The sequence below is a fragment of the Schistocerca nitens genome, chromosome 2 (assembly GCF_023898315.1).
Source record: "Schistocerca nitens isolate TAMUIC-IGC-003100 chromosome 2, iqSchNite1.1, whole genome shotgun sequence".
Taxonomy (NCBI): domain Eukaryota; kingdom Metazoa; phylum Arthropoda; class Insecta; order Orthoptera; family Acrididae; genus Schistocerca; species Schistocerca nitens.
Window position 1 is genome coordinate 1,031,331,563 of NC_064615.1, and position 72,089 is coordinate 1,031,403,651.

The following is a 72,089-nucleotide window of genomic DNA, read 5'->3' on the forward strand; positions in this document are numbered from 1 at the left end:
AAATGAAACTAGCTACTGCGGGCACGTCAGTTATACGAGTGTTTTCACTTACCCTCTTGGTTGTAGTGATTGACACACTTGTTCAGCCTTTTGTTCATACAAACGATTTAGAAAAAAAATAACATATTTCAAACAGAGGTTATTCTTAAAATTAAATATTTACAAAATTTATTTAATGAAATACAGATTTTTCATACTTATAGCATAGATGTTAAAGTTTTAATGACTTCTATTACTCCTTAAATTTATGTTTAAATAAATGACACTTTTATATTTAAATTTACTGATACGGTTCTGCGCTGATGTGATTCATCACCGGTAATTCACTTACGATAAATGCTGAAATGATGTATAGGATTCAACATTTTTTAATTATATGGCGACTTTTTTTTAAGTCACTTCCTGGAAGAATTTCTTCACGGAAAATATTACTCATGAGTCGTTAATTTGGTTCAAAAATGGCTCTGAGCACTATGGGACTTAACATCTATGGTCATCAGTCCCCTAGAACTTAGAACTACTTAAACCTAACTAACCTAAGGACAGCACACAACACCCAGCCATCACGAGGCAGAGAAAATCCCTGACCCCGCCGGGAATCGAACCCGGGAACCCGGGCGTGGGAAGCGAGAACGCTACCGCACGACCACGAGATGCGGGCAGTCGTTAATTTATTAGCCGGCCGGGGTGGCCGAGCGGTTCTACGCGCTACAGTCTGGAACGGTGCGACCGTTACGGTCGCAGGTTCGAATCCTGTCTCGGGCATGGATGTGTGTGATGTATTTAGGTTAGTTAGGTTTAATTACTTCTAATTTATAGGTGACTGATGACCTCAGAAGTTAAATCGCATAGTGCTCAGAGCCATTTGAACCATTTTCGTTAATTTATTCCAATTTTTAGTATTCATGTACTTTCAGAATGCGAATCATCCTTGCAGATTCTGTTTACTGTATATCACATAGAATTTGTGTTGAGAATAACTCTTTATGCATGATATAATTTCTCCTGGTCCCTTGTCACTTTTGATCCAGACACAAATACCAGCATTAAGTAAACGCCCTATTTGTAAACACTGTCGAAAAACTGAAGTGAAAGCCATGTTTTGACACTAAATAACAATCAAATATCGGACCAACAATAAGTAACGACAGGAGGTAAAAGCAAGCAGTCAACAATAATAGTATTAAAATACCAAAGCAATCGATTGTTTTCGCTCATAATTAGTTGAATGCGCAGGGGTGTTGGGAGTAAAGCTTGGGGGGGGGGGGGGGGGGGGGAGGAGGAGGGACTAGGCGATCCAATTACCAACACCCAGTGGTCCAGACGGTTGCGAAATTGCCTATATAACTGTTTACACTTTGTAGTGTAGGTTAGAGATATGTGAAATTGAAATACCACTACTAGTGCTTCTTCGTAGCAGTGAAATACTATCTCCGCTACTTTCCACGAGTTTGTGAGTGAGGGTGTGATTTATACACACGCAGCCGGGGGTTCAATTTTCTTCGCTGTATATTTACCTTCCACAAAAATGAATAAGGGGTTCAATCAAATAATGATTTTTAATACGGAGAGATTATGATACCTTTCCAGTTAAAATTTGTGTATGTTTCTTTCATCATAATATACCACTTCGGGAAGTTTTACGCGCAGCCTATTTAGTATTTGCGTGTATAATGAATTTTTTAAAGTTTGATGTCTTCCTATATCTACGGTTGTGGTATCCTCTAGAGGTATGCGTACTCCAGTTGTATATCATCACATTAGTTCAACCTATGAAATTACCGTGAATGCAAATGAGCGATATCCTGCTATTTTTCAGTTCGTTTCTTGGCCATTTTTCAGGAGAGTACAAGGCTTTCTAAATATGCAGGAAGGCTTCAGATTATCTGGTGAAAAAACGAAGGGGGTAGATGTGCGTCCCATTGTGTAGATTGACCACAGGAGATCAGTCTCAGAGGGAAGAGAGTTTCCAAGGCACTGCAGTTCGTGGAAGAGATTGTGAAAAGCCCTTAACCCTTGCCCTGGCGGCGGATACGGGTTTCTCCTTTGAAGGGAGCTGCCGCAAGCCACAACAAGTCCCTAGACTGTAACTATACATGACGAATACACTTTCCTATAAGCAGATCTAAGAATGAGCAACATGACGCCACTTGGCCAACGTAAGCAAATTCGCTGCCTTTTCCTTCCAAATCTTGCTACCCGGCGAACTAAGTCTTGCCCTGGCCGTGCTCAGGCGCCTATGAGTGGAATACGGCCGATACCAACACCTTGCTTGTCAACGAGCAAAGCCAAGAGTGGGAAATTTCTTCTGGGTTCCGCCTGCATTCAAGCAAATAAAGAAACATTCTCGATGGTCACTGTGACAGGGGCTGGTTTCCTCCCAATCGTGTTGAGTTTCGTGAAAAGTCGGGAATTTGGGTTATAGGAGGAGACTTTCGGTCACTTGGCGTGGGAACGTTCTCTGGGGCACTGTGTGGTCCAGAGGATGTCAGTGGTAGTCTTTCTCTCCCACCACTTTGGCCGTAATTATCAGGTGCCGATTGGCGCGTTCTTGTGCAAGTTTGATGAGCCTTGAGTAATTTTCGCATTTCAGACTAGCGCTATCGACTTCCTGAGGAGCCCGCAGTTAGCAGGATTGGTTGCGCAGCTTGAGTAAACTCAGTAACAGTATTATTTTTGTGGCTTCTTGGATTCACTTACTTCGCGATTTCGAGCAGCACAGTTTGGGAAAGATTGTGGCAATTCATGGTGTAGCTTTGCATCCTGTTAGCGGGACATTCATGATTAACTTGAACCTCTAAAGGGATGTATGTATGAGACAGGCGAAATACCCACAGACTTCAAGAAGAATATAATAATTCCAATACCAAAGAAAGCAGATGTTGACAGATGTTAAAATTACCGAACTATCAGTTTAATAAGTCACAGCTGCAAAATACTAACGCGAATTCTTTACAGACGAATGGAAAAACTGGTAGAAGCGGACCTCGGGGAAGATCAGATTGGATTCCGTAGAAATGTTGGAACACGTGAGGCAATACTAACCTTACGACTTATCTTAGAAGAAAGGTTAAGAAAAGGCAAACCTACGTTTCTAGCATTTGTAGACTTAGAGAAAGCTTTTGACAACGTTAACTGGAATACTCTCTTTCAAATTCTGAAGGTAGCAGGGGTAAAATACAGGGAGCGAAAGGCTATTTACAATTTGTACAGAAACCAGATGGCAGTTATAAGAGTCGAGGGGCATTAAAGGGAAGCAGTGGTTGGGAAAGGAGTGAGACAGGGTTGTAGCCTCTCCCCGATGTTATTCAATCTGTATATTGAGCAAGTAGTAAAGGAAACAAAAGAAAAGTTCGGAGTAGGTATTAAAATTCATGGAGAAGAAGTAAAAACTTTGAGGTTCGCCGATGACATTGTAATTCTATAAGAGACAGCAAAGGACTTGGAAGAGCAGTTGAACGGAATGGACAGTGTCTTGAAAGGAGGATATAAGATGAACATCAACAAAAGTAAAACGAGGATAATGGAATGTAGTCAAATTAAATCGGGTGATGCTGAGGGGATTAGATTAGGAAATGAGACACTTAAATTAGTAAAGGAGTTTTGCTATTTAGGGAGTAAAATAACTGATGATGGTCGAAGTAGAGAGGATATAAAATGTAGACTGGCAATGGCAAGGAAATCGTTTCTGAAGAAGAGAAATTTGTTAACATCGAGTATAGATTTAAGTGTGAGGAAGTCGTTTCTGAAAGTATTTGTATGGAGTGTAGCCATGTATGGAAGTGAAACATGGACGATAACCAGTTTGGACAAGAAGAGAATAGAAGCTTTCGAAATGTGGTGCTACAGAAGAATGCTGAAGATAAGATGGGTAGATCACGTAACTAATGAGGAGGTATTGAATAGGATTGGGGAGAAGTTTGTGGCACAACTTGACTAGAAGAAGGGATCGGTTGGTAGAACATGTTTTGAGGCATCAAGGGATCACAAATTTAGCATTGGAGGGCAGCGTGGAGGGTAAAAATCGTAGAGGGAGACCAAGAGATGAATACACTAAGCAGATTCAGAAGGATGTAGGTTGCAGTAGGTACTGGGAGATGAAGAAGCTTGCACAGGATAGAGTAGCATGGAGAGCTGCATCAAACCAGTCTCAGGACTGAAGACCACAACAACAACAACTAAAGGGATTTATGGTTTCAGTATTTTAGACGACTTTGTGCTCGTTTTGTTGAAGCAATTTCTCAGTCAAAACTACGTGACTTTATGTTCATTTCTATGGTAACTTACGCATTCTCTATCGTTTCAATATGATATGCTTTGAGATTTTACCTAAGTAAAAGACCTACCAAATTCAGACGTGATTTGTCTCTCTGTACCAAACTACTTTCCTACAACTGATCCTGGTTAGGCGATCCTATAAAAATAAATATACCCTTGTATTACTTATCTGTTCGTCTCACTGTTACCGTGCTTCATTGCAAAGCAGGCGCCAACCCTTTGGTTGAGTTATTAAATGTGGAAGTGTTCTTGATGTCTTACAGAACGCAAATAAAAACAGGCAGTTCAGGTTTAGTTCAGCACTACAGACTGGTCTCACTCGGAGGAATGCACGAATAGGTCATATAACTGAAACACTTAAGAGTTATTTCATTGGAAAGAAAGAAGACATGTTTCAGTGGACAGTGATACTACACTGCTTTCACTTGAAAAGAAACAATGAATAATTCACTCAGCACGCAATACTGCAGCTGACCATATCGATTTTTTCATTGGGCCGTTCCCATAAACTGGTTTCAAATTAATGGAATAAATCAACCGATACGTGAAGCTACAACCGAATTAGACGACTGCTTCCTAACAACAGACTGAATCGATTCTTTTCATTCTGTTGTTCCCATCAGTAATGTTGACGTGTCGGGCATGACCGGAGAAAGTGCAGCACGAAAAACTTCAGCGTCATCCTTTGAAACAATGTAGAAAGTAAACGATTCTGTATGACAGTAAGGACAATCGCGTGTAACATACAGTATGCAGTAACGAAGTGTAGCGACTGCCGGAGGTGTGGTAGCGGTATCCAGCCAAATTAAGCCGCTAATCATTTGTTCGCGGTCCGCTGGCAGACGAGCCGGGGTTACCTGGTCCTGCAGCAATAATTCAAGCTGCAATTAGCTGGTTGGTGGGCCATCTTGTTTGCATGGCTGCCCCAGGAAGGAAAAAGGGTGGGCGCCGATCGCTGAGGCTTGTCTGGTGGAATTCGAAAGTGACAGGGTTCCCTGCTAGAGCCGCCGACTCATCCACAGAATGAAGTGTTTGTTGCTTATCGTTCAGTTCTTTATTGTTTTATGCGTTGTACAGGGTGTAAATTTTAAGTTGACAAATCAGAATAACTCGAAAAGTAAGCTTCACACGAAAAAATATGTAGAATCCAAAGCTGATTATTTTCGAGGGAGACATCTTCTGGTGTTAAATTAGCACGACACCCCAGCCCCATGGGGGTGGGGCGGGAGGCAAGTTTAATAATTCAAATAAGAACCCTCATTTTTTATTGCAGAATCAGATTCTGCATAAAAAACTACGTACATTTCGTCTTAAACGTTTGTTTTGATTCTTGGTAGTTGACGCCGTATTTCAAGAAAATCCATGTTCTCATTTTTGCTTTGAAAATGCTTACGGATAAAAAAGATACGTTTTTACTTCGTAAATTTTGATTCGCTAGACCTAAAACTCTCCCTCTCTCCCCGTAGGCCAGCCGGAGTGGCCGAGCGGTTCTAGGCGCTACAGTCTGGAACCGCGCGACCACTACGGTCGCAGGTTCGAATCCTGCCTTGGGCATGGATTTGTGTGATGTTCTTAGGTTAGTTAGGTTTAAGTAGTTCTAAGTTCTAGGGGACTGATGACCTCAGAACTTACGTCCCATAGTGCTCATAGCCATTTGAACCATATAAAAAAGAAGAATCTCCCCGTAGGGCGGGGTTTGAGAGAGGAATAAGAGTTTTACAAATGTTGACGCAAATGTCTGTGTAAAAAAATAATATTTGGGTCAACATTTGTAAAACTCTAATTCCTCTCTCTCAAACCCCACCCTATGGGAAGAGTGGGAGAGTTTTAGTTTTATCGAATCAAAATTTACGAAGTAAATAAGTATTTTTTATTTATCCGTAACCATTTTCCACGCAAAAATGAGAACATGGATTTTCTTGAATTACAGCACCAACTACCAAGAATCAAAACAAATGTTTAAGAAAAAATGTACGTAGTTTTTATGTATAATCTCATTCTGAAATAAAAAATGGGGGTTCCCATTTGAAATTTGAAAGTTGCCTCCCTCCCCACCCCCCATGGGTCTGGGGTAGCGGGCTAATTTAACACCAGCAGGTGTCCCCCTCGGAAAAAACCAACTTTGTATTCTACACATTTGTTTGGGTGAAGCTTATTTTTCGAGTTATTCTGGTTTGTCAACTTAAAATTTACACCCTGTATACTGTAGTAACGTCGAATTAATGATCGAAAACTGATGATTGCACTTTTCCATCTGGGAACGCACTTGTATATCTTCGTTCTCCGTCAGGCATGGTGTCTGTAATAGAAGTTGACATGTTGTACGCTATCACTCAAAGTCTTTAACTTACAACTAACTCCAATACAGCTATTACAGACCCAATTCTGCTAAAAATAAGATTTATTAAATGTAAAAATATTGATATTGTAATGTGATTGGATGAGATCAGCTTATCAAATGCACTATCTACAAAATTTCACATGTTTGCATCTTCAGCTTCTTATTGCCAACTTCATTCTTCCAGGGTGCGTATCAGCATCGCGCTGCCACCATCACGAACTTCTATAATATCAACACATCATTCTATATGCCACACTATTCTTTCAAGCTTCTTGTGTTCATTTTGGCACTTAGAATATGTAGTGCATTATTGTCGCCCTTGATATGAAGTGGTCACACAGGCCGAGTTGCAGGTGTCCTTTGTAATGACGTCCAGGAACAACGGAAATTTGATTTTCAGTACTTCAAATGGTTCTTGGCTGAGTTTAAGAATTGAAAATGTCGTAATGTACTTATTAGGAAGTCGGGATTTAGCGCAGTAAGTCAAGTATTAAAGTTAGAAACGGTGTACATGTCTTGGGGCAATGTACCTCACAGCGCACAAATTGTTCGCAGTACATTCTTCAAATATTCTATCGATACCAGGGCATAAAGCTTTTTGAATTCCATTCCGTGGATGAGTTGGACTATGCCTGCATTTTAGAACGGACATGCAGTTCGATCCGAAGAAGCCGATTCGAGTAATTAGCAAGTCATTAGACATTTGAAGAGAAGCGTTGCCTCTATTCGCCGATGCTGGCAGGAATAGGTGAACCATGGCCGAACACAGCGTCAAGATGGAAGCGGTTGACCTCGAGGAACAGCAGAATGTGAGGATCTGGTAATCAGCAGGGCTTCGGATTCACTGGCGCCACTAATCTGACATGCAACTGGTGCCTCAGTGATCACAGGGACGACTAGTAGGCGACTCACAGAAGGGAGCCGAGTTCACGGCGCCCCATACGCCGACTATCATTGACCTCTGTATACCAACAAGCACCTTTGCAGTGTTGTCGGGCACATTCGGCCTGGAATCTCATTGACCGGAGTACGATTGTCTTCAGTGATGAGTCCCCCCTCCGGAAAGAGCCGCGATGACCAGCCAAAATGTGCCTAGAGTCGCCCCTGATAGTGGTGAGATTCCAACCTGACCGTTGCCTCACATAAGGCACGACAACCAGCGCTGATGGTCGGCGGAGCCGTTTCATTCCATAGCAGGACCACTTTAGTTGTCATTCGTGGCACGCTTACAGCACAGCGACGATATTGTACGCCCCTTCCTCTCTCCCTTCACTGCAAGCCATCATAGGCTTACATTTCAGCAAGATAGTGCTCGTCCGCACACGGCGAGAGTTTCTACTACTCGTGTTCGTGCTTGCCAAACCCTGCCTCGACCAGGAACTCTCTCCAATTGAGAATGTTTGGAGCATAATGGGTCGGGTCCTCCAACCAGCTAGAGATTTTGACGATCTGAGTCGCCATTTGGATAGAATCTCACACGACATAACTAAGGAGGACGTCCAGCAACTCTGTCAGTCAATACCAAGCCGAATTACCGCTTGCATAAAGGCCACTGGTGAACCACTGCGTTACTGCTTGTTCATTTTGTGAAGCTCTTTCTCTTGAACAGATCATCCACTTTTTCTAAAACTCTGTCTGTGTATGTAGCTCACACCTATCTATTTCTGTCCCATTACGATAATTCCTTCATGTTACGTCTTTTTTGTGTCACAGTCTATTTGAGAATAAGAACACTTACAGACGCTCGAAAAATGCTCACCCGTAATTTCAAGCAGTTTCGAAACTTCCTTTCATTGACACCCCCAAGAAATAACAAAAGGAAAAAAAGTTCACCGCATACCACATTTTCGCCGTACATGGAGTAAAACTTCAGCATCACGTAGGGCGTTTTAATTTTTTTCTTCTTTACCACTAGCTCCAACCGCAACAAATATTTCAGAAAGTATCCACTTATACCACTGAATGTATCTGCAGACACATATTCCAGGAAATATTATGTAATAAACACTGAGATACCTGAAACACTAGCTTTTTCTAATACGGACCGCAAATTAACCACCATATCCATCCAGTGGATAACACGAATCTGAGAAAATCAGCGAAATTACGATTTTGCGTCTTCAGCCATAAATTAATATTTAATACGTAAACTGATCTGTTAAGTACTCAGGCAAATGAAGCAGTTTCTATATGATACTTCGATTCTTTAGAATTGGGGCTGTGGGTGTTACGAGTTAAACAATGAATTTTCACTCTGAAGAGGAATGTGCGTTGATCTGAAACTTCAGGGCGGGTTAAAACTGTGTGCTGCGCTGACGGTGTCAGGTTCGAGTCCCAGTCTGCCACACAGTTTTGGATCTGCTAGGAAGTTTCGGAAACTGATTAGTTTGAATTGACATTTTTGGTTGGAGAAACTTTTACTGAAACGATCAGATCTGGTCAAACTTCAGTAAGCTATTGAGTATAATAATAAGTATGGTCGTAGCATATAACTTTGCTGTGACGACTCACGAACAACTCACTAACGGTAATGTCTGAAGAGATGTCTGTATATGTCTTGTGTTAGAAATGTGTGAGGTAGTTTCACCAAACACAAATGAATTTTTCCTACATGAAGAAAAAGCCATATAAAATGCAAGATGATGTCTACATCTACAATGTGCAAACCACCTTATTCTCTGTGGGAGAGAGTGCTTTGTCTACCACTGTCACTTGCTCCGTTTCCTTTTCCGGTAGCCAATAGCGACATGGAGCAACGATTTCTGGTAAGATTCGATTCAAGTTTGAATCTCCGTAACTCAACGTCATGTTCTTCTCTGGAGATAGACATAGGTAGAAGAACTGTATTTCTACGATGGTACCATATTTTTTTCATATGCATTCAAATCCTTCTCCTCTTTATCTCCCGTAGTCCACATCTGGTCCTATCCAGTGCTGGGTGTTGATATCCATTTTCAGAATATTTTTCCTTAAATTCGCAGCTATGACATTCCCAGTTCTGACTTTAAGAATTTTAAGAGAAAACAGAAATCAGATTAGAGAAGACTGGCTGTTACCAGCAACTTCACTTGCAGTAGTTCTGTTTCGATGAGTGATGGTACGCAAGTAAGCTAGTGTATGTACAATAAAGTCACCTGCAGTCACGTGTCCGTCTGTTTGGGTAAGCATAGCAAGTGATTTGTGTCCCCCCGCACACAACTCCCCGAACGGACGATGTAGCAGCATCCGCACCGTCACTACCGAGCGGTATGTGTGGAAGGGCTTCATCGGGAGTGTACATCTATTCATCGTGCTACTGACATATCTACACATTGTACAACGTGTACATTATTCAACAAATTGAACATAAAAAAGGTTCTATTCCCTTCTTCATCCTCGTAGGAGTCGATATTTTTTCCTTTTTTAAAAATTTTCAGAATCGGTTTAGCCGTGAAAAGTAACAGACAAAGCTGCTTTCGCGTTTATAGTATTGGTATTACGAAGAAATGAAAGATTAGTATACAAGTTAGCAGAAAACAGACATGTGTTCTTGAATTTTGAATACTCCATGTTAAATCATTTACGTATACTGTATAGGGCGTGGAGGGCATAATTACAGTTTAGATGCCTCTTACATGCCCTAATCTCTAATATCTCATGATCCCTATGCTCCCACAACCTTCTTCCGACAATAATTCCCGCGAGAAGTACATCGTTTTTCCCAAGTTTTGCAATTTATATTCCCAGAGAATATCTGTAACATTTTCATTTGGGTTACACTGAATTGTTATCTTAGGAAGGAGTCACTAAATTCATTCTGTGTCCATTGTTATTGTTACTGAATACGAAAGGACTCCAAACAGTGGCGAAATATGACTGGTCGCGGTACTGCCATGTAAGTGATTTGCTTTGCCAGATGCACTGCATTTTCTAAGAACTGCATTTTTTAACAAATACAGCGTCTGTGAGGCAAAAGCCCTGACCGCGCTACTGGCACGACTGCAGGTAGAGTGCAGCCAATATTTGGCGTACACTATTAGGATGGGGGTTGGGAGCCCAACGCCCTGGCCGCCTTCTACCAATGGGAGAGGTCCCCGGTATTAATTTGATATAAAGCTGGACATGGGGCCACCCTAGAGAGCTGGAACGAAAAAATACCCAGGCCTCTACCCGGTATGAAATGTGGGACCTCCACAGCTGGAGTCCTCTATCAGCTAGACCACCACGGTCACTTTCAAGAAATATCCCATCTGACGTCCACAAATAATGCAGAACTGAAATTAGATGTCACGATAAGAGTCTGAGTCTATTGCCTTGTCAGTGGAGAAGCTCTAACAGCAGAATTGCTCAAAGACGTCGAACGTGAACTAATCATTAGATGTCGCATGAGTAATAAATCCAGCTTTTAAAGATGCCCAAATCGACTGTTGGTATTGGGGCTGTGACTGGAAACGCGAAGGAACAACCATCTAAACCATGACCAGGTACATTTCATGTACGTACGGGCAACAAGCGTCAATCATTGCTGATGGTATTTGTAAAAAAAATCATGAAATCAGCGCAAGGAAACATTCATTATTTTCAAAGTGCTACCACCAGCCCAACGAGTACGGTGATTGAGCCTAGCTACTTGCAAATAATAGGGTACAATGCTCCAGCAGCTCCTCATAAAGCACAAAACTCTGCAGTTAATGGTAAGTGGCGCTTGAGGTGGTGTAAACAGCAACGCCACCGGTCTCATCAAGAAACTTCTGAGAGCCCATCGTCCCTGAACAATAAAATCTCTGAAATGGAGTTTCCTGCACACAGAAGTGACCTGAATTCAATGGATCAGATATGAAATGACGTAGGACGCCGAATTCGTTCCAGCCCCCAGATACCAATGTCACTAGTTTCTCTGGTTTCGGCTCTTGAAGAAGAGTGGGCTGTGATTTCTCCACAGACATTCAAACTCTTCATTGAAAGTCTTCGAAAATATGAAAGGTGGTCACACCTCACACTAATGTTCTCTATAAGGTATCCGCAGACTTTTGATCAAATGGAGTATAAGTGATCTACTATTCACATTCACTAATTCCGTTGTCAAGAGATAGTCCCATTTCACGTCACTTCTTGGTTCTTGTTCTTTTTGTTCATTCTTCGTTATTAAAGGGGGCATTCTGTTAGCAAAAGGGTGAATGGCCTTTCAGACCATGATGCTGAAAACTATTTAGAAAATCTAATCCGATTGCAGTTGAGACATATGTAAATTTTATTAAGTGGCAGAATCTGTAAAGTGCTGATAATATAGACGATAAATACAGTTCTTGAGGGCCTTTTGATCCGTCGTTGCAACTACAAAAATGCGTGATTTTTTCACCAGACGCGTTTCGATTTATTGATGTAAAGCAGTATCAGTGGTGATGATTTTTCAGCTCCTTTCTCGCTTACATCGGGAAATGCCGTCTACTAACACATCGTTGTTTTTCTGTGTTAGGCACTGATAATTTTCGTCTACTTTTTGGATGTTCTGCAGCACTACGCATTTCTCACAACACACTTTTACGCACACCACTGTATTCTGTTTGTTCTCGTACTTCAAGTTCTCATGTTCTTTGAAAGTTTATTTCCATTAGAACGTTAAAAACAGGGTACTAGCACTCACATCTCATGTTCTTTGGAAGCTGATTTCCATTAGACCGTTAAAAACTGGATACTAGCACGAACAGGGAGCCTAGGGGGCTGAGTAAGATGTAATAATATCATGTAGAGCAAAGTGGTAATTATTTCAAAACGTTTGAAGCATTCACAATTCGGCTGCAGCAGCCATTACAAACAGTACTGCAAGGTGCTTAAAATATTATTAAGAATCCAAAAAGAATTTGTTACGCCAATAAAGTATCTAATTTTGAGGATAAAATGAAAACCATATATTCAGTCGTGAACGAAATGTACCGTTGGCAGCACCAGGATGAGAATATAAAGTCAGTGCGTAATAGAAATGTTTCAGTTAATTATACACTATGTGATCAAAAGTATCCGAACACCTAGTTGAAAATGAGCTACAGGTTGGTGGCGCCCTCCATCGGTAATGCTGCAATTCAATATGGTGTTGGCCCACCCTTAGCCTTGCTGACAGCTTCCACTCCCGCGGCCATACGTTCAATCAGATGCTGGAGGGTTTCTTGGGGAATGACATCCCGTTCTTCACGGAGTGCTGCACTGAGGACAAATAGCGATGTCGGTCGGTCAGGCCTGGCACGAAGTCGGCGTTCCAAAATATCACAATGGTGTGCTATAGGATTCAGGTCAGGTTTCTCTGTACAAGCCAGTCCACTACAGGGATGTTATTGTCATGTAACAATCGGCCACAAGCCGTGAGTAATGACAGGTGCTCGATCGTGTTGAAAGATGCAATCGCCATCCCGTAAGTAAATTAAAACATCAATGTTGGCCTGTGTTGTGATAGTGCCACGCAAATCAACAAGGGGTGCAAGCCTCTCCATGAAAAACACGATCACACCACAACACCACCGTCTCCGAATTTACTGTTGGAACTACATACGCTGGCAGATGACGTTCACCGGGCATTCGCCATACCCCCATCCTGCCATTGGATCGCCACATTGTGTACCGTGATTCGTCATCTCACACAACGTTTCTCCACTCCTCAATCATTCAATGTTTACACTTCTTACACCAAGTGAGGCGTCGTGTGGCATATACCGGCGTGATGTGTGGCTTATGAGCAGCCGCTCGACCATGAAATCCACGTTTTCCTACCGCCCGACTAACTGTCATGCTACTTGAAGTGGATTCTGATGCAGTTTGGAATTCTTGTGTGATGGTCTGGATAGATATCTGCCTATTGCACATTACGACCCTCTTCTTCCGTCGACGGTCTCTGTCAGTCAACAGACGAGGTCGGCCTGAGCGATATTGTGGTGTACGTGTCCCTTCACGTTTCCACTTCACTATCACATCGGAAACAGTCGACCTAGGGATGTTTAGGAGTGTGGAAATCGCGCGTACAGACGTATGACACAGGTAACACCCACACACCTGATCAAGTTCAAAGTCCGTGAGTTCTGCGGAGCGCCCCATTCTGCTCTCTCACGATGTCTAATGACAACTGAGGTCGCTGATATGGAGTACCTGGCAGTAGGTGGCAGCACAATGCACCTAATATGAGAAACGTATTTTTGAAGGGGGGTGTCCGGATACTTTTGATCACATAGTGTAAGTCGAGTATATGTGCATTATTTCATACTTTCTGAATATAGCAGGGAATCATATAACTCTCTCAGAAAATAGCTTTCCGAGACGTCTGAAATACTCTTCTATAATACTGATGTACTGTCCTGTATATGACGGCCCAATACTTAGCCATATCTGTGACCTTTCCTTTCGGAATCATCAGCCTTACGACCGATTAAAGTACTCAGTAGTGAAGACCCTAAATAAGAAAGAATAAAGGGATAATGTAGACAGTTTTAGAACTATAACTAAGGCATCAGTTTTTGCTAAAGTTATTGAAACGGTTGAATATATAAGGATAAGTGATCATTTAAATTCACACAATTTGCTGTCAAAGGTACAGTTTGGCTTTAGAAGTTGTTTAACAACTGTAAGTGCTATATTTTCTTTCCTCTGTGAGGCCGTGGACCGATTAAATAGAAGGTTGCGAGCGCTAGGCGTCTTCTTCGATGTAACTAAGGCGTTTAATTGTTTTGATCTTAAAATATTGCTGGAGAAATTGGACCATTATGGAATAAGGGTAGTAGTTAACAGTTGGTTCACCTCTTATTTTAAGAACAGACAGCGGAAGTTCATTTTCCCCAGTGCTGAGAACGGCTACGACGTGCAGTCTCCGTGGGGCACAGTTAAGTTGGGGATCCACCAGGGGTCAGTGCTGGGGCCGCTACTGCTTCCTATTTATTCGAACGATGTGCCTTCTAGAATTACAGGTGATTCTAAAATACTTCAGTTTGCTGATGACACCAGCATGGTGCTGAAGTATGTTGTGTGCAATATTGACACTATCGAATAATTCAGTTCAAGACATGTAAGTTCACGGCTTGTGGCAGAGATGCTAAAGCACAGTACGACTCAGTTTCTACAGGATATAACACACAATTTCACAAAAACTGACATTCTTATTTCAAAAGATGGGTATGATTTTTGAGACTGAACAGTTCAAAGTCTTATGCGTTCAGACAAATAGTTACGTATCGCTGAAAGCACATGTTCAGGATCTTGTTCAAAAAGTAGATGCTGCTTTATTCACCACTGGAATGATATCTTTAAAAAGTGATAGGTCAACACAGAAGTTGCTAATTTTGATTGGCATATGACGTATGGTGTTATTTTTTTAGGTAATTCTTCTGATTCATAGAGGGTATTCTTGGCTCAGAAACGGGCGATACGAATAATTCGTGGTGTAAGTTCGCGAAACACTTATCGACTCCGATTCAGTAGTCAAAGAAATTCGGACATTAGTCTCTCAATACATATTTTCTTTAATGTCGTTTGTTTTTTATCGATATTAGCTTATTCCGAAGAGATATCAGCTTTCACGCACTGGGCAGAAATTCAATCTGAATTTCAAACACGCCTTCGTGACTCTTCTGCAGAAAGGCCTGCAGTATTCCGCTGCAGCCATTTTCAGTAAGCTCCCACAAGAATTCAAAAACCTTAGCAGTAATCCACGTACATTCAAGTCTAAACAGAAGATTTCCATCATGTGTCACTCCTTCTATTCTGTCGACTTCCTTGAAAAATTAAGCTGATCAAAGTGTTATATTGTTCGCTGCGTTTATATAAACTTACAGCTTGTCGAATTTTTAGGATTCATAAACATTTTATTTTATCTGTTATTACTCTTTTGTTATAATTTCATGTACTGACTCGTTCCGTGACAACCTAATCAGTTTGGTCATACGGGACGTGACACGAAATAAAAATAAAATAAAAGTTGTAATCTCCATCCCAGACATTGGTTTGGTCCTGCAGACTTTCCAGTACAAAGCTCGTCTGAGCATAACTATTGCAACCTCCATCGACCTGAACTTGGTTACTATGTAAAATCTTGGTCTCCCTCTACAGGTTTCACGCTGCACACTTTCCTCCATTATGATACTGATCCATCAACATGTGGCCCGTCAACCGATCCCTTCTTTAAGGCAAGTTGTGCAAAAATTTCTTTTCTCCCCAATCAGCACCGCTTCATTAGTTGTCTGATCGACCCATTTAATCTTCAGCAACCCCCTATATCGCTATTCTTCTTATGATTTCATTCTCTTCTTGTCCATCTTCTTGTATCTTTATCGTCCATGTTTGTCTTCCAGATACGGCTGGTCCCCATACACTTTTAGGGCGAATCTCCCGATACAGCAATCCAAATTTCCTTGGTGTTAGCCTTTTTTGTTTCTTTTGAGTCATCAGTCTTTTGTGCCAACATCGTCATCTCCCTTATTTTCTAGCTGTATTCCAATCTCTGTCTTCCTCTACAGTTCTTGCACATTACAACTCTCCCTAGTACAGGTCATTCCATGAAGTCTTAACACATGTCCTATCATCCTATCCGTTCTCCTTGTCAGTGTTTTCCACGTATTCATTTCCTCTCCGATTCAGCACAGAACCTCCTCATTCCTTATCTTATCAGTCCACCTACGAGGTGTGTTTTTTAAGTAAGTACCGTTTTGTAATTAAAAACAGACGTCCTAAGATAGCTCAATAATTTTATTTTTACATGAAAGCGTGTACCTTAATCTACGCACGGACACCATTATAGTCCGATTCTTCCTTGTTTACGTTGTGTACTGAGTGTTTAAGATGACTCCGATAATAGTGAGTCCCGACGACTGTGAAGTACGGGTTGTTATCAGATCTCTTAGTGCTGAAGGCCTAAAGGCGATCGATATTCATTGTGAGATCTGTGCAGTTTACAGGGAAAACATTATGAGTGGTGGAATGGTAAGAAAGTTGGTGAGAGCATTCTAAGATGGCCGCAAAAAACTGGGCGTCCTCCGGTCGTTAATGGAAGTTTGGTGCAGGAGGTGGACATTAAGGTGAGAGAAAATAGACGCTTTACGATTTCCCTTGCGGGATGAATTTCCTAATCTTTCTCGTAGTGTTTTGTATGGCATTGTGACCGAGCACTTGAATTACCGAAAATTGTGCGTACGTTGGATACCGAAAATGTTTACGGATTTCACAAAACCAGTCGTTTAGACAGTGCATTGACTTTCCTTGAGCGGTACCACAACGACGGTAATGATTTCTTGAGCCAAATTGTTACGGGCGATGAAACATGGGTATCCTACGTCACACCAGAATCAAAGCAATAGTCCATGGAAGTTGAGCAAGGGCATCGTTTTGCGGAAAGACAATGCCCGTCCGCATGTGGCGAATCAGACCAAAGATCTCATCACATCTTTTCTATGGGAAACTCTTGATTATCCTCCGTACAGCCCCGATCTTGCGCCCAGTGACTACCATCTGTTCCTGCACTTGAAGAAACACCTGGGCGGTCAGCGTCTTCAAGACGATGACGAAGTCAAAACAGTGCTGATGCGGTGGTTAACAAGTCAGGCGGCACACTTCTATGAGGATGGTATTCAAAAACTGGTACAACGTTATGACAAGTGCCTCAATATTGGCAGAAATTATATAGAAAAGTAGATTAAGATACAGGCTTTCACGTAAAAATAAAATTATTGAGATATCATAGCAAGTCTTTCTTTAACTTCAAAACGGTACTTACTTGAAAAACACGCCTCGTAATTTTCAACTCTCGTCTGTAGCACCACATCTCAAATGCTTCGATTCTCTTCTGTTCCCGTTTTCTCACAGACCATGTTTCACTACGACACTGTGCTCCAAACGTACGTTCTCAGAAATTTCTTCTTCAAATTAAGGCCTATGTTTGATACTAGTAGACTCTTCATGGCCAGGAATGCCCTTGTTGCCAGTGCTACTCTGCTTTTGGTGTCCTTCTTGCTCTGTCCGTCATTGGTTATTTTGCTGTCTAGATAGTCCTACAACACCATCTTTTTGTGTGATGACAACCTTAGTACACCCTGCCAGGAGATGCGAATGGGGGCTGTTTTATCGAAGAATGTGCCACCACCATTTAATCAAGCAGTCGACCTGCGTGAGCTAAGTAAAGTAGCGACTATAGCTTCCTCTTGTTTTCTGGCGTTCGCAGCACCACAATGGGAGGGCCATGTTCGGCAATGTTACAACGCTAGACTATCCGCTTCTGAACTGTTGCCCTTGCAACTACTGGAAGGGCTGAAACTTCCTGGCAGATTAAAACTGTGTGCCAGACCGAGTCTCGAACTCGGGACCTTTGCCTTTCGCGGCCAAGTCCTCTACCAACTGAACTACCCAAGCACGACTCACGCCCCGTCCTCACAGCTTCACTTCTGCCAGTACCTCGTCTCCTACCTTCCAAACTTTACAGAAGCTCTCCTGCGAACCTTGCAGAACTAACACTGCAGAAAGAAATGATATTGCGGAGACATGGCTTAGCCACAGCCTGGGGAATGTTTCCAGAAGTTTCATATCAGCGCACACTTCGCTGCAGAGTGAAAATCTCATTCTGGAAACATCCCCCAGGCTGTGGCTAAGCCATGTCTCCGCAATATCCTTTGTTTCAGGAGTGCTAGTTATGCAGGGTTCGCAGGAGAGCTTCTGTAAAGTATGGAATCTAGGAGACGAGGTACTGGCAGAAGTAAAGCTGTGAGGACAGGGCGTGAGTCGTGCTTGGGTAGCTCAGTTGGCAGAGCACTTGCCCGCGAAAGGCAAAGGTCCCGAGTTCGAGTCTCGGTCCGGCATATACAGAGTGTTACAAAAAGGTGCAGCCAAACTTTCAGGAAACATTCCTCACACACAAATAAAGAAAAGATGTTATGTGGACATGTGTCCGGAAACGCTTAATTTCCATGTTAGAGCTCATTTTAGTTTCGTCAGTATGTACTGTACTTCCTCGATTCACCGTCAGTTGGCACAATTGAAGGAAGATAATGTTGACTTCGGTGCTTGTGTGGACATGCGACTCATTGCTCTACAGTACTAGCATCAAGCACATCAGTATGTAGCATTTACAGGCTAGTGTTCATCACGAACGTGGTTTTGCAGTCAGTGCAATGTTTACAAATCCGGAGTCGCCAGATGCCCATTTGATGTTTGGATTAGCACGGGGCAATAGCCGTGTCGCGGTACGTTTGTATCGAGACAGATTTCCAGAACGAAGGTGTTCCGACAGGAAGACGTTCGAAGCAATTGATCGGCGTCTTAGGGAGCACGGAACATTCCAGCCTATGACTCGCGACTGGGGAAGACCTAGAAAGACGAGGACACCTACAATGGACGAGGCAATTCTTCGTGCAGTTGACGATAACCCTAATGTCAGCGTCAGAGAAGTTGCTGCTGTACAAGGTAACGTTGACCACGTAACTGTATGGAGAGTGCTACGGGAGAACCAGTTGTTTCTGTACCATGTACAGTGTGTGCAGGCACTATAAGCAGCTAATTGGCCTCCACGGGTACACTTCTGCGAATGGTTCATCCAACAATGTGTCAATCCTCATTTCAGTGCAAATGTTCTCTTTGCGGATGAGGCTTCATTCGAACGTGATCAAATTGTAAATTTTCACAATCAACATGTTTGGGCTGACGAGAATCCGCACGCAATTGTGCAATCACGTCATCAATACAGATTTTCTGTGAACATTTGGGCAGGCATTGTTGGTGATGTCTTGATTCGGCCACATGTTCTTCCACCTACGCTCAATGGAGCATGTTATCATGATTTCATACAGGATACTCTACCTGTGCTGCTAGAACATGTGCCTTTACAAGTACGACACAACATGTGGTTCATGCACGATGGAGCTCCTGCACATTTCAGTGGAAGTGTTTTCACGCTTCTCAACAACAGATTCGGTGACCGATGGATTGGTAGAGGCGGACCAATTCCATGGCCTCCAAGCTCTCCTGACCTCAACCCTCTTGACTTTCATTTATGGGGGCATTTGAAAGCTCTTGTCTACGCAACCCCGGTACCAAATGTAGAGACTCTTCGTGCTCGTATTGTGGACGGCTGTGATACAATACGCCATTCTCCAGGGCTGCATCAGCGCATCAGGGATTCCATGCGACGGAGGGTGGATGCATGTATCCTCGCTAACGGAGGACATTTTAAACACTTCCTGTAACAAAGTGAAGTCACGCTGGTACGTTCTGTTGCTGTGTGTTTCCATTCCATGATTAATGTGATGTGAAGAGAAGTGGCTGGCTCTGAGCACTATGGGACTCAACTGCTGTGGTCATTAGTCCCCTATAACTTAGAACTACTTAAACCTAACTAACCTAAGGACATCACACACATTCATGCCCGAGGCAGGATTCGAACCTGCGACCGTAGCAGTCGCACGGTTCCGGATTGCGCGCCTAGAACCGCGAGACCACCGCGGCCGGCTGTGAAGAGAAGTAATACAATGAGCTCTAACATGGAAAGCAAGCTTTTCCCGACACATGACCACATAACATATTTTCTTTCTTTGTGTGTGAGGCATGTTTCCTGAAAGTTTGGCCGTACCTTTTCGTAACACGCTGTAGTTTTAATCTGCCAGGAAGTTTCATATCAGCGCATACTGCGCTGCAGAGTGAAAATCTCATACTGGAAGGGCTGTTGCCCACGTTCAGGCACAAAATGGTGGTTAGCGTATCTAATATCCCCCTCCAACGGCGGCAGGCGACAGACAATTTTAACCTGAGTCAGCACCACGTAACACACAAAGCGCCCAAATGCAGAATGCAAGGGAATGGACTCGACGACGGTGTATTTCTGCATCGGAGCAACGTTACTTTGCGCTAACTGTACCTATGTCAACAGAAGTGTTGGCCGTCCCATGTAAGCGATAGTTGCCGACCACCACGCCAGGCAGCAAACACTGTCTCGCTTGCTCTACAATGCGTTAGCTTCGAGGCACACGGCTGGCGACGCAGTTTCAATTATAAGTTTAATTAGCGGCAGTAAACACGGCGCGGTGCCGACACCGGTGGCAGGCAGCGCCGGGATGCCGGCGCGTCAGCCCGTGTGACGTGTATTAACAAGCAGCGCGACGCGCGAGGTCGGAGGCGTTGTAAGGAGGGCGGCGTCGGCGGAAGGAAGGCAGGAAGGAAGGCAATTTAACAGCACACTAGCTCCGCGCCTGCCGCTGCCGGGATTAAAAGTCGCGGCGTCCCTCACGCGTGAAATGGCCCCTCCCGACCGAACACGGCCGCGGGCGACGCCGGCCGATTGTATTTCCTCTGGAAGGGGAGCAGACTACTGCCGGCGCATAAAAATAGCCGCCTCTGGCGAAATAAACATTTATTACTCGCCCGTTAGGCGTTTATCTCGCCTTGTTTAGGTGGCGGAGTATGTCCTTTTCTCGAGCTAAACCATGAGGTCTCTTTCCAGTAAAACCCAGGAGAGGCGATCGTCTGGGTCGTAAGGCTGCGTCACGTTCCACTTCAGATTTCTTTTGTCGTACGTTTTTTAAAGTCAGCAATCTTATTGAGTTTTTACTGCAATTCTATCTTCCACTCTCACAATCTCTACTCAATCACTTGACCTTAGCACCACTTTTCATCTTTCGTGTCTATTCCAGTCTGCCTACAACAGATACTTTCCCACTCTGCTGCTCCTTCTAACACCGACTACGACGGGCAGTCAAAAAGTTATAATTGTATTAACAAAGAAATCAACGAAAGAAGAATCATAAGGAAGTGCAATCCGAAAACAAAGGAAGTAGGTTACAGTACGCTTGTTCACCCACTGCTTGAATACTGCTCAGCAGTGTGGTATCCGTACCAGATAGAGTTGATAGAAGAGATAGTGAAGATCCAATGGAGAGCAGCGCGCTTCGTTACAGGATCATTTAGTAATCGCGGAAGCGTTACGGAGATGATAGATAAACTCCAGTGGAAGACTCTGCAGGAGAGACGCTCAGTAGCTCTGTACGGGATTTTGTTGAAGTTTCGAGAACATACCTTCACCGAGGAGTCAAGCAGTATATTGCTCCCTCCTACGTATATCTCGCGAAGAGACCATGAGGATAAAATCAGAGAGATTAGAGCCCACACATAGGCATACCGACAATCCTTCTTTCCACGAACAATACGAGACTGGAATAGAAGGGAGAACCGATAGAGGTACTCAAGATACCTTCCGCCACACACAGGTGGCTTGCGGAGTATGGATGTAGATGTAGATGTAGAAAGAGCCGTGCAATTGAGATGTCATTTTATTTTATTTTCGCTACCTATTTCGGCAATTCGTTATGCCATCTTCGGGCCCCATATGCACCTCTCAAAAAGAATCGGTATTGGCATACTGGAGCCGTATGTTTGTCGATGTCGTGAATTCGTAGTTCATATACCCCGTTCGAAGTTTAGACTGCCTGAAGACGGCAGAATGAATTGCCGAAACTGGTGAAAATAAAATAAAATAAAATAACATCTCAATTCCATGGCTGTTTGGCGAAATTCACTGTTTAGTATTTGACCAGCCACTGTCTCATATGAACAATGGATCAACAGAGACTGTTAGTTCCGTCGGTTCTCGGTAAAATATTTTATACATTACGAATGAAAACACACCCAACACGGGTGTAATATTCTACTACACGTTTTATTTATTTCACAAACCGGTAATCTTTTTTTTTTACTCCAGCGCGATTCAAAGATAAGTGTGTGGTGCAGTGATTTTTTATAGAATAAAAATTTTTAAACTAGTACATGTACAGAGATGAAAAATTTTAGTGTTACATTTAGGAATAAAGCAAGAGGAATTGTTTCATTCAAAAGGTGGTGTAAGATTATTTAACTAATGTGAAGTATGTGAAACATTAACAAATGAACAATATACAAATCATGACAATTGTTCATAGAAGAATTGAAAAATAAACTTCAGTGACATGTTACAAGGGTGGTGCTGAAAAAAATAATCTTGACTTTAAAAGGTCCTACATTACAAATAGCTGCATAATCACAGCTGTTTCACTTACCTGTTTAATCTCACCAGTATATATTTTCTCTTTGTAGTGTAGGACTATTCTGTTCAGCCGCACCCTAAGAACATGTCACCAGAGTTTATTTTTCACTTTATTTCCTTCTATGAACAACTACTGTAATTTGTGTATTGTTCATTAGTTAATGTGTCACATATTTTATTTTAATTACATAAACTTACATTGCATGTAATTGAAATAATTCCTCTCGTTTCATTCCCAAACATGATTTTAACGTTTTTCATCGCTGAAAATACAGATACTCTGCAGATGCACTAATTTAAAATATTTGATTCAACAGAATTTCACTGCACCTCGTATTAGTCTTTCCAATAGCGTAACAGTTACTGTGAAATAAATCATAAGTATTGTAGAATGCTACACTAGTGTTGCGTGTGTTTTCATTCATAAACGTTTCATTCATAACATCGAAAAATTAAGTTACACAATTAACAGCTGAGTTCCATGTGAGAGGCAGTTACCTGGTGTGCAAAATAGGGCAAAGCAACTCCAAAAAATTGAATTTCACCAAACCATGGTTGCTGATAGAGACTTGCCACTTACATTTTTTGAACTTACGTATTATAGAGTGTCGCATCAGTTTTTTAAGTGAAGAAGAAATTGGTATGTAGGAACTATATTCATTCTAATGAAGGCTTAACAAGTGGCCACTTTTCCCTACTAATATGGGTAATGTGGCCATTGCCATAGCAAAAGCATCCAGTGTTTATTGTTCTGATTTTCGAACACATTTCTGAAACAATATCTAACGGCCGACATATACCGTTCTCAATGGGATTTTTATATTAGTCCAAATACAACGGAAGAGGGACGGTTGTAAGTAATATAGGTTAATTAATTCAGAATCGCCACAAAAGGGTAGAAAGTGGATGACAGATTTGTATTTAAAAAGTGTTTAGAAGTCTATCTTATCTGTAGTATTATGGCCGGCCGGAGTGGCCGGGCCGTTCTAGGCGCTACACTCTGGAACCGCGCGACCTCTACGGTCGCAGGTTCGAATCCTGCCTCGGGCATGGATGTGTGTGATGTCCTTAGGTTAGTTAGGTTTAAGTAGTTCTAAATTCAATGGGACTGATGACCTCAGAAGTTGAGTCCCATACTGCTCAGAGCCATTTGAACCATTTGAACCATTTTTTGTAATCGCCGGTCGGGGCACCTTAGACCAGGCAGGGTACCTAGACACTCAAACGTCAGACGTAGTGTAAAGAAGTATTTCCAGGCACCTGAAACACTGAGACGCACGTCAGGAAGATCGCCAGAGGAAGGTCGCATAGCTCCATAGACTAACGTTATGGGACAAATTCGCCCTGAGTCTATGTCTTGGCCAATTACAGTGATGCAGGCAATTGTACAATAACGAAAGGCGGTTGTCGAAGGCGTGTAACAAATGGCTCAAAAATGATTTTCGAGTTGTCGGAAAAACCATAGCTCCAGGCACTGAAGGAATGTTTTCGAACTTTCATGATGAGTAAGGGTGTTTACTTTAGCTTGAGAAGAAAGCATGCTATGTAACAGCTACAAATATCACTGTTAAATAATATGATTGGCAAGACGAAGAATCCGAGCTCGAGCTTACCGATCAGATGAATGGGCACGTCAACTGAAAACTTGGCAGGATTCTATGAGAGAGGAATTCTACATTTTTTAGCATATGTCATATTTTCAGAAGACCTCATGTAATTATGTAGTGGTGTGACCATATTAATTAGCATCTAAATTTCAATGTTCTGCAATTGGCAAGGGTGTCACATCGGTAGGTCTCATGGAAGGCACTTCATCATTTGCTGAGAGGGCCCAAACGCATTTGCCATCACCAAGGAACATGGTCGGTAGCCAGTCTCAATCCAACACGGCTGCTGCAAAATTAATTGGCTGCCAGTATTCGCAGAGGCAGCTCTGCTCCAGTTTGCAAAGTAGACTCTGTGCAACTGACAAATGGCAGATTATCCGTCGCTTCGTTACGACATGCACCCTAAGACCTCCGTCCTAGTTTCCTGGCCTAGTCCACCTCTCAGACCAACAAGAAGAGAAACTAGGAAAATCACTCTGAAAGAGTTTCATTGCTGAATGTTTCTTTTGTCTTCTTCTCTCAGCCATATCATGGCCAGATGTTATTTCTTTTTTTAATTTGTTTCGTAAAGGGTACCTGAAATTAACTATCCATGGTCCAAATGTGATATTTTACGTGAGAAATATATTGTACTTGAGGTTTAAAAAACTTAACTGTCTTCTCTTTTTCTACCAAACCGTTTACTAATCTATTAAAAAGGTATTTTAACTACTACTTGATAAATAAGTTAGGTGGTATCGATACCCTTCCATATTTATATGTCAAATTACCAATTCTAAGAAAACGTTTTTCCGAAAGGAATTGCACTTTACATGAGATATATGAAAAATTCTAACAACTGCTACGAGACGCAGGAGGATCTTGTTCGTACACTAAAAGAACTCTAAGGCTCTAGGTGTTTTTATTTTTTATTTATTTACTTTTTTTTGAGATCTAGTGTTGTAGTTTTTAGTCGTTTACGTGGATTTACAGTTAACACATTTCCCGCTTATAACGTCATGCCCGTACAGTGTGCAAACATGTGTTGGAAGCAGTATATCTGTAGCTCCGGATTTTTATTCAGTGAAAAACATACAAAATATAATGCTTCTTAACTTTCATACCTCATAATGATCACGAATCATTAAATCGACTGTCATCTTGAAATCTGTTAACAAGTTGTTACGGCAGAGCATATGAAATTTCGATTCTACTTGTCGTAAGCCTCTTCTTTTTCTTTGCAGTGTTCTTGGACAGGAATGATACTGGAAGAGCATAGTGATCCGATATTGTTCCTTTTCTTTCTCGAGATATCAGTAGATAAAAATTAAAAATTAGAAATGTCATACTTCAGGCGATACGATGAAGGATTCCGTCAGCAAAAGAGGAGGAAATGTTAAGAGGTTTATTACAAAACGATAGCGTACAGCGTGTGGTTATTTTAACCTCTGTTTCATGTATTATATCTATTCGTTCATACTTGAGCATTGGGTCTTATACATTTTACATGCAGAAAATCGAACGTGTTTATTATATAAAACGAAAATATAAAATATGAACGGAAATTGAATTCCTGTCTCTATAAGTGAAGTTGTTGTTAAATAATCTCCAGAAATTGATATTTTTCGTCGATTTAGAAGCCACCTTGGGAGACATGTCACGAAGTGTTATATTTTCCCGGCTAAAAGCAGAACGCCACACCAGGGTCAGTAGCCGTGAAACACGAATACGTCCGTCTTATAGCTGCAGTATATCGTGTATATAGAGGAATCTTCTTCTACTGGACAACAGTGACATTTATAGTTTAGTTAGGCTTGGGTTTGGAAACTGCAGTCACTCACTATTTCGTATTGTAATTTATTTATTATTAGCATGGCGCTATTAACTATTCATAGTAATAATGCTGCACTTACGTGTTTTCAGTCCCTTTCGTTCTTTCATGTCGTGGTAACTCTTTTCTCTCTCGTATTAAGGTCTATTTCCTATCGCTATATTGTTTTCATGTATTTGTATCGAAAATACGAATTAGATGAATCTATATCACCAGATAACCTCAAATATTTTTGTTTAGTAAAAGTGGCAATCGTATTGATGTTTCCTATCTCGTCTCGCTAAGGGCCGCGCTATGTGCTCAGTGGACGTAGGTGACACTTGTATTGTTGGTGGATGCGTGAAAAAGTGTGGTACAATGAGAAAATTAGTTATCAGACGATGGATGCCTAAATATCGCAAATTAGTTATGATTTATGTGTATGTTAACCACACAATTACAGTAACCCACTCTTCTGGATTTAATCCATATGTCACACACTGTGGAATTACTCTCTCGAAGCATTTGACCACTATCATTAAACACCTCCCACCATAAAAAGAGTGAAGTGGGTTACAACTGCCGGTGCTACAACGTTTTTTCAATAAAATTACCAGGAAATTGCTAATGCTCTAAAGGTGGAATTACACAAAATCCTGGTAAGCCAAAGAGTGCTTTCAGACATCACAGAAAGGAACTACCACGTAAATCATACTGAATCAGCATCACCATGTGGGGGAAATATCCCAGTTGGCCAGCTATCTCTGAGCCTCTTACTTTACAAACTCGACTACACTGTCCTTGCTGGATACTGACGTACGGGTCACGCAAACTCAAGAAGGGCTGACAACTAGGAGTCACGATCATGTTAGGTCTACAAATCAGCTTCCGCAGTTATTCCTGAAAGTTCGAGGCTTCATTGCAAAAGTGGTGCAAAAAAAAAATACGATTCAAAGCACTGGTCATCGCCCGTCACTACTTTCTCACATATTACGGGCAGCATACGAAACCTGCGGCTGAGGAACCAGGCGCCTTTTGAGGGAATGTATGAATCGTACGCTTTTTCGTATGACCTTAAGAGCTAGTCCAGGCCATGAGCCATCAATCGAGAAAGGCGGTAGTCAGAAGGAGCAATGTCTGGCTGTGGTAGGACTCCACGCTTCACAGTTTCCGAATAAGACTTGAAGGGTTCTGTGACGTGGAGTAGAGCTTTGTCACGCTGCACAATCATCTTCCCATGTCAATCCCTGCACTGGCCGTTTGACTTTCAGCGCTCCGCTCAAACGCATCAACTACTTTCGATAACGCTCTCCTGGTGAGTGTTTCCGTTGGTTTCAGTAGCTTCGAAAGCCTTCTCTCTTCCCCCACTATGCCGGTCTTCGGCGTCAAAACCGACGTTCTCGAGCGCTGAAACCATTCTTTGCTCGTTCTTTTACTAATACATGTTTCATCATAGGCCTCACCCAGAATTTCATGAGCCTCAGTCGCAGATTTCTTCGTGTTAAAGTAGAAAATGAAAACTTCCCGCAAATAACTACAATAGGGCTCGTAAGCTGACATTTTCAATCGACAACAACTTTATTATGCAATCACTAATCGACTACTGTATTGGTGGCATTATTTTTACAAATGCCTAAGCTTACAGTACGACACGAACTTCCACCTGCCCTGCAGCCATCCATTGCAAAACGGCGGATGCAAACTTGTAAACCTAGTACCAGTACGATGCTTTCTATACACGATCCCCATAATACGTGACTCAGACGAAATAAAAGTAAAGGGGATTTCAATAAAATTCATCCGGTTTCACAACAGTATACCTTCAACGTAATATCTTGCCTTACACATAAAACCCAAAAGTTACAGTTTAACACTACGTAATACTACAGTTATTATAGTTGCCAGTAAGGGTCTGGTTGGTGCAGCTGTTGTCTGATTCACAAACGAAGGCAGGCCCTGAAAGTCAAGGTACGGACAGGGACTGCAGCATTGCCGCAACCCAAACTACAGTTTCTGTACAGACGTAGAGGCGCTTCGCGCTTAAAGATAGCGTGTATCCTGAAAATTATGTCACAGATTTGTTTATGTAGGAACTGTTATCATCCACCATCGTTAGCCGTGACAACTCGCAACAAATGGCAATAAAATTCACTAAATAACATATTACAATACGTTACAATAACGTTTGACGCCTGCACTGTCTACGACGTTCGCAGCAGAGCACTCAGAACTATACTGAACGCTTATTGGCTGTCGAAGTATGCCCAAACCGAACCAGCTTCGTTCGTGACTCCAAATACACTGAAGAGCCAAACGAACTGGTACACCTGCGTAATATTGTGTATGCCCCCCCCCCCCCCCCCCCCCGAGCACACAGAAGTGCCGCAGCACGACGTGGCATGGACTCGACTAATGTCTGAAGTAGTGCTGGTGGCATTTGATACCATGAATCATACAGGGCTGCCCATAAATCCATGAGTAAGATGGTGGAGGAGATCTCTTCTGAGCAGCAGGGTTTGGTGTATTCAAACTCAGAAGAGTGTTCCTGGAGTCATTCTGTAGCAGTTTAAACGCAGCCAAAACCTATCTGACAAACAGAAGCTAAACGATGTCAGAGTTAGCGTAAGGAGGGCTATGCGTGAAGCCTTCAGTGAATTCGAAAGTAAAATTCTATGTACTGAGTCGACAGAAAATCCTAGGAAGTTCTGGTCTTACGTTAAATCAGTAAGTCGATCGAAACAGCATATCCAGACACTCTGGAATGATGATGGCACTGAAACAGAGGATGACACGCGTAAAGCTGAAATACTAAACACCTTTTTCCAAAGCTGTTTCACAGAGGAAGACCGCACTGCAGTTCCTTCTCTAAATCACCGCAGGAATGAAAAAAAGGCTGACGTCAAAATAAGTGTATAAGGAATAGAAAAGCAACTGAAATAACTCAACAGCGGAAAGTCCTCTGGACCTGACGGGATACCAATTCGATTCTACACAGAGTACGCGAAAGAACTTGCCCCCCCTTCTAACAGCCGTGTACCGCAAGTCTCTAGAGGAACGGAAGGTTCCAAATGATTGGAAAAGAGCACAGGTAGTCCCAATTTTCAAGAAGGGTCGTTGAGCAGATGCGCAAAACTATAGGCCTATATCTCTGACAGCGATCTGTTGTAGAATTTTAGAACATGTTTTTAGCTCGTGTATCATGTCATTTCAGGAAACCCAGAAACTACTCTGTAGGAATCAACATGGATTCCGGAAACAGCGATCGTGTGAGACCCAACTCGCTTTATTTGTTCATGAGACCCAGAAAATATTAGATACAGGCTTCCAGGTAGATGCCATTTTCCTTGACTTCCGAAAGTCGTTCGATACAGTTCCGCAATGTCGCCTGATAAACAAAGTAAGAGCCTACAGAATATCAGACCAGCTGTGTGGCTGGATTGAAGAGTTTTTAGCAAACAGAACACAGCATGTTGTTCTCAATGGAGAGACGTCTACAGACATTAAAGAAACCTCTGGCGTGCCACAGGGGAATGCTTTTCACAATATATATAAATGACCTAGTAGATAGTGTCGGAAGTTTCATGCGGCTTTTCGCGGATGATGCTGTAGTATACAGAGAAGTTGCAGTATTAGAAAATTGCAGCAAAATGCAGGAAGATCTGCAGCGGGTAGGTACTTGGTGCAGGGAGTGGCAACTGACCCTTAACATAGACAAATGTAATGTATTGCGTATACATAGAAAGAAGGATCCTTTATTGTATGATTATTTGATAGCGGAACAAACACTGGTGGCAGTTACTTCTGTAAAATATCTGGGAGTATGCATACGGAACGATTTGAAATGGAATGGTCATATAAAATTAATTGTTGGTAAGGCGGGTGCCAGGTTGAGATTCATTGGGAGAGTCCTGAGAACATGTAGTCCATCAACAAAGTAGGTGGCTTACAAAACACTCGTTCGACCTATACTTGAGTATTGCTCATCAATGTCGGATCCGTACCAGGTCGGGTTGACGGAGGAGATAGAGAAGATCCAAAGAAGAGTGGCGCGTTTCGTCACAGGGTTATTTTGTAAGCGTGATAGCGTTACGGAGATGTTTAGCAAACTCAAGTGGCAGACACTGCAAGAGAGGCGCTCTGCATCGCGGTGTAGCTTGCTCGCCAGGTTTCGAGAGGCTGCGTTTCTGGATGAGGTATCGAATACATTGCTTCCCCCTACTTATACCTTCCGAGGAGATCACGAATGTGAAATTAGAGAGATTCGAGCGTGCATGGAGGCTTTCCGGCAGTCGTTCTTCCCCCGAACCATACGCGACTGGAACAGGAAATGGAGGTAATGACAGTGGCACGTAAAGTGCCCTCGGCCACACACCGTTGGGTGGCTTGCGGAGTATAGATGTAGATGTAGATAGACGTGTGGTGTGTAGCATTCTCCTGCTGGAATTGCCCAAGTCTGTCGGAATGCACAATGGATACGTATGGATGCAGGTGAACGGATAGGATGCTTTCGTACGTGTCATCCCTCACAGTCGTATCTAGATGTGTCAGGGGTCCCATATCACTCCAACGTCACCTGTGCGCAGCTCGTGGTCTCGCGGTCGCGTTCTCGCTTCCCGTGTTCAATACCCGATGGGATCAGAGATTTGTGCTGACCTCATCATTTCATCATCACTCATGAAAGATTGGACCGAGCAAAGGTTGGGAATTTGTACGGGCACTCATAACCGCGCAGTTGATCGCCCCACAAATATCATCATCATCATCATCATCATCATCATCATCCATCGTCACCCGTCCCACAGTACTCCCCTGCTGACATTCAGGGTCGATGGATTTATGAGTTTGTCTCCATACCCGTATATGTCCATCCGCTCGATACCATTTGAAACGAGACTCGTCCGATCAGGCAACATGTTTCTCGTCATCAAGAGTCTAATGTCTTTTTTGACGGGTCCAGGCGATGCCTACAGTCTTGTATCGTCCAGTCATCAAGGGTACACGAGTGGTCCTTCGTGTCCGAAAGCCCATATCGATGAGGTTTCGTTGAATGGTTCGCACACTGACATTTGGTGATGGCCCAGCACTGAAATGTGCAGCAACTTACGGAAGGTTTGCACTTCTGTCACGTTGAAAGATTCTCTTCAGTCGTCGTTGGTGCCGTTCTTGAAGGATCTTTTTACTGCCACTGCGATGTGGGAGATTCGATGTTTTAGCAGACTCCTGATATTCACGGTACACTCGTGAAATATTCGTACGGGAAAATGCCCACTTCATCGCTACTTCGAAGACGTTGTGTCTCATCTCTCGTGCTCCGACTATAATACCACGTTCAAACTCACTTACGTCTTGATAATCTGCAATTGTAGTAGCAATAACTGATCTAACAAGTGCGCCAGACACTTGGTGTCTTCTATAGGCGTTGCCGACCGCAGTGCTGTATTCTGCCTGTTTACGTAGCTCTGTATTTTCTCCGGCGCTTCAAAATATATCTCGCTCGTTCATTATGGAACGTGTGCAGGGCATACATGGCGATGATAGAGATGTTCTGCGGTCCGCCTTCCAATATATGCAATTCGGGAGTTCGGCCCGAACAACGGATGTCCATAACTTGCATAGGCCTCCAAGGTCGTCAGACTCCATCCTGCGCGCGCGCCTGTGTGTGTGTGTGTGTGTGTGTGTGTGTGTGTGTGTGAGTGTGTGTGTCTGGAAAAAAAATGGTTCAAATGGCTCTGAGCACTATGCGACTTAATTTCTGAGGTCATCAGTCGCCTAGAACTTAGAACTGATTAAACCTGACTAACCTAAGGACATCACACACATCCATGCCCGAGGCAGGATTCGAACCAGCGACCGGAGCGGTCGCTCGGCTCCAGACTGTAGCGCCTACAACCGCACGGCCACTCCGGCCGGCTTGTGTGTGTGTGTGTCTGAGTGCGTGTCTTTTCTTCATCTTTTCTTTCTTGAGATGTTGTCTCTTATGGACTCCATCTATGTGGATCCGCTTCCAACATCTTTGAATGAACAGCAAAGCCACATATGTGACTATAGTAATTCCAGAAACGGCTGAAAAGGTGTGGGACGTGTTTGATTGTAGTCTGTAAGTTTAACGTGCCTTCAGAGGAGATCATATTAAAAATTTTAGAAAACCAAAGGAAAAAAAATTGATCCAATGCGTAACTTTAAGATGCCATAAGATTGCATCTGCACTTTTTAATACTCTGACTGCCATGCAGTTTGCCCTGGTTCGATTCCTTGCCGTGGCAGTGATTTTCTCTGCTCGGAGGCTGGGTGCTGGCTTGTCTTCATCATCGACACGTAAGTCGCCCAGTCTGGCATCAACTGAAATGACTTATATCTGGCGGCCGAACTTCCCCAGTCGAGGAAGGGCTACCATCAATGCCTTAACGAACATTTACTTCTTTTTTATTTTCACTTCATATCTCCTTCATAGTACCTAAGTGGTTTGTGCCTTAGTGACTCCCGCCGAAGTACTGGTACTAAAATTACCAAATATAGTGTTAGAAATTTACGTGGTGCTGACAATTTTTATTTTATGTTCACTTTCAATAAAAACTTCGGATGTCAGGGGACACTATAAATTAATACTCTCATCCTCCATGCAGAAAACATATACTGCACTGAATTAAAAGATTAACAATTTTTCTTGCTTCACAAAAGCGACAAAAGCTTTCAGTCTTCTCCCCCACCTCTTGATAAAAATACTCCATATGATTCTCTTGGCTCGTGCGATACGCTACAAAAGTTAGAACGACATGAAACACAGAGGCAATTTTGTGAGTGTAAAGTGTCGTGCTGATCATTGGACTTTTAACAGTGCTGCGACACAGCACAGAGCAAGCCGATGAAACCCAAACTCCAGTCAGAAGCTGCTTTAACCAGCCACTCGAAACGCGAAGTTCTGTACGGTAATCCACAGATAATGAGAATGCAGCGTGTGAAGCACGATGACAAACAAATTTCAGCTTTTAAAAGGGAGTCTAAAAAATAAAGCACCCGGCTGTTTTTCCGCAACGAGAGAATCTCTCTGGTGCTTCATTTTTTTCCCAAGCTTTCAGAGTGTCAGTGCAGTACAATGCGGCTGCTGTTAGTCGCTCGCATTTCAGTCACTGTCACCCGTAATCGTCTTTCTAGATTGCTGTCTGTTGTGTCATCGCAACGAATACATACGAGTATGTGGTACATGTGTTACAGAGGATGTTGTTCAGTTCTCTGCACCGACGGAAAATTTTACTTTCTATAGTATTCTACGTGTGATACAGACAATCCAGAAAATATTAACTTACAAGAGGATCACAAGTATTTCGGATTTTTGTAATTTTTTGTATTTATGCTACGTGAAGTTCAGAAATGAATGATACTTCTCCCGAAAATTCGCTCGAAAATTCACGAGAAAATCAACTTTGAATCTCTGCAGCGATGTTTAATACGATGAAATATTTTTCTGCGAGCAGTACGCCTTTGTGGTAGAGTGATTGTTTATTGTGTGGCGACCCAGGTTCGATTCCAATTACAATCAAATCTTCAGATAAAGTTGCATCTTCCATGAGTATTTCCGTGGAACTTAGAACGTATAAAGCGCACGAGATCTAATTACTACATCAAGTCTCATTTCTATCATTATTTATTTCGTTTTTTTCCTTTCCATTCGATTACGTACAGCAATTAAATATAAAATTGAACAAATATACGCTAATTAACACATCTTTTTATCATGTTTATGAAACATGTACCGTCTCATTTCTAATGATATAATTCACACAGAAGTCTCGTTTCCATTGCAAACAAATATTCTTAATTACCAATCATTTAAAAGACCGTCAATCAAAATTTTATCATTAAAAAGTTGCAGATTAAATTTCTTCGCATCCTTTTGTATTTTAGATCTTACGTAAATTCTCATAGAAAAAAACATCTTTGTTTAAAAACTTGATTCCGCCGATACTGGAACACAGGCCCCCACGCATTAGACGAGCACTATACCACATAGCCACGCCACTTGCAACAAGAACACTAATTTAGAATATTAAATCTGTTGAGAAACTCCAAAATCGATTTTCTCGAGTATTTTTGAGAACTGCATCGAACTGTTTTTGCAAAGGTATATTTCAGCACTGAGCTTCACGAACCATAATATATAAAATTACAAAAATTCGATTGCCCTGTGACCCCTTGTCATTTTCTCTACTTTTTTTTTAAGCTTAGTCGTGTGTTACTGGTGCCAGCTGGTCCAAATTAGTACGGCAGTATGTCACCGAGTGGACAAGTGCTGTTAACCACGGATTTCAAAATCAAGAACATTTCTGCACATTTTGCATAGTGTAAAGTTTGGTGACAACAGTTCAGAAAATTATCGTTACAGCGATGAGAGATCTCTTGTACGAATATGAATGCAATACAAATTAAGTGTATTTTCTACAAACTATAGTGAATCGAACCGTTTGCTCGAACTTCCTTAACTGTACGTGATATACTACTTAACACAGAAGGACAGTGACTTAGATGGCCTAGGGTTAACGAGTAAGATAACGTTCATTCATATACCTTTGACTGAAAACGTACTGAAGGCAGGAGCTGCTATCAGAATCAGTTACGTTCGCTAACCCTAGAGCTACAACCACATCTAAAAAAATACACGGTGTTTCGTAAGAACGTGCAAAAATGTAACGGAACATAGAGAATGTTCCACTGAACAATTTGAGGTAGCGGATTTGGGTGGAAGAAGCCAGCTTAAGGTAATATGGAATTACACTTGTCTCCCGCTTATTTACTATTAACATGTGTACGAGTGTACACGTACTGTGCTGTTTATTTACATGACAATTTTGACCGGCATTGTAGGAGACAATCTCATGTGGCCATATCTTCTACCTGGCCGCCTGAATGTCAAATTGTAATTGAGGTTCGTGCAAAGAGCTCTGTCTGAATTGTTGGAGAACGTATCCTTGGCTGTTCGTGAGAGGATGTGGATACAACATGGCAGTGCACCACCTAACTTCAGTGAGGATATCCACAACCATCCCAATGCTGTATTTCTTGGACGCTGGATTGGAAGAGGAAGTCCTATTCCACGGCCTTCGAGGCCTTCAGTCCTGAATCCCCTTCATTATTTCCTATGAGAATATCTAAAGTCACTTGTTTATGAGATCCCAGTGGATACGGAGATGTAATTAGTTGCCAGAATTGTAGCTGCCTGTGGCGTGATTCGAAACACACCAGGGTGTGTCAGAACCTTGATCGCCTATGTCATGCTTCCATTGAGGTTGATGGCCGTCAGTTACAGCACATTTTGTAATATGCGCTACAAATGATACCTCCATTGTGTATTTGAAGATAATTGTAGCTAATGTATTAAAAAGGTTCACAGTAATGTGATTTTATTCTTATTGTCTCCTTAAGCTGGCTACTCCGACCCCAGGTTCCCTATCTCAAATCGTTCACTGATGTATCCTCTGTCTTGTTAAATTTTTGCACATTCTTACGGAAACAAACTGCATACTACGAAACCCACTGTAAAGTGCATGGCTTTTCTTCTGTCCTACCCCATTCTAGTATAGAGCCAGGAAAAAAAATGGCTGTGTATATGTCCTTATACGAGAGGTAAAGTTCCTTCTGTACGTGACGGTCGAATCGGGCCAGGCCTCTGCCAATGGCGTCGTCGGATGTAGCATGGAGCGACACGTCGTCAGCACAGCACTCTCCCAGTCGTTGTAGGTTTTCTTGACCTTGGAACTAATCGGTAGACTAGCTCCTCAGTTGGACTCTTAAGTCTGAGTGCAGCCGCACACCCATCAGGCCAGCAACCAAGAAAAAAATATCTAGTAGTACATGGAATCGAACGCGGGTCCACCACTATGGCAATCAGTGGTGGTGACCGCTCAGCTACGGACTTAGTCGTGTGTATTTCTATACGTCCTAATATCTCCCATCTTCCGTGAATTTCTTCAAATACAGGTTCTCGAAATTTACACAGTAAAGTTTGACGAGTGCAGCGTTGCTCGACCTAGAAAGCGCGCATACAAATCCACGTCTCTTTCATGACTATCTGTTTACTCGAATATTACCCCTCCTAAACTTTGATGACAACTATAGGTGACTAAAGACTGGAACAAGATTAGCCACACCCTATCATAAAATACCTGCCAGTAAATAACACATTGAACTGCTTACGATATAATAGGCTTAAATCTAGGAAGCAATAACATTCCACCCACCTAAGACTTGAATGAAGATTGGAGATCAGAATGGCCATCTTTTCATAACCAGAACCACACGGTCTAGAGAGATTCCGCAGAACCATTTCCAGGAATGATTCCACATTGGAAATCACGGAGCCGCTTGGTTGAAAGCTATGTTCTTCTCAAGTGGAAAATGACTGAAAATCCCCAATGCTACTGTGGCGCTCAGACAGGAAATTCTAAGGGACGTGTGAAGATCAACAAGTGAAGCAACGGTTTGGCTGAATCCACTGGATACCACAGCGCAGCAAAACTACAACTAAAAATGAAATGCCTTGTAAAGACTAGCTTTTAATTAATTATTGTTTAAATACTGTATTCACAGTTAAACATCCACTATATTTTATTCATAATATGTATTTGTTTCTACTACAGCAGAGTAATTCTAAAAGGATAAATGTTTTATATTTGAATCTATGAAATCGATTACTTCTGTAGACGCCACATGATAAATAAATAAAGTTCAAGTCTCCCAAGCAATTCTGTTACACTGTGGAATAAGATGCACCGACCAGTTATATGCTAGCAGCGAACTTGTAAGTAAGCCCGATGGGTGCTGTCATGTCTAATTGATAATGACTTAAGACTCCATAGCTCATTCAGTACTCTGGAATTAGTCGAACTGGTGGTTTTTTTCCCCTTCAATATTTAGTCCCCAAACTATTGGTTAATATGCTTGAAGCACTGTGGTTGCAGTTAAAAGAAAAAAAAAACAACATTCACAAAGGTTTTCACTAAACTCTGTTGACTCAGTTATTAAAGAAACAAGAACATTGGCTGTTGCAGCTGTATTGTATGGCTGCCAGTCCCAGACATGAATCCTTCATGTAGCACATCAGTAAGGAACTATATTTTCATTCCCCAATAAATAAAAGCAGATGAATGGTAAGAGAATGAACCGAAATGATAATTTATCGAACTCGAATTGGAACGCAATCTAGGTTTACACATAATCAGAAAAATGTAATGATAGACATCCTTCCTGAACATTAGATCTGTGAGAAGCCATAGAGCCTCAGTCCCATGAAGCTGATGCTTAGTTGTTGATTATGATGCACACATTGAGTACTATTAAATGTGTGTGACGTAGACGAGTACTTCGACTGTAATTCAGGAATATGCGTTTAAAGGGTTAAACATTACAACTGAGAGTGGCTACAAAGCCGAAACTGCTCTGTTGGGAACAGTATAACATCAAATGATAGTTTAATTCTTACAGTAACAGCTGCCGTGACAAATTATTGTTACTCAAGAAAACTGACTGGAGGAGGCATGATAAGACAAATCGCTGCATTTGGAGATACAGCTGCGATGGTCGTTGCAATATCGCACAGAAAAATGGAATCCTACAAAAAACCGAGTTAGAATCCAAAAGAACACCATTACTCAACCACGCTGAAAGACCGTGATTTCTAATTGTGCCGTGCAATTCTGCCCTATGCGAATTTTAAAAATCCCGCCACTTGTTGTGCGCGGCGATGTCTGTCAGTCTGACGCTCGCTGGCGGCCGTTTTCTTGAGCTGTAGCCAGGTAGGAAGGGCCTTCACTCATGAACTAGCGAGTATTATGGACCGCCTATTGCAGTTGCAGTGAAGTTTTCCTGGTAGTATCACCGAGGAGTTGAATGTTGTATTTAGGTGCAGATGTGTTTTGAACAGATGGGCAAGCTGACGTCTTCGTGGTTTCGCCATCACTGTAGTGTGTCCTTGTGTTCCTAATCAACCAGAAATCACGCTGTTTGAATTGAATTTTCTATCTTGTGAGTGACTTAGCAAGAGGCGCATAATTACTAATTAGGAATACGTGATATTTTTATTGTATGCGAGCCACGAGTAGGTATAGTCTTTGACACTTGTTGATCTCATGTTTCACACCAGTGAACGTTCCAGAGCGATGTACCATTTCTCATGAGATATTGCCTTTGCCATCCATGAGAAATATCTCGAGGTTTAGCTCTTGAAAATCAGCAGTACATTACATGGCTTTCGCTTCAAATGGTTCAAATGCCTCGAGGAAACTATGGGACTTAATATCTGAGCTCATCAGTCCCCTAGAACATAGAATTACTGAAACATAACTAACCTAAGGACATCACACACATCCATGCCCGAGGCAGGATTCGAACCTGCGACGGTAGCGGTCGCGCGGTTCCAGACTGAAGCTCCTAGAACCGCTCGGTCACAGCGGCCGGCTCGCTTGCTTGCGCTATCCGACTGAATTCGTGCATTCGGTTTATACAATACTGATTGCGTCATTCATGTAGTGAATTCGGTCATGTGCAACAAAAAATGCTTACAGTTAGGGGCCATGTAACACGTCTTTGGAAGCGAGAGTGTTTTTTCAATTTTTTGCTGTCGTTTTGGTTTATTATTGGGTCATAAAATATGGTGGTCAAAATGTGGTTTTGTAGTCCTTTTATGGCGTATGTGTTCCTGATCTATCATGAATCCCGTAGTATGCAGTAGACTATAGCTCCATAGTGAGTGGTTCCACTATGCGAAAGATCGGTGGCTTATAGTGGTCTTTCTGGTGTCTTTAATTACGTAATTTGCTGTTTTGAAATATGACTGATACCGTATGTTAGTGGTATGATACGAGTAGTGTTTATTGATGAGCAAATAAATTTAGCATGGCGTACGGGAGGACGCCCGGAATGTCTCCTGTGTTTTTCTAATAGAATATGGAGTGACTGAATTAGGACAGGAGGTACCACTGTGCGTTAGACGGATACCTTGTGTTGTTCGACGACTCTTTCACAGAGCTTTAAATCTGACTGAAGTGTTTTATTAATTTTTTGTTATGATCATGAACGTGCGCTTTATGTGTTCCTCTGTATTTGTTGTCAGTGTTCCCACTGCGATTTCGGTATTACTGGCCTATTCATCGCCGTGTGGCTTCAGGATTGCCATCGTGAGTTTTGAGTGGTCTTAAGAACCTAATTCCGTGTGGATGGTTTTATGAGCGTGTTCTGTATTTGTGCGTGTTGCTTATTTTACGGACTTGCTCGTATTTGTGAAACTGAGCCCACGCAGTGCGTAAGGAAAAACGGACGCGTCATAGTTGTCACCGGGGTCCACTTTCACAGTGGCCGTCTTAGTGTCTTACGCTGCTAAGTCCTACACCGGAAATTATTGTCATTCTGTAGTAATTAATTACCCAGAGGTGTGGCGTTTCATGATAGCTACCGCTGTAATGCGGATTTTACTGTTACGCTAGTGCCTGCTTGGTTCTGAAGGGATTAGATCTTACGGAGGGGTTATATCCCCACCTTTAATTAAAGAACTAGTTTAACCTACGGCTAGTGTCGCTCAGCGTAGTGGTAATTTATCATAAGGACTTCCTGGCATACTTATAAGTGACGCCAAGCTGTTTAAAGTTGGCTAAAAGTGAGCGATATACTTAAAGTAGTTTGGGAATAGTTAGAGCGGCCGTAACCCTATTTTTAATGTCTGGCGTCCCTGGTGCTAATTGACTATATGCAAAGATGATAAATATACCACTGCTTCAGGCTGAATCTCGTTTCTTATGCACTGCCCCTTTAGTTTTCATGTTTAACATTTATTGAGGTCTTTGCATTATTAATGTTCCTCTGATTATTTGATGGTAAAGCTGAACCGACTGTTTTTAGTGCGGTTTTAAATTTCGCCAGACAGTGGTGTTGTTGATTATTCGGATATCTGCTACGGAGCAAGAAAGTTCCGGTTTCCATGCGTCTTGCTCTTCCGGCAGTAGATGGGAGTCGTTGCCACAGACGCCACGCTGGCCTTTCCGGTACAGGTCCTCACTTGTGGCCCCTTGCGCGCTCAAAGGACGTCGGCCATCCCAATAAGCGATACCTTCGAGGAACTGTTCATGGAATTTGAGAAAAGAACAAAGAAATATTTTAAAAGAAGTGTGAGAAATAAGTTGTCAGCCCTATAGCACCTCAGTCGCAAACATCCAGCGCTCTACTCCCATCCTACGCTCCCTCGCGTTTTACTAATATTTTCGGGGATGAGCTACAATATTATGACTGTCTGCCCAATGCAGTGTTGATCCACCTTTGGAACGCAATAGAGCAGAGATTCTGAGGGGCATGGATCTGCCGGGTCATTGGTAGGTTTCGTCAGGTATGTGGCACTAGACTTCTAGGAATAGGTGAGGCAATTAGTTTAAACTACTGGCCGGTGATTAGTGGGCGCAGACCTGGCATCCGATAGCATCCCAGATGTGTTCCATTGGGTACAGACCAGACGAATTTCGTTGCCAAGACATTAACGTGAGTTCACTGTCATGTTTTTCGAGCCATTGAATCACGATTCTGGCATTGTTACCCTGCGGAAGGTGTCACTACAAGGTGTCATCGGATCGGGGAAGATACCAAGCATGAAGGGATGCAAGTCAACCACGGTAATGTTCACGGTAGCTTCGATTCCTACCACAGGCTCCACGGGAGCCCACATCAACTTTCCACAGTAACCACAGTACACACCCCTCACCAAACTCATCACCCTGCGTAGATGGTACAGCGCATGTTTCAAGCAACCGTTTGCCTCGGTTGACAGCTTTCCTGGACGTGACCATCTGTACGTAGTTTAACAAGAAACATGACTCATCTGACCAGGGTATACATATCCATTGATCCACGGTGTACCAACTGCAATCGTATTTTGATGATACTGTTGGGTCAACATGTGAATGCATGAGGTTCGTCTTCTGAGGAGCCCCGTGTTGAACGATGTGCACTGAATAGTGTACTCTGAGGCACCAGCAATGCACCAGCATTGTACTCTGCCTTTAGATCTACCACAAACTGCTGCCTACCCTACTTTACAGAATGAAAAACCCTTCGATTTCCTCGTTCTAAACTGAGGCGTGGATGACTAGCATCTAGTCGCGAACTCATGATTTCACGGTTTCAACGTCATTCAACCACTTTCCTTATATAGGGTCTAACGTATATAAAGTATATATTTTGTATGTAGTACCTCAATATGTACACACATCAGTATGCTGGTTGTTTTGCCTCTCTGTCGATCAGTTTTCCCAGAAACACATCACGAACTTTACGACCTGACGCTCTCTGCATGGTCGTAACTACACCACTAAGACTACTGTGCCTGTCAGTACAGACTGACCGTTTGTTTCATGTTTCCAAACTTCAACACACCAACTGCTGTTCAAGGAGAAATAAGCATTGATACTTGCTCTTGCTACGTATGCTTGTAGGTACTAACCAACCTAAAAACACACACACATATATATATATATATATATATATATATATATATATATATATATATATAATTAGTCTGAAAATGCGGCAAATACTGATGTTATGTTGTTAGTACACCGTCCTCAATCACCAGTATACATACTTGCATTTATACCCGTTACATCCTGTATACCTAAGACAGTTTCCAAGGCTCTCGTTCCAAGCATATGGCATTTATCAGAGTCTCTTAAGTCAGCGGAATTCGCAATTTGCGGCTCATATCGGTACCGGAAGGATTTCCCATTTGTCTCTGTTAAGTTTATATACTTACCGCGTCATGTGTGAGCTACGCCGTCAAGCGGCATTCACACTCTCAACGGGGAGTGGGCACAATGCTCTGACTCATCAATTTATTTAGCATTATAAACATAGGCTTGCGCGACGATTGTCACAGCCAACAGCCTATCACAATTAGGTAACAGCCACGTCTGCAGGTATATAAGATACAAAGTTCTCTCATTCAGCACAAACAAAAACATCCTGAAGAAGGTCATTAGCAACAGTCACCGTAACGTCGGTAGTTTTATTTACTGACAATGCGGCCACAAATCCACAAGGATTTTATTGATTATTTAACAATAGTTGAAGATAAACTGAAACGAAGAGATTAATCCGAAGTGAATGCGGCAGGTGTTCGATCACGAACCGCACTGCAGGATCGTGGGTGCAGAGCAGTGGTCGTGGTCGCATCAGCAGCCGCAGCTGCAGCAGCGCACTTGGCGCCCGACGCGGTTTTCGGCGCACATAAATATTCAGGCGCGTCCTTCCGGCGGCGGGCCGTCATAATGCGGCCTCCTTCCGGAGCGCCGGCCGCGCCATCGTCGCGGGCTCAGTTCAGCCACCAACAATAACGCCACGCGCGATGTCCGCCACAGCCACTGTGCGCCGAGCGGGCTGCCGACTTGTAGGCGCCGCTACCACTACCCGATTTAAGCATTCGCCAGGTAAGCCTGGGCGCTGGCAGCCCAGAGTAAAGGAGCACATTAGAGACCTCTACCGGCGCTTGCGTTTTTGAAGCCATAGTTTAAAAAAAGAATAAAAACTGCCTGTAATTTGAAACAAGGAAGGCAAGTAGGGATGTCGTATGTCTCGTACTGTAAGAGATTCCCTATATTTATCGGTTATACATTAATTCCGTACAGTCCTTGTGCGGGCCACTAAAATTACATTATTTAATATTTTTGCTCTACTTTCACTTGTTCGTGTAACTCATTTGGCATTATTTCAGAGTTGTGTCATTTTTCGAAATTACATCTGTGTTTACATATTTCTGCTCCAGGTGTTCCCAAACTTTTTCTCAGACGTAACACTTCGAGAATCCCGATACTTTGATGGATATCTTCTTCATTTCGAAGGTTATTAAAATTTACAAAAAATGAGAGAAACTTGTTTTATTTTGTGATTACTTCAAACTTAAATCATAACTAATAATACAGAAATCATAACCAAATTAAAAAATCATAATATTAATTTATTTCATTAAAACGTCGAAACAATCTCGCGTTACTAACAGCTTTTTCTGGAGCATTTATTTACTTCCCGTAGAACACCAAAGTTCTGCAGAACACTGTTTGGAAAACACTGCTCTGCTACTTTATACTGAAGTACGAATTTCCGTAATTCCACGTTTCTCGAAATCACGGCACAGCATATCACTTTAGATATTTATTATAAGACAGTCCATCTATGTTAGCCTAAGCCATTTGTGAAAGAAACTAAAATATAACAGTTCTTTAACAGCCCAATACTTTCAAAAGCTGCGATAGTATTTAGCGTAGCCAATACTAAGGGCGCTTCAAATTAACGGCAGTTACCCGTAGACTATAGGTTCTCTCGCACGTCGTGTTTCGATGGGCTACACACTAGTTGTCAGCTGAATCAGTGGATTAAATTATAAGTACATTACTGAATCTAGCTAGTTGCCTGCTTCTAACTACATTTCGCTATAAATAAGGTAAAAATTGACACTTTTTACCACAGTACGGCACTGAAACTGCAAATTTAAAAAAGAGAAAGTCACTTAGAAGAGAGATGTTACGAATTTTTTCAAATTGTTAAAAATGGCAAGAAACGGTGAACCAAAGGAAAAGAAACAGATAAATATCAGGATTAGCAAGACGCTCCCACGATATGTATTGATGTTCAATATTTAATATTTTGAATGTTTTGTAAGTCTGTACACATACGCAGTAATACCTCCATTCAAAGTTCATAATACAGTATTTGCACTAAAATGATAAACGTAGGTTCGTACGTTACATTATGCATGCCCTCCACGTAATGAAACAAAAGCTTGCTCGTCGTAAAAAATTGGAGTTGTCATAGGTGTCCTGTATTGGCTGCCCTAAATGTGCAGCACTTTCGCTAGCTTAGTGTTGGGATCATTATTAACTTGAAGCATATAATTGTCAATACCGGTGTATAGTTATTAATGTCGCAGGATAGCTGCGTTTTGTAACTATTCATATACAAATTGACATTATTTTGTCAGCGGTTATCACAACGTTTATTTGATGTATCTTTTTATGCAGTGTATCGAACAAGATGAGAAGACTAATAAAGAAAAATAGGAATTGAGCTATTTATCGGAAATAGCAAAAAGCTGTAACAGCTAAAATACTTGATGGCACCCACTTGTTCACTAAAAAGGTCGTTTTTTTAATATAAGGGACACTGCTTTGCAAGGAAGACTTAACGCAATATATGCACTGCACACTGAAAATCAAATGGTGAACATAATTAATGGTGTTGACCTGATAGTGGACCGGCTTAGTAGTAACTTTCAATGTTGATGTTCATATTCATGATTTCACATAAACATTCTTTTCTTTCTGTGAATAAACTAATTTGTTTCGCCATTATTCTAAGGTGAAAATGGGCATTGCGTTTCCCTGATACATACACCCTTCTCATCCATCACGTAAGGTTAGCGTATCCGTTCCCTCGCTCCGATATAGTATTCCTTTCTACAGGACCGTAATAACTGTAAGCAAAGAGATAATTTGTAAGTAGAGAGTCCATGACGCGTTTATTTTAAGTTATTCCACAATCGATTACATTTTTTTATAATATGGAATCTTAATTTTGTAGGTCAATAATAAATATATGAGAACCAAAAACGTGGAAAGTAGACAAGAAACGAGAAATCGAATGGCGGGCAGCGACAAATATCTGGGCTTGGACACCACCATCTTCAAACCCGGCTACAATCGCAACTGCTGCCGTAGGGGAAAGGGGTCTGCAGGCATAAGAGAAATGCTATCGGCATCCATAACAGATCCGCAAATCCGTCGCGCGCAACCACGGATATGATAATTTTGTAAACACTTTCGTGTGTTCGTAGCTGAGGTGGTAGGTTTGTGGTTGGCCACAGTTTTCGTCTGCTTACGTCAGTCCTTGAAATTCACATTCCACTGAGCAAACAGGCAGAGATCGAATACCATCACGTGTTTATTTTTTGCGTACTTTCTGTAAGTTACAATTTTCTATAGTGATCACTGAAACAGATTCTGAGAATTTTTGTACAGAACATTTCCTGAAAAATCGGGAGTTCGAGGAAAATCATTAAAGCTGATACACTGTCAATTGTATACTGTGTATTGTAGTTCATTTACGAAAATTATGTTAACTGAACTATTCCCAATATATTTAACTCTTTCCATTGTAATAAGCGTTGCAGTGTGTTGTTTGCTTGCAAATATATTTCGGAGAAATCTTCATACACTTGGCAATATTATACTGTACACTATTTATGTCTTATTTGAGACACAAACAGGAGTTACAATATAAAGGGTTCGTTTCCTAACAAGAAGTGTCCTAGAACAACCTTCAGCAACAGTTTTAATGCAAACGAAAGATGAACGACTAAGAACTGAGCCAGGTGCTGGTATGACGGAAATGATGTGTGTGTGTGAGTTAGCGCGCGCGCGCTTATGCGGGATATAGTGACTTAGCTCAATCCTTGCAGATGTTACAGGCAGAGTGTTATCATGAACCGACGCTACCAGAATACGGGAAACTATATTGAGATCACGATTTGTCACTTGTATTTTGCCACTGACGGTACACAACAGAGACTTGCATGACGAAGTCCAGGAGTCAAGTGGAATACTTCAGCCTTGAACTTTGATTTTAGCTCTGGGGAACAGAAGACACAACGAGGTCACAGGAAGTAGCGATTCTTCTGTGATCATGGCGTTGGTAATGGTTGAAGGCAATATGTATGCACACCAGTGTGTGGAAAGAGTGGTAAATCGTGTTTTCACACCCTTAATAACCAAGATACCAAATGGTACGGTATTGCAAGAAAGCTCATCTAAGTTCACGTAACAAAGGTCTTGAGGAATTGAAGTATAGTGCCGGATGATTAAACTAGTTGTGAACTTCGCGCCAGCACTGTAGTGTGTCATGGCAAGCCCATTTTTTTTTTCTCAGGCTCTCATCAGATACTAAAATACACACAAAAGAGTAGATCACTTTCTAAGACTTGAACAGTATAAAATACTTAACTTGGAAATAATTCATGTCCACAGGAATTTCCGTGTTCTAGTTACTGTGGCTGAACACTGAAACTTTTCACTTGATACTGTACAGAATGATAGTCTCATCTCTCTATGCACAGTTGACCATTAACTTCGATACTTGTAATAGAACTCGCGCTTTTGAATCTGAAGGAAGACGATGACTGTAGAGTGGTGTGGGGGCGTTGTGCTCAGATGTAAGTGATAATCGACAGCAGCCGCCGGCTTCAGTCCGGAACAGCGCTGCTGCTACGGTCGCAGGTTCGAATCCTGCCTTGGTCATAGATGTGTGTGATGTCCTTAGGTTAGTTAGGTTTAAGTAGTTCTGAGTCTAGGGGACTGATGACCTCAGATGTTAAGTCCCATAGTGCTCAGAGCCATTTGCACCATTTTGTTAAGTCCCATAGTGCTTAGAGCCGTGTTTTGACAGCGGCCGCGTGCGGAAACTCGCGAAAACTTGTCTGCACCGATGTCTCTCAATCGTTGCGTCGTCATATTGCGACTGTCCTTACTTGTGGTCCCATCGGGAGGTTCCAACTATGACTTGGGACCTCGTCATTCGAGCGACACCGCATTACTGATCCTTGACATTCCTAGTCCACTGTCGTGTCTGGGATTCGATGTGATGTATACTTCATACCAGCCTCCCACCTGCAATCACATACATCTGTTTCACGCAGAGCAAAGAATTCCTCAAGACGGGTTTCGCAGGCTGTTTGCCTCCAAGTCTCAGTGTAATCACTTGTTGATGGCCGACTTCAGTGTCGAACATGAAAGTTTACTCACTTAATACGCCTTATGGGACGAACATCTATGCAGAGGTAACTACCTGAGAGGTCAGGTCCAGAGGACCGCATGGTGCCGATCCACTCCTGTGACATCATCCGTCCTACGATGTCGCGTCATGCGTTACGAAACCTCACTGGTCAGCACTGGCTTTCCCTGCCTTTGCCGGCTTTCCAAAAATTGTTGCCGCTTTTCCTCATTCGAGTAGCTCCTCACTCGGCATCGCGAGAGTGAATGGACCCCATTCCATTTATTTCACCAAAATAAAATCCGTGGTGATACTGGGAACTGAACCCCTCACGTCACTCATCTACACCGACCATGCACCTACAGAGATATCTGAACAAAGTTTGATAAATATCGGACAGGTGGAGTAACCCTTTCCATTTCCCTTCAGTGTATTTGTATTCAGGAAACAGATGCGGAGACAGTGGAGTGCAGCGGAGGCACCATGTAAATGTGGGCAAGAATGCGACGGGCCCGGCCCTGCGACCTCCGTTTGTCGGGCGCCCTGTCCTCGCCGTGGCGAGGCCGACCGAGGTTGCGTGCGGCTCGTGGGCGCGCGCTTCATTTGCATAAGCCCCGCGGGAGCGCGCAACGGCGCCGCAGCCAAGTTTTGACAGCGCCACTAGTGTCGCGCCACCAGCGCCACGAATCTCGGCGCCAGCCCGGGGGCACGGCGCGCCCCCATGACACGCAAAGCCGCCACCCGCGACCTTGCCGCTGCCGGCGTCTCCGGAGCTCACCACTCCCTGGCAGTGTTATTGTTTACTCAGCCAATAGCAGATGCGAGCGGCCATGCGCACGTACACATACACGTGGACGCACGAACGCTCCCACGCACGCACGCACGCACACACACACACACACACACACACACACACACACACACACACACACACAGAGAGAGAGAGAGAGAGAGAGAGAGAGAGAGAGAGAGAGAGAAAGAGAGAGAGAGACAGAAAAAAGTAGTTAGGTAAAAGATAATACTTTGACAGGTGTGAGATTGTCAGTAACGAAATGACGGAATGACAAAAGACGGAGTAGTAGAGGGAATAAATGGTTCAAATGGCTTTGAGCACTATGGGACTTAACTTCTGAGGTCATTACTCCCCTAGAACTAATTAAACCTATCTAACCTCAGGACGTCACACACATCCATGCCCTAGGCAGGATTCGAACCTGCGACCGTAGCGGTCTCGCGGTTCCAGACTGCAGCGCTTAGAACCGCACGGCCACTTCCGCCGGCGGAGTAGTAGAGGACCAGGAGAGGAAAACAAAATAAGGAGAGCAACTCTTCAAATCTGCATGAGCGAAGTGTAGTGGACTGTTAAGGCAGCCAGTCCACAGAGACGGGTAGCCGAAAGGGCACACGTACACACACACCGACTGGCGCGAAGTCTGGAACAGGATTCGTAATGAATGTGATAAAGAAAAGAACGTAGCTACTAGAACACTTAACTTTTATATCGTCCTTTGGTATACAGCATTCTTGATGATACAAGTGAGACTATCTTGAGATACATGCAATGGTACAAATGGCGCCTTGCTAGGTCGTAGCCATTAACTTAGCTGAAGGCTATTCTAACTGTCTCTCGGCAATTGAGAGAAAGGCTTCGTACGTGTAGTCGCTAGCAATGTCGTCCGTACAACTGGGGCGAGTGCTAGTCAGTCTCTCGAGACCTGCCGTGTGGTGGCGCTCGGTCTGCGATCCTGACAGTGGCGACACGCGGGTCCGACATGTACTAATGGACCGCGGCCGATTTAAGCTACCACATAGCAAGTGTGGTGTCTGGCGGTGACACCACACGAAGAATGTACCCCTGTCCCACCGTATTGAATTGACCACTTCCAGCGTACCTTTTCTCAGGAAGTAATAACAATAGAGAACTGAAGATTTTTTCATGTTGATTCACACTTTTTGTTAGAAGATCGACACATTTTTTTGAGAATAATACTGTAAAATGGTAACTTTGAATTTCTTTTTAAGTAATGAACCGCTTTTCGCGCAAAGTAAACAGGTCATGGGGTCCTTTATAATACAGCTAGAAACCGAAAAAGTAATTACATTTTATGTATGTGTAATGAGACAACTGACTTTTAAAATTTCGTTGCTGGTTTCAGTAAAGGTGTAAGGTATATTAGGGTATACAAAAAGAGTTACTGGAAATTGACATTAAAGTTTTAATGCACTTACAGTGTCCTGCTTTTTTGCGTTTTAAAAAGAACTTCTAGCTTCTCAAACAACAGTACTGTCTAGTATAACATTCCTGTCCCGGTTTCAGTGTGTTCTGTATCATCACTGCATGTAGAAGGAGTGGATAAAACTTTCCTCGTAGAAGAGCTGTAAGCGTAAATACTCCCAATTGCTCTGTATTCCATAGAAAAAGAAGTATCACCTAACACATAATGTACACTGTCATCACCAGATAAAACATTATCAACCTTTTGTGTATTTATAATGTTCATATCATCTGTTTTCTTTCTTTCAAGTTCTTCAGAAGTTTTCTTGGAAAGTTTAGCGGCGACCCTAGTTTTTTTTTTCTCAGAAGCATAAAACACACATGTTACGTTATTACTATAGGAAACAACAGAATGCAAGACAACAAACAGTGTAGCCAATAGCTAAAAGTACAGACGAATGGGAATAAAAAATGTCTCTGAGCTTATGAATTCAAAGGCAATAGCAAGAGAAGAAATGTTCATATGTGTGTGAGTTCTTAAGGGACCAAACTGCAGAAGTCATCGGTCCCTAGACATACACACTATTTAAACTAACTTAAACTAAACTATGCTAACAACAACACACACGCCCTTGCCGGAGGGAGGACTGGAACCTCCGGCGGGAGGGGCCACGCAGTCAGTGACACGGTACTTCTAAGCGCGCGGTCACTCAGTGCGGCAAGAGAAGATATAGTGCAAAAAGTGGACTTGTCTCATTCTGCATGGTGCCATTTAAGCTGACGATTAGAACCTTCGATGGGTGATTGGTGCAAATTACTTTTATTTTTGCACAAAGCATACTTAAAACCATCATAATAATCAATATTTTTTCATATTTTCATATTTTTCATTTTACTGCCCCCCTTGAAGGGTGGTATCTTTTAGTAACCATCTATTTAGCTCATTATTAGTATCTTCGTAGTGTGTTTCACATGATAACAATTATGGTACTTCACCGAACAATAGACGAGCAATGTGAAAAATTACAAGGTGAAGGGAAAGTAAATGTGTTAAACTAGCAGAGTATAAAATCCACGGCAGTAGAGCTTTAATTGCTTAAAATTGTCGAGGAAGATATATTCGAATATATCCAATAATTCATCGTTGACGTTGGATGTAATTATTAGTTTAGCTCAGTAGAATAATTTGTTGCAGTCTGCATTAAGGCACTGGCCCCTCCCTCCCTTTAGTCTTGTTAAAACGAAAGGCAAAGGCAGCCACAGTCATAAAAAATTTCACATAACATCTCCAGTATATTTCGTCATACCATCGTAATACTTTAATGGAACTAATAAAACAGTGGATGGCGTAAAAACAGCTATTTCATGACGGAACCAATGGTAGAAGCCACTCATACAATACAACTTTCGTCCAGTCAAATTGAGCAGGAGTCGTGAGGCTCCAAAAAAGTCAACAATTTTCTTGCTGTTGTTTCGTCATCTCCAGACACCAGTAAACCAAATGCTTCCCTCCTATCGGCATACGTCATAAATCACGTGAAAAGTAAGCTGCATCGTGAGTGTAACGCCCAATATTATAGAACGGGAAGAGGAACTGAATAGAGATCAAATGGCAAATATGACACTGAGAGAATAATTTGTTAGTGTACTGAAAAAGCGAAGTCGAAGGCAATTGGAGTAGACGACGTTACGTCGTAGTTATTGAGATCTAGCAAAATAAAATTATTCCACTGGGGTGCAAGATGTGTGAGAAAGGCTAAATGACCTCAGACTTCAATAAGAGCGTAGTAATCTAAATTCCACTGAACACAGTTTCTGATGGTAGTAAATACTAACAGTAAACACTAACTAGTGCTCAGTTTAATAAGTCACGGTTATTTATGGAAGAATGGAAAAAACTAGTCGAAACATACCTTTGGGGAGATCAATTTATGTTCCAGTGAAATGTGGGAAAACACGAGTCAACATTGTCCCTACGACATAACATTCAAGAGAGCTTTTATAACCGTCGAAGGACATGAAAGGGAAGCAGTGGCTCAGAACGGACGAAGACAAGTTTGCAGCCTATCCACGATGTGGTTTGCCCTGTACATTGATCAAGCAGCAAAGGAAATCAAAAACATATTTGCCAATCGAATTGAAACTCAGGGACAAGCAAAAAAAAAAAAAAAAAAAAAAAAGAGTTAGGACTTGGAAAAGCAGTCGAGCAGAATGGAAAGGTCTTGAAAAAAGGTTGTGTGATGAACAAAAGTGAAAGAACGGTACTGGAGTGTAGACAAATTAACTCGGATGATGCTGAGGGAATTGCATTAGGAAATCAGGAAATAAAAACAATCGCTGAGTTTTGCTATTTTGGCAGTAAAATAACTGAATATGGATGACTTCGAGAGAGTAGTAAATTCAGACTGGGTGTAGCACGAAAATCGCTTCAGAAAAACGGGAATTTGTTAAGGTCTAATACAGATTTAAATCTTAGATATATTATGAGGCGTTTTCTCAAGCTATCGGTATGGATTGTAGCTTCGTTCGGAAGCGAAGTGTGGACAACACACTGTGTTACAGACGAATGCTGAAGACATGAGTAGATGGAGTAATTAATGGGGAGATAGCTACTGAAAAGCATTACAAAAAAAGAAATTCATAGCACAAACTGAGTAAAAGAGTGGAAGCATCAAAAAATAATAATTTCACAATGGAGGGAAGTGTGGGTGGTAAAAAGTTTGCAGGGAGACCGAGGCTTGAACACAGTAAGCAGGATCATATGGATGTGGGTTGCAGTAGTTATTCGTGAATGAAGAGGCATATACAGGACAGACAGGAGTGGAGAGCTGCCTTAGACCAGTCTTCGAACCGAAAACCGCAGTAACAACAACATTTCTTTACAGAAGCAAATGGTAAAATAGTTCTGAATATTTTTCAGTATTACCTCTTTTGATGATAATCTCCTATTTTTTTGTTAGTAATTGGTTTTATAGCTCACCAGCTACTGAGGGATTCAACAGTTTCTTGCACTTACCATTTTGAGTATCTGTTTTGATGGAACTGTATTTGCTTGTTCGTTAAAGCCCAGTACGTCATCGACATTTGAGCACATATTCCGCTACATACATTTTGCGGTTTTACAATCTTTTTATGCGTATGTACTGTGCGTGTGTTTACAGCTGCGCTTTCTTCTGTCGACTTTTTTGTGTTTATATGGCTTTAGGGAGCTCTGTTTTCATCTGCTTGAAATTTTTGTGTGTATGGTAAAATAAAACATACACGTAACTTTTTAACAAAGAAGGAATACGATAGGGAGATTAGAAGTTATGTTTTATAGTCCAGAATAACTTTCTCCATATTTCTCCTTGATATTGTTTCAAAGGTGTAGATAATCATGCAGTTACATCTTATACTAACTGTTATTCACTACTTACTTTTCCATGCAAAGCTTTTTCTACACTAGAGAGCCACAGAATCTGGTACAACTGCCAACTGTGTAGGACCGCAGCGAATACGCAGAATGTCTCCAGTAGTGCTGCAGGGAATCGATACCGTGAATTCTACTGGGCTGTCCATAAAACCGTGAGAGTGCGAGGAGGTGGAGATATCTTGTGAACAGCAAGTTGCAAGGCATGCCAGAGTTGCTCAATACTGTTCATGTCTGGAGAGTTTGGTGGCCGCAGAAGTGTTTAAACTCAGAAGAGTGTTCCTGAAGCCACTCTGTAGCAATTCTGGGCGTGTGGGGTGTCGCATTGTCCTGCTGGAATTGCCCAAGTCCGTCGGAATGCACAATAGACATAAATGGACGCAGATGAGCAGACAAGATGCTTACGTACGTGTCACCTGTCAGAGTCATATCTAGACGTACATGGGGTCCCATATCATTCAAACTGCACACGCTCCGCACCATTACAGAGCCTCCACCTGCTTGAACAATCCCCTGGTGACATGCAGGGTTCATGAATTCATAGAGAGTCCAATATAGGTGATGACGGACCCAGGAGAGGCGAAAGCTTTGCGTTGTGCAGTCGTCAAAGGAACACGAGAGCTCCTCCGGCTCCGAAAGCTCACATCGATGACGTTTCGTTTAATGGCTCGCACGCTGACTCTTGCTGATGACCCAGAATTGAAATCTGCAGCAATTTGTGGAAGAGTTTCACTTCTGCCACGTTGAACGATTCTATTCAGTCGTAGGTCCCGTTCTTGCAGGATCTTCTTCCGGCCGCAGCGATGACGGAGATTTGATGTTTTACCAGATTCCTGCTATTCAAGGCACACTCGTGAAATCGTCGTAATGGAAAATCCCCACTTCATCGCTATCTTGGAGATGTTGTGTCCCATCGCTCGTGCGCTGAGTATAATATCACGTTCAAACTCATTTAAATCTTGGTAGCCTGCCATTGTAGTAGCAGTAGCCGATCTAACAACTGTACGAGTCACTTGTTATATTATATAGGCATTGCCGACATCAGCGCCGTGTTCTGTCTGTTTACAAATCTCTGTATTTGAAAACGCATGCCTGCACCAGTTTCTTTGGAGCTGCAGTGTATATGGGAAGTCTCCTAATACGTTAGCAGCTTTATGTTGTATGTACTCATTACGTATCATTCATACCTTGTTCCGTACATGATACTTCTTGACCATACCTTTTTTAGACGCTCAGTAATGACAGAAGTTCCACGAAGCGCACATCATGTGCATGGGGGCTTAATTATATAGAATGCAAATAATTTTAATTTTAGTAGCTGAATGTTCGGCTACGAAGTCTCGTAACCGGTTGGCCCTGACTAGTATTACTCCGCAATCTGACTGCATAGAATAACAACAAAGAATGAAAGAAAATTTCCGTTAACACAATTAATTAATTAAGTCACCAGCAACTATAAAACCTAGGAAACAACAAAACACAAGTGTAGCTGTTCTGTGTGTGGAAGTGTGATTCAACGTACACATCTGGCACGGTTCTTCCTCAATAAGACCAGATATTTTAAACACCATTTATACTGAAGTAATTTAAAAAAACCAGAAATACCATAATTTCACATAGAAACCAGAAATACAGTCTAATACAAGAACACGAGCCAGATGCTTTGTTGACTGAACCTGTGATCAAGAGGCATTATTGTTTAAGACATTGAAATAATAAAAAAAAGGAATTTTTTACCTTCATATATATTGACGAAAAGCACACTCTGATCATTACAGCATCCCCAATCCGACAATTTCTGGTGTCTAGCCCATCAAAACAATACGACAACATCTGAACAAGCACTCTCCATGGGAACTTCTCAACAACGACTCACCACTGCTACATCTCAACAAGCACTGCCTACTGCTACTTCTCAATAAGCACTGCCAGTGGAGCCGGCAGAATAATACTCTTTGGCGCAATCTCTGGCGCTGTGGCTCAGTGTAGCCACCTTTCACATGTAACACATACTTTCGATCTTTCTGCCAGGTAATTTATCCGCACTGCTGCTAGACCGTTACAGGTACCACGTTAAAGAGCCCACAAAATTTATAGCAAAATTTGCGACTGTACGCGCATTTGTTACAGGGACTAGAATGAACGGATGAAACATTCCTCACATGAATAACTGTCGGTGATGAGGCAACCTGTTCGCTTATCGGAGAAATTGTACATGCACAGTGTCAGAATCTTGGGATGAGAAAACTGCATGTAAGTGGGGACCTTCAGCGTCATACTGCGAATTGTTTTGTGTGGACCATGCATAATCACAAAAGGGTCCAATTTTCTTCATCAGAACATCAGCAACAAGAACTTTTTAGAGATAATGTGGAACCACAAATACATGACCCTTAATAAACATACTCCAGCAAGCTGGTACACCACGACGTGCCGAACTACATGTTTGCGACTTCCTGAATGAAACACTTCTTGGTCGGTGGATTGGCTACTGTGGATTGGCAAGGAGTGTCCAAGTGCTCTGGCTACCTACTTCACCAAGCAGTCTAGTAACGTTACTAGATATGTTGAAGATACGTCTAACGAACAAAAAGTGAGGATCTAACTGACAGCATTACTGATGATGTTGACACTTCCATATCAGTTAGCTACAGTGATTATGGCAAAAATGTAGTAACGTTTAACGTGGCATCTGAAACGATCTGGCAGCAGTGCTGGTAAATTGTCTGAGAGAAGGGTCGAAAGCTTATGTTACGCGATCGGTGTTTTCCACAGCTGTTCAAGGCCATCCACTCTTCCTTTATCGAACTCTGTCCCTTTCTCCATCAATTTCTTGTGCCAAGCGCAGATTTATGGACGCTATGCTGGACATCTTGCATACTTAGATCTGAAGTTTCTCTCAGTCTGGAAGTCCGATTTTCTTTCAGATAAACTGTGGTGTCACCGCCAGACACCACACTTGCTAGGTGGTAGCCTTTAAATCGGCCGCGGTCCGTTAGTATACGTCGGACCCGCGTGTCGCCACTATCAGTGATTGCAGACCGAGAGCCGCCACACGGCAGGTCTAGTCTAGAGAGACTCCCTAGCACTCGCCCCAGTTGCACAGCCGACTTTACTAGCAATGGTTCACTGACTACATACGCTCTTATTTGCAGAGACGACAGTTTGGCATAGCCTTCAGCTACGTCATTTGCTACGACGATTCTGAACAGATAATATTATGACTCATGTACCGTCAAGAGCGACGTTCATCGTTAATATATTAAAGTTAAGTATCAAACTAATTACGTCCTCTTTCTGAATTCTAATTCCTTGTCATGTTCCGGACCTCACGTCAGTATAGTTCTTCCGTCCTCACGCCAGCCTGCGTGAGCTAAAACGCGTGCCTTTCGGCCTCAAATAGTAACACGGTGTCGGCTCTTCTGCCAACACGACATTAACAACCTGTGCCTTCACTTCAGCAGCAGATATTTTGTAGAAAGTTCGTTTCACAGTAACTCATCCATCAAAAAAGCACCTACCCGTAACACACAAATAGATTGTGATAAAAAACTCTGATAACAACTGAGTGCACAGTACAAATAGGATGAATACATCTTACCAATTGTTTCTGTAATATTTCTGTTTGAAATTGCCAGGAGACTTTATGGACACCCTGTTACTTTACCCAGACAAAGGCTGAAGTTTAACGGAGAAAGGCTTTGTAAGGGGGTGGGGGTGGGGGGGGGATGATGCTCAATGCATTTGAGATCAACTGCTACGCCACCACTGCAAGCTCCTCATCCTCTGGACGTAAGTCAGCTTCGAGCCGAATGGGTAATTACGTTTCAGTCCCCGATCCAAAATAAATACAGCCGTTTTGTGTGTGGGTGATGAATAATGCAAATTACGTTTCCGAAAGCGGAGCGGGCGATCACGTACCCCCCCTGCCGCGCAGTTAATATATCTGCGGCAGAGTGCGCGACAAAGCCGCGTCCATTTTTCGCCAAACGCGCCGCTCCGGCAGTCGGCAAATAGCCATCTATCAGCGGAACCGTCCGATTTGGCACGTCCCCCGCAGCCGTCGTGTTTGACGGTGGCGGCCAGTGGTCGGTTTGTCTCTCCGTTGGAGGGTGGGGCTGTGTGGGGAGGGGGGCAGGCGGCTGGGTTGGTGCCGGGAACACGGCTGGTGGCGCCGTTGTGGCCAAATCGCCACCGCTCCAATATCGCACTCAATCACGTCGCATGATGACGTCCACAGCGACCAATGTGCCCACTACACTGCGTGTGTGTATGTGTGTGTGTGTTTTCGGCGTTGTCCGCAGGGGACTCGTCAAAATATTTGTACTCGTCGGCAGACAGCGTCGGCTAAGAGACGTCCTGCAGCCATTGACCACGCTGATCGAGTGCAGGTGTTTGCCAGCCACGGGCTGCCGTGATTAAAGCTGAAATTTTAACGCAGTCCTCGTGTGGGTCTTCTTCAGTTATGAACCCATATTTGGAGTGCGACAAATTTCCTGTCTCTGCCCTATCCACACCAGATATGTCCTGCTCGAGATGCCGAGGATGGAACGAATTATTTTCAACACATACGTCATCTACTCGCATAACATGTACTAATCAGCAATCTGCTTTAGATGAGTGTGAGTATTAGGAGCACAGAGTTTATTCGCAGTTGTTGTTAGATATTGAATTATCCATCTCTTTAATAACCGAAGAATTATAAAATATATTTAAACCTTGAGGCTGTATATATAGGGTGAATATTAATAAAACCGACATGCAGGAACGAATTCCTTACTGGAAATGCAGGAAAAAATGTCCCATGAACATGTTTCCGGAAATGCATGCCACGATAACAAATCGTCCCCGAACATACTGCATAGCTGCATCGAATTCACGTCACAACACATGTTCAAAGTGGCCTCCATGGGATTTGGAGGTGACAGGGATAGTAGCGGCTGTCATGCGGGATACAAATACCGTACTTTGGCTTACTCCATGTTGGCAGGGCACTTGCCTTGACCTTGTCTTAGGATTCGTCTTAATATCCCTTAGAATGCGGTCCTCCACGCGCGGTGCAAGCACAGTCCACCGCCTCCCTGGACCTTCGTCTGTCTCCTAAGACTCAAAAAGGGTTTGAAATGTTGTGTGGTGTGGTTGGTGTCTGTGAGGGAACTTATTTTGATAAAACTGTGGTGACTCTCGGCCATTCCCATCTGCTTGGCCGTACACAAACACCATCTCGGCGTTTTCCCGGACCACCCTGTTGGTCACAGTATGCCGCACCAATCACACAGATTGCAACACACAAGAAACACGCCGCATATGGTCACAGGAACTTTCTTTCGTCAGCGCCATCTGGCGTGGCAACGATGCATTTCCAGGACATATGCTCCCAGGACCTTTTCTCCTACATTTCCAGTCAGGAATCCGTCCCTGCAATTTGCCAGTTTTATTAATGTTGTGCAACAAAATAAGCTAACAATGAGTCACACAGCTTAAGTTTTTCTTTCTTTGGGTCTTGTCCCGTGTCAACGCGGGGTCGGCCGTGTTATTAAGGATTTGGCAACGTTAGTTGAAGAGGGTGGCTGGATTCCCTTCCTGCCACCACCCCAAACCCCCTGGGGCGTAAGTAGTATACCCCAGGTATCTGCATGTAGTGTAAGTTATGAAATAGTGCAGGTGTGTTCAAATGTCTATGAGTCGTGTAACTGAGGCGGAACGTGAGGACCAGCCCAGTATTCACCTAACAAGATGTGGAAAACCGCCTAAAAACCACATACAGTGTAGCCAGCATACCGGCCCCTGCCCTTAATCCGCCGAGCGGATTCGTTCCGAGGCCGGCGCGCCTACCCGAGTCCAGTAAGCAGCGCATTAGCGCTCCCAGCTAGCCTGGAGGTTGAGTCATATAGTTAAAATGCACTTTATTAAATAATTAGCAGAACAGGAGAAGGGCAATTTATATTTAAAGTCAGGAGCATTGAGACCATTACTTGTAGAATACAAATGATGATCAAGCAATATTCAAGCATACGATACAATTAAATTCTGATTCATCTTGTTTACAGGAAAACAGGCGCAACCAGCACCCATTCGGACACAATGCCAATAGAAGCCGCCCTTAGTCACGTAACACAAAAAATACTTTCAGGACAGCTGGTTTTCTACAACAGAGGAGACAACTTACAGCAACACAGTACAATAACTTTCTTTCAGACTCCTTAAATAAGACACACCCCAATGCTCGACCTAGTCTTATTAGTTAAAGCAAAATTCTCTTGCAAATAAGTAAAGGATAAAAACCTTAAAACAGACCTTAAAATAATGTTAAAAATTTAACTAGAATGATGCTAGAATGATAGCACCAACATCGTTTAAATCTTTACAGGAACGGTTGTGCAATAGAAGGCAACCAACGCACGACCACAAAATTTTGGAACCTGATCGAAGCAGTGCGTATGTTTTACATGAACTTCTCGTAGATATTAAAAAGGGAAGTAAACAATTAATTAAATAGATGTTAAAGGTGAAAAACCTTAAAATAAAACTAACCACGATAAACGTAACACAGTTTGATTATATATATTATTATTATTTTCGATTATTCCCTTTTGAGAGAGCGGCTGAACTTGAGTAGTCATGATTTCTTCTTCTTTCTTCGTTCTTCCCAAATTTTCTTCATACGTTCACTGTGTTCTCTCTTGCGTTCTTCCGACCATCTTTTTCCCGTTCTGTTTAAGTGTGTGTTTCTCTAAGATTTTTCTAAACTGTTCTCTATCGTTTATGTTGTCTTGTGTGATCCCCAGTTCTTCAGTGTCTTCTTCTGCTTCAGTGATCCTCAGCGATCCACTTTGTGTTGTTTTTGCTCTTGTTTACCATCTCAAAGATTTGTCTTGTGAGCCTGCTTTTATTCATCTTACTGACATGTCCATAAAATTTCACCCTTCTCTTTCTAATGGTGTCTGTTATTGTTTCTATGTCTTTGTAAATCTCTCTCGTTGGCCTCTTCATCCAAATTCCTTCCCGAAACACTGGTCCATATATTTTCCTCATAATTTTTCTTTCTTGCTTTTCAATCTCTCTGATCTTAGCATGACCATGAATAACTGTAGTTCCTGCAGCATAAAGTGCTTCTGGTAGGACCACTGTGTTGTAATGCCTTAGTTTCGCATTGACAGAAATAGATTTCTTATTATAGTGATTCCAAGTGAGCTTATACATTTTTTGTAATCTGGAGATTCTGTCTTTGTTGGCTATTGAGTTCAGTCCTGATGGTTGGATTGTATCTCCCAGATATCTCAAGTGGGCAACTTGTGCCACTTTTCCATATTGAGTAGTAATGGGGAGATTATCTATAGGTTTGTTTTCCATATACTGTGTTTTCTAGTAGGAGATTTGTAGCACAGTTTTCTGTGAGATTTCATGTAGTATTTCCAATGCAAGTTTGGCTTCCTCTCTGTTGTTGGTTAGAATGACAAGATCGTCTGCGAAAGCCAGACACTTCACCCTAATTCTCTGCTCTTTTTTAATCCCAAGCTGAATTCCTTTTATTTCCTTTTTCCATGTCCTCATAATTTTTTCCACAACCATGTTAAACAGAATGGGGGACATACCATCTCCCTGGCGAACACCAGTGTGGATATGAAATGCTTCTGATGTTTCTTCCGTGATTTTAACTTTGGAGATTGTAATGTCTGTTGAATAATTGACCTTGTTTTCCTGTCTATCCTGAACTCTTCTAAGGTGTGAAATAATGTTTGTCTATCTATCGTAAGCCTTTTCAAAATCGACAAAAGTTACCACAGTATTTCTGCGTCTTCTCATTTGCTCTGCCACAAGAAGCGCCATTGAAGCGTTCCTGGAACGGGTAAACCTCATACTTCTAGTTCTATGAGATTGGAGTGGCAGATACTCACAGGAATAACAGAGCCACGAAGTATAGCTTAAACTACCCCAGCAAATTGGTTCTCCATCCATCATGAAGCCACGGTGAAGTTAAAGCAGAGGGTTAACCTTCCCAGCCCCCATCTATCTTCAGGCTGACACTGTTACAGAACAGCACGATGACAAAGTAGAGCTAACTATGCGGAATAGAATTTTTACTTCCGCACAGCGCCAGGAGCACGGACACGGACACGCAGGAGAATGCGCTTCTCACTGTGAAGAGCACACTGTAATAAGTAAAAGCAAGCTCACTAGCCGAACAGAAAACATATTTCATCGCATGCGGCGTTGCCCACAGTACCTTTTGGCCCTCACTGAGCAGTCTGCCAGCAGACATCCATCAGTCTCAGTCGCACGTCCGAACACTGACTGACACTGGACGGTTCTTGTCTGCTCTCTTCTAGCCTGTGCGCTAACCCCGGAACCTAACGGCTAAGCGGACGTCGCGCGCAAGAAATAATCTCTCTGAAACCGACACCAACCGTCACAGATATGTTGCTGCTACTGCCAGTCCGAAGGTCGGTGTGCTGCAGCTCCCCATGCTACTCTGTCGTGAGCAAGGCTCTTCATCTCCGAATAGCTACAGCCATCTACATCCTTCTGAAACTGCTTATTGCATTCGTCTCTTGGTCTCCCTGTACAACTTTTATTCCATCCACTTCCCTCCAATACAAAACTGGTGACCCATTGACGTCTCAGGTTGTGTCCTATCAACTGATCCCTTCTTAAAGTTGTGTTACAAATTTCTTGTCTCCCCAGTTCGATACAGTACCTCTGATAGAGTTACACTGTTAGCGGCAAACCCCAAAGTTTTTATTTCTTCTCCATGAGCTTTACTTCCTAGTATACATTTCTTCTTCGCTTTTTTTACTACTTGCTCAATATACTGATTGAATAACATCGAAAGTAAGCTACAACTCTGTCACACTCCCATTTCAGTCATTGTTTCCCTTTGATGTCCCTCGACTCTTATGATCAACGTCTTGTTTCTGTACAATTTGTAAATACCCTTCCACTCCCTCCATTTTACTCCGAGTATTGTTGTAAATAATATTGATCAGGTTGCCTAGTAGAAGTTCAAGATTGTACGCTTCTTACACATGGGATTATAATCGTCTTTTGACTGTCAAAGACAGTCAAAGAGATGTTGCGCCCTGTGATAGACAGTCATGTCTTCAGAGCCTCAGGTGTTTATGATGTTCCATATGAACGTGAATTAGCTACTTAGGATAGGCTTTCGAAATGTTTGCCAGTGCTGTACCATTCACCTCCTGCACATCAGGCATAAGACTCGCATAAAAAGCTGCTGTTGCCACACACAGTCTTATGAACAAACAGAACATCTTGTTTTCACCTCAAACTAGTGGACATGAGCATCACAGAGGCTGTGAACATTAGAATCTGTGACAACAGTTGTTAGAGATTCTAGACTCCTACATGTGGGCCTGCCGGAGTGGCCGAGCGGTTAAAGGCGGTACAGTCTGGAACCGCACGACCGCTACGGTCGCAGGTTCGAATCCTGCCTCGGGCATGGATGTGTGTGATGTCCTTAGGTTAGTTAGGTTTAAGTAGTTCTACGTTCTAGGGGACATATGACCACAGCAGTTGAGTCCCATAGTGCTCAGAGCCATTTGAACCATTTGAATCCTACATGTGGGTCCGACATAGAAGTATTTGAAGCGTTATATATCACTGTGGAAACGAAAACGCTGCGGACGACATGCTGTCGTTGGCGCCAGTGTAAGCTTCGGTCGCAGTGCATACAAGCAAGTAATTTACATATGTGTGGTTCTATAGTCTCTCTCACATTTCCTTCCTGACGAACAGTAGGTCTGACATTGTCGAAAGTTTGAATTTTTGTAGGGAATTAACGAGACAAGTGCTCCGGCAACTGGGACTACAACGAATCCGTGCCGAGAGACTTGGTTGTCAGTGAAGTTTTTAAAGACTGAACTACACCGATGGGTACAGTAGTAGTCGTCGATTAATTTGTACGTTACTTTTATAGTGTGATTTCACTTGAAAAATAACGATTAGTAGGATTTCTTCCTAACTGTCACGAAAGAATCCAAATGAGAAATGGGAAACAGCAGCAACCAACGGATAACTGCCACGTCTTGAAACTTCTGTTATGCATCTGTAGCTAGTAACCTCTCCGTATATATGAATTTCCGGTACTAAATTGACTGAGCATTACAACTGATACATTTTGGACTTAAGGAGCGCTACGTCGTGGCCCTGTGAAATCAACCTGAATAAACTGAAAAATTCTTACCTCATAATCCTGTCGGCGAATAACGTAGTGTATATATCTGCTCCTAAATGGCACAGCTTAGTGCAATGCTGGCGTGTCTACTACTACTGAACAAAGTTTGTCTGAGATTTGCATTATTAGAACAAAAAAAACTGACTTTGCTTGTTGACACAGCTGCATAGCTGGTCCTTCGATTATTAAACAACACATGACTATGATGTGGTAAAAATTTGTAAAATATTTAAATTCAAGTAAATGACTGGTAAAAATGATGTTCTGAAAAACCTTATTATTGAAAACATTTCTGCAAACCATTACATAAAAAATTGAACTGAAATGATAATTAAATCCACACCCTAGCTGCAAACAGGCGTTGATATACTTCACTGGGGACATGCTGAAAATGTGTGCCCCGACCGGGACTCGAACCCAGGATCTCCTACTTACACGGCAGACGCTCTATCCATCTGAGCCACCGAGGGCACAGAGGATAGTGCGTCTGCAGGGACTTATCCCTCGCACGCTCCCCGTGAGATCCACATTCCCAACATGTCCACACCACTACATTCGTAGTGCGCCTAATAGATGTTTGCCCATCATACTCATTACTCGTGGCAGATTAATCTACCAAGTCCCGTACGAGTTCGGGCATAGCGTGTGCGTTCACACAAGAAGGTCAATGGCCGGGAAGCCATACTTTAACTATATATGACGGTAGTATCTGTTCCCGAAAGAACACATACCGTGGATGACCATGCAGCTCTGCTAGAAATGAAATGATAATTAAATACACACCCTAGCTGCAAACAGGCGTTGATATACTTCACTGGGGACATGTTGAAAATGTGTTTGCAGCTAGGGTGTGTATTTAATTATCATTTCATGTCTAGCAAAGCTGCATGGTCATCCACGGTATGTGTACTTTCGGGAACAGGTACTACCGTCATATATAAAAAATTGAACATTACAAGTCTGACTTAATTAGTGCTGACAAATCACAAAAAGATTATAACAAATTCATATTAACATCTCAGACAACAAATTTAAACTACGCGCTTGGCGGTGAAGAATAATAAAGTTTACCGTACACTACATAGCAATGAACTGCGCTGCACCAGCGGTGACTGCTATTGGTCTTACTGCACTGTAGCGGTGAGCTACTACGACTTCTCCGTAACAGCGAGCTATTGCGACTGCTCCTTAACAACGAACTATTGCAACTGCTCCATAACAACGAAGTATTGCGACTGCCCTGAAGGAGCGAGCGATTATTACAGCTGAGGACACTGCTCTGACCCGCGATTCTATTGCAGCGGAAATGTTTATATCGCAGGCAGTGCGTGAGCAATACATCGAGATTACATTTGCTCCAGTAGGGTAGTGAACAGTAAACCTTTTACATAATGAATACCTTATAAGCATCTTAGCCTGTTGCGTAAGTACAAGCGTATACGGTACTGCAAACCTTTCTTATATTCTGCCATTTAGCGACAGAAAAACTTTAAGTGAATGTGCAAGATGCTGTTTTCCACACTTAGGAACATCATATAACAGTACGCTCTTCGTGAAGGAGTCGTTGGATTGTAGGATAAATAATAAGAAATACCCCTCACCTACGATGTAAGATATGATGCTAATAAGTAGAACAGGATTTAAAAGTTCACACTCCATACTAAATTCATTAAAAACTCATAATAGTCGCGAGCGCAAGGATGAATTACTACTCTAAAACGTTAACGCATTTATTTTCATAAAGTTACGATGAAACGCACATATATCTCATTCTGTTTAATCATCAACATCTTGTCAAGGTAACACGGTAGCGCTTGAATAAAACATAGTACCTTCTGCGGTTATCTGTTCGAATGAATATTTATTAGGACATGAAACATATTCGTATCACGTTAGAAAGTTCTCTAGTTACCAAATGGCACCGGTCACACAAGAAAGCAGTCGAAGGCGATACGTAGTTTACGATTGTGGAACTATCGGAATGTTTGCGATCGTCTTTTCCAAGCGATAAATATTACTGTTGTCACAATTTCAGAGCTTTCCGTTCCATACTTGTTTCCCAACAGAGGAATATAACGTGAAAGCCAAACACTGCCTTCCTGATACCATTTCGTAGCAACCGTATCAGTTTCAGCAGCATACAATGAGCAAATTCTTTGCCTGAGTTACGTAAAATGTATGTTCTTACTGCTAATCAGATTCGATATACACTGAAGTGTCAAATAATCTGGTATAGGCATGCATATTCAAATACAGAGATATGTAAACAGGCAGAACATGGTGCTGCGCTGGGCAACGCCTATATAAGATAACAAGTGTCTGGCAAAGCTGTTAAGATCGGTTACTGCTGCTACAACGGCAGCTTATCGAGATTTAAGTGTGAGTTTGAACGTGGTGTTATAGTCGGCGCACGATAGATGGGACACAGCATCTCTGAGGTAGCGATGAAATGGGGATTCTCCCGAAGGACCATTTCACGAGTGTACTGTGAATATCAGGAATCCGGTAAAACATAAAGTGTCCGACTTCGCTGCGGCCGGGAAAAGCTCCTGCATGAACGGGAACAACGACGACTGAAGAGAATCGTTCAACATGACGAAAGTGCAACTCCTCCGCAAGTCTCAGCGTGCGAATCATTCAACGAAAACATAGATACGTGCTTTCGGAGCTGAAGGCTCACTAGTGTACCCTTGGTAACTGCGCGACACAAACATTTATGCCTCGTCTCGGCCCGTCAGCACAAATATTGGACTGTTGATGACTGGAAACGTATTGGGTGGTCGGACGAGTCTTGTATCAAATTGTATCGAGCGGACGGATGTGTATGGTTATGCAGACAACCTCACGAATCCATGGACCCTGCATGTCAGCAAGGGACTGTTCAGGCTGGTGGAGGTTCAGTAATGGTATGGCTGGACTGTTATGGGGTACGAGTTTGACAGGTGACACATATGGAATCATCCTGTTTCATCACCTGCATCCATTCATGTTCATTGTGCATTCCGATGGACTTGGAAATTCCAGCGGGACAATGCGACACCCCACACGTCCATAATTGCTATAGAGTGGCTTTAGGAACACTCTTCTGAGTTTAAACTCTTCCGATGGCCACCAAACTCTCCAAACATTACCATTATTGAGCATATCTGGGCTGCCTTGCCTCACGCTGTTCAGAAATCTCCATCCGCTCGTGCTCTTACGGATGTATAAAAAACCCTGCAGGATTCATGGCATCAATTCCCTCCAGCACTATTCCAGAAAAAAGACGAGTCCATGCCACGATGTGCTGTGGCACTTCTGAGTGCTCGCTGGGACCGTACATGATATTAATCAGGTAAACCAGTTTTTTGGCTCTTCAGCGAGTCAAAGCTCAAGGGTGGTTTCACGCCCAGTAAATAGTAGTGTTCTGATGATTTTATTCCGTTTTATAGTGCAACCATGGAATGCAATTTAATTTGAACTATCACATCACTCCTTTTATCATACAAGAAACTGATGTTTTATAGTTCTCTATGAGCATAAAGAGTACTTGAGGACCTGTTGTTTGTGGACCCCCGATAATCTAGTCTAATGCGCAAGAAATCAGGATTAAGAGTTGTTCAATTCCCTAAGATACGATATGCTTATACTGCAGAAAAAACCGATGTTATCAAAAGTCGTCAAAAGAGGAACAAGTGTGCAACCCTGAATAGGTTCCATTTCTGTTATGCTCAACCAAACTTATTGGGGGACCCTTCGAAAACGATTATGTACACCGTGAAAATTTCTTTGTCTCCACGGACGACCTTCGGAAAAAAATGTATGTCCTCTTAAGGTAAAAGCATCCTCGAGCCATCAGCGAATGTAGTAGGAAGATGCCTGTAGATAACGCCTAAGTCTGGAAATAAAAAGGGTTTTATATTACACATATAAATCAGTGCTGATGTTTTTATTTTCTCTACACTAATTACCAGGGATTTCATATTCAGACAGTAAATTAAGCACATTCACAGAACGGGTTTTCCATGGGTCAGCGGGGTGTGTAATGGAGAATCAGTGCCGAATTTTTTCATCGTCATTAACGTAAGCAGATTTTAATGCGTTTCGACTGCTGACCCATTACAAAGCTAGTTCTTATCTACTACTTACCACCACTATATTCTCATACAATAAACAGGGCTTTGTGATCAGAGACGTAACGTCAAGGGGCTTTCAGCTGCAACTCAAGCGCTGTAAGCGGGTACCAGTACTGGGGATGCAGGCTTTTGTCACTGGTGGCGCTCCGTACCGTTTCTAGGACTACAGCAGGTGGTGTATGCGTTTTAATTGAACTAGACAAATCAGTCAGTTAGTCGATTTGTCATGCATCAGTAAACCTCCCCCCACCCGTCCGATTCTTTAATTAATCAAGCTCCCATGAGTTCTTTACAGCTGAGTTAATATGTTAAATATTTGACGTTGAGTAAGTAAGCGAGAGAAAATTATCCATCAGATTTTTTTGATGTTGCCTGGTGCTCTCATAATCAAACACTGGATGAATTTAGTCTAGGTAATTTTCGCTCCGTTATAAGTGAAAGCTAGTTTTTTTTACTCAGATCAATATTGATGACCTATGTCTGTTAGAATCATATAATTTAGTTTTTTTTACTCAAATCAATATTTATGACCTATGTCTGTTAGAATCATATAATTTAGCAGTTACATTCAGAGGCATACGTGTATACCGTTGGCAAAATGTGTTTCGAATAAAATTAGTACAAAAAGTGTACAAAAAATGTCACTGTCAGATACCGAAGTGGTATGTACAGGGAAGATTTAGAAATCGATAAACTTTTTTCTTTAATCATTTTATAGAGGAGCGGAGGGGGGGGGGCTGAAAGAAGAAGTTTCGTAATGGATTAAAATTATTTGTGAAATTTGGTGGAATTCCATAAGTGCTCTTATTCTCAAATACTGGCTGAATGTAGTCTGGGTAATCTGCGTTGAGCTGTACTGCCGCAAGACATATGCACAGTTTATGATACGTGTCTTTCTATGGAAAACCTGTAGCATTAGATCACACCTCTTAATGACTAGATTGTGACACAATTTTAAATTTTTAAATACCGCCAATAATTATAGGCATCCTGCACGTCGAGTATTACATCGTGTAATGGGTTAGCTAGTTAGTAATATAGCTACACCATTTATGAAATGATATCAGACATGTCATTTCAATCTAGAAAGGAAAAACCTTTTTTAATAATTAATTCATGCATAGAAAAATATTATCTAATCAAGAAATTCTTGAACACTACATTACTGGTCACAGCACAGACCACACATTCACTCACTCACACACACACACACACACACACACACACACACACACACACTACATTATGATACACTACGTATCTACACTGCAGTGCAGTGCACATGCACTCGCACGCGAACACGCACACGCAGAGCTCACCACAATGAATGACACGCTGAGCTCAAGGACATGGAAAATGTTTAGAACTGCCTAGCACAGATCCTGGGCATTGGATTTCATAGGAGGAATCATTTACCGTAGAATGACAGTTGTTTACTATCATGAAATGGCACTTTTACCGTTCCTTTTCTTTGTTGCCTAAATTATCCCTAACTTTGTAACATGATTTATGTAAGAAATATGCTTTAAATGGCTCTTTAAATATTTGAATTTTGGTCACCTCTTTAATTCCTGTCGGCAGTTTATTAGACAATTTAATGCCCTCGTAGAAAAATCTATTTTATGTTTCCTGTTTGCTTACTTTTGGTAAATGTAAGTTTAATGTGATTCTTGTTCTATGATGACGAATGCTGCTGTTTCTGACATAACTGTTGATATTCTTCTTAATGTGTAAAACACATTCCTAGATGTACTTACAGATTCCTTCTAGAGTCACCGTATGCTAAAACAGACCTCAGTTAATATTTTCTGTTATTATTCTAAAGGTCCTTTTCTGTTGTGAGAAGTTTGTGTCGATGCTTTGGGAATGGGCCCCCACACTCACTCCGTCTTCAGGCCACGAGTGGCCTACCGAGACCATCCGACCGCCGACTCATCCTCAGTGGATGATGCGGATATGAGGAACGTGGGGTCAGCACACCGCTCTCCCTGTCGTTATGATGGTATTCTTGACCGAAGCCGCTACTATTCGGCCGAGTAGCTCCTCAATTGGCATCACGAGGCTGAGTGCACCCCGAAAAATGGCAACAGCGCATGGCGGCCCGGATTGTCACCCGTCCAAGTGCCGACCACGCCTGACAGCGCTTAACTTCGGTGATCTCACGGGACCCAATGTAGCCATTGCGGCAAGGCCGTTGCCGAATCGGCCCCCAAAAATGGGATTCCATAGCTAGAGACAAAACGCATATAGAAATATTATGTATCTATATGGCATTGTCTGTTAGATTGTAGGACTCCAACGGTATAGCATGTTGCTTACATTTTCTTTCGTAGTATTTACGTATTCGCTCCACTACTATTCCTTCCATTTCAGGTGACAGTCGAAATTAATTACTTAAGATTTTGGTTTGGTATTTAATGTAGGAAGGTTTTATCCACATTTAATTTTACAAAACCATTTTTACTTTAAGCAGAAAGTCATTCTGTTAGTTTCCAGTGTATTAGGAACGGTCTAATAGTCCGATAAAATTTTTATTCCATTTAGTTCTTCAACGTGATGTGTTAGATGCATCTACAAAAGACACCTGTGCACGGGTCCAGATTGAAATCTTAAAAAGTTGCGGTTGTGCATCGATTCAGATAGTGTCACTACTACAACTAACTAATGCAGATCCTGCATGATGCAGAAGTTCATCTTCCAACGCTCTTTTTTCTAATGAAGTATGGTTTCATTTATTTACTTAATAGCTGAGTACTCGGAGTTGCCCGGGGTTTGTATTGATTCCACTTCCTCTATCCCCTCTCTCTGTCCTCCTCCTCCCCCTTCTCTGTCCATCACCTCCAGCCCAATCTCACTCCACCCCGTCCACCCTTCAACACTCCATCTCCTGCTGCCCTTCTTTATGTAGACCTCCTCTTTCCCCAACCTTTATTCTCCTCCCCCTTCTCCGACTATACCCTCCTCCATCTTCCCGTCCATCTCCTCTGATTCCTTTGTCTGTCCCTCTCATTTTGTCCCGTCTCTCTGTCCATCTCCTCCTCTTCTCTTTCTCTGCCATTTACTCCTCCTTCTCATCCTCTGTCTCCTCAACTACGTGTCGTACAAAGATATAGTTTTCTAAGCATATATGTGGATACTGTCTGCGAAATGTTTTGCGAATGGGGATTAGTAGTAGAGAAGCAAAAAATTAAAACGTCTCATATGGTGCCGTAGTATTTCACTCATCTCTGTATTTAACGTCATAGCTCCTAAATTATGTGTCATACAACAATATATTTTTGTAGGTAGATTCAACGGCTGATCTGGATAGTTTTTGCGAAAAATGTTGGGAAAGGAGTAACTAGCAACGAAACAGTAAACTTAAGTGTCTTACATGGTATGGCAGTTTTTCACGCATCTCAGGTTTTATGAAAAAGTCCTGAACTATGTGCTGTACAATGGTATAATTTTTCTGGTACATTCATTGGCTTATTTGAATATCGTGTACAAAACGTGTCGCGACTACAGTTAGCAGTAAATAATTTATAAATTAAAACGTCACGCTTCATGTGGCAGTTCTCCTGTATGAACAGCAAAAATGTAAGCGATAAAGTTTCTGTCTTCTCATCACTCAGCAAATAAATGTGGACGTAGGTGGCAAGAGCTACGCCGTGATGGGAAGGTTAGCACAAGAGTGGGATTCGTGGCGGCCACTTCGTACCAGTCAGAAGACGACTGCCGAAAAAAAAAGGAAGAAGTTGTAAACACGTCCTCAATGTGACAGAAACATTACGAGTGCTCCATGGATACTGTGATGCTAGTGATGTTCACGGACGTTGTTCAAACAACCGTGTGATGAATATTGTTATAGAGAGATTGCTGTAAATATCTTCCGTTTACATCAAAACACATCTAGTGTCTGCGTTCTAATAGTTGCCTGACACCCCCAAAATAACCAGGTGATCCATGAACAATGGCTGAGTCATCCTCCTCCTCCTCATCCTCTGTCTCCTCGAACAAAGATATAGTTTTCTAAGCAGGTAGGCTCCTTTGGCGCGATTATCGCAGTCTGGCACGCCAAACACTTCGTCTCAGCCCACAAAAACAAACTCGTAGGATATCAGTAAAAGCTCTGAAACAATATTCTTCACTTGGTAGTTTGAACACCCTATCTGAACATCATTACCTTCTAAACCTTCATGCGCACCTGGTGGGGAAACGGTGCAGCTGTGACATTTATTTCAAAGGAAAATGTCTTTCTTTTCCAGTCTGCTAAACACCCTAAATTTTGTGTAAGTAGTTTTTTACACTCCATATTTATAGGTACTGTACTAATACATGCCAATTCGTAGACAACGTCGATCTTATAATATATATACTGAAGACCCAAAGAAACTGATACACCTGCCTGATATCGTGTAGGGCACCCTCGAGCACGCGAAGTGCCGACACGACGTGGCATGGACTCCACTAATGTCTGCAGTAGTGCTGGAGGGAATTGACACCATGAATCCTGCAGGACTGTCAAAAATGGCTCTGAGCACTATGGGACTTAACATCTATGGTCATCAGTCCCCTAGAACTTAGAACTACTTAAACCTAACTAATCTAAGGACATCACACAACACCCAGTCATCACTAGGCAGAGAAAATCCCTGACCCCGCCGGGAATCGAACCCGGGAACCCGGGCGCGGGAAGCGAGAACGCTACCGCACGACCACGAGCTGCGGACGAAGGACTGTCCATCAATCCGTAAATGTACGAGAGACTGGAGATGTCTTCTGAACAGCAGCACGCAAGGCATCCCAGATATGCTTAGTGACGTTAATGTCCGGGGAATTTGGTGGCCGGCGAAAATGTTTAAACTCAGAAGGGTGTTCCTGGAGACATTCTGTAGCAATTCTGTACGTGTGGGGTGTCGCATTGTCCTGCTGGAGTCCGTCGAAATGGATAGTGGACATGAATGGATGCCTGTCACCAGAAAGGAAGCTTAGTACGTATCGCCTGACAGACTCGTATCTAGACGTGTCAGTGATCCCACACAGCTAGAACTGCACACGCCGCTCGATACAAATTGTAACAACCAGGCAACATGTTTACAGTCATCAATAGTCCCATCTCGGTGTTGATGTGCCCAGGCGAGGCTTAAAGCTTTGTGTCGTGCAGTCAGAGGGTTCACGAGTAGGCATTCAGCTCCGAACGCCCATATCGCTGATGTTTCGTTGAATAGTTCGCACGCTGACACTTGGTATTCCCAGCATTGAAATCTCGAGCAATCTGTGAAAGGATTGCGCTTCTGTCACCTTCAACGATTCTCTTCAGTTGTCGTCGGTCCATTTCTTGCAAGATCTATTTCAGGCGCACCGATGGGGG